At 37.7% G+C, this 72089-nt stretch overlaps 1 protein-coding gene across 2 annotated transcripts; it reads right to left on the minus strand.

The window, feature by feature from the left end:
* Positions 1-31053: 31053 nt before the first annotated feature.
* Positions 31054-51858, minus strand: LOC134537588 (eEF1A lysine and N-terminal methyltransferase homolog). Of its 2 annotated transcripts, XM_063378178.1 has the most exons (11): positions 51671-51858; positions 51463-51585; positions 49009-49225; positions 45932-46159; positions 43684-43946; positions 42227-42413; positions 40701-40881; positions 39599-39780; positions 36695-36830; positions 33986-34114; positions 31054-32151 (listed from the first exon to the last, which is right to left on the minus strand). In XM_063378178.1, the coding sequence occupies exons 1-11, from the start codon at positions 51760-51762 to the stop codon at positions 31868-31870; spliced, it is 2022 nt and encodes a 673-aa protein (XP_063234248.1). In that variant the 5' UTR covers positions 51763-51858; the 3' UTR covers positions 31054-31867. The 2 variants fall into 2 exon arrangements, with proteins under 2 accessions (XP_063234248.1, XP_063234249.1); XM_063378179.1 differs by lacking the exon at positions 45932-46159 and having other exon boundaries at positions 51671-51813.
* Between the last annotated feature and the right edge of the window lie 20231 nt (positions 51859-72089).

Raw genomic sequence — 72089 nt, forward strand, 5'->3', positions numbered from 1 at the left:
TCGGTATACGGCATTTGGTAGGAATAATTTCGTGAAAATGTAATAACCGAAGTCGATGAATGGAAATGTGACACAAAGTTGGGCGGACCCACATGTGTAGGAACATAAACTCGTAAATAGTTACTTTCGTAAACATTAGGAGACCTACCAAACATATATATGTGCCAAATTAAACATTATGATAGTGAAACTACTCCGGAATATGTCTGGTAAACTAAAATAGTCATAGTAAAAAGTAATAAGGTTTTAAATTATTTTTCATAACTGGCATTACAGTAATTACAATAACATAAATAGGCTTGGTAGCTAAGATAGAAGAACGCACTAGTTAACCTCATGGCAATGGCTCAAATCTCATCATTGGATTTTTTTTTTACTATTTTAATAACATTGTGCTATATTAATGTTATATAACAAAAATGTTGAAATAAATTAATAAGGTTAAAGTTTAATTGTAGTAATTATTTACAGACTGATTTCACTCGTTTAAGTAAAAACAAATATCTAAACATATAGGCCTACTTAGTGTTAAAAGTAGGCCTATGATTTGAAATTTTTGTAATGCCATAGAAGTATAACTACTAACATGTGCAGAAAATTTAATTTTTAACTGTTTAGTGAATTTTTACAAAGGATAAAGTTTATTAACAAATTTCCTTATCGAAAATCAAGTCCAAAGCCGGGTATTAGGAATTTTTTTCAAGTATTTTCCCTTTTTATTGGAGCTTTACAAAAAGTATAAAATTATTTTTGTTTCGTGCTGTCATCTGCAGGTTATCCTGGCAAGTAACGTTTACGAATCCTTCAGCGAATTCTAGCTGTAGGTGCAAAACGTGTGTAATTCAAGTCTAGAAATTTTGGTATGTACTTGAAAATTAATATTTTATTAAAAGGGATATTTATCATGCTCAACATTATTTTAAAATATTATACTTTAAATAACCATGATTGGGATTCTTATTATAATTTTATTTGCAAAATGAAAAACCTGAAAACACATGATTGGGTCGTTATCGAGGTTATGATGTTTACTTGCCACTAACGAGTACTAAAACGATGCTCACTTTTTTTAATGTCTGATAATCCGTAAAATAAGAAACCGTTCTCCCCGCCTTACTTATTAAATTACACAAATTTTCATAACTTAACTTACTAAAATTTTCAAATAACCCACTATTTGGCATACATATTAAGAATATTATATATTTATTAATACTTTCTTCGCGTTTTGTTTCAGGTATGTCAACAATGATAGCAGCGAGCATTACGATGATGTTCCTGATATTGAAAACATCAGCTGGAGTCAACTTCGTACAAGAAAACACCGATAGAGACCAGAGTCTACAGTATTTCAGGGAAGCAATGGCCATAATACACCGTCACGTGAAGAACGAGGACAGCACAAGGACGGTTGTGGTGTTCGCCGATGGCACTAGCAAAACACAAGACCTCATAATCAGCTCGCTGGTTTCTTCGGCGGTGCCTGTGTATGTCTTCAACCGTGAGGCACGTTGGAGTGACAGCTTGCCCATACAAAGCACCGCGTTCATAATCATGTCTGACACCAAAGATGTCGGCGTGTTTATGGACGGATTAGCAAATGTCTCCCGTCTTTCCTTGTGGAATCCCCAGGGCCAAGTAATGTTGGTCGACAATAATTCAAGCCAAAGTCACAACGACTTTGCATATCCGTTATTGGAGGCAAGTTGGAAAAAATATGAAATTTGGAAAGAATTAGTTATAACCAGAGCTAAAATGAGTTGTACAAATGAAAATATTGCAATAGCCAAACGCTTTAATCCATTTTCGAGAAAAGGTAATACAGTAGATGTTACAAATCCCAACAACATGTTTGAAAAACTATCCCTCAATCTCATGGGGTATCCTGCAACATGTGTTGCTTTCGAATATCCCCCATTCTCTTTTGAAGTTACAAAGCCAAATGGCGATAAGACAGTGGGTGGGATGATAGGAATATTTGTCGATATTATCTCGAAAGCAATGAATGGTTCTGTAACCAGCGTAAGAGATCCCTTCATTGATTTATCAAACTGGGTTATTCCAGAATATTATAATCACACTTTTGATATCATACACCCTTTTGCTATTCTACAACCAAGTAATTTGAGGGATGCCACTTATCCATTCGCAATCGAAAACATTGTCCTCATAGTTCCCAAGGCACAGCAAATGCCTATATGGATGAATGCAATACTACCATTCACCTATCATCTCTGGGCTGTGTATTGGTGTTTTTATATCGTCCTAGTTTTACTGGGTAAACTTTACTCGCGTTTTACAAACACGAGAAAACCTTTCTTGTCCTGTCTAGAAACTTTCAGGTTATTTTTCCTAGGTATGTCGCAACATCATATAAAAACTGCAGGATTTAGAGTGCACGTGTTTACTGTTATGATATTTAACATTGTTTTAAACAACGCCTACACAGGATGTTTCTCCAGCTATCTGACAGTCCCTCAGTACTACCATGACATAACCACCATTGCCGGAATACAAACACAAAACATTTACGTAGGACTTCCTTCACAATATGGATCCAACGTTGTGTTTGACTTAAATAGTCTCATTTCCACCAGTGATTTCTCCGATGAAATTTCCAACATACTACTGACCCGTTTAATTTGGGTGGATTCAGTGGAAAGTGGACTTCTTGAAGCAAAAACGTTCAGGAACTTAAGTATTCTGCATCTATCACCAGCAGCAAGGTACGAACTCAGCATGCAGGAGAACTTTCTCAATGGTCGACCGTTACTGCACATAGTGGAACAAAATATTGGCTTTTTGTTTTTGGTAGTTGTTTTACGGAGAAATTTTCCTTTCCGAGACAAAGTGGACTGGTTGTTAGGGCAAATAAGAGAGGCAGGGATAACAGATAAAGTTTTCAGGAAAGATCTTGAATCGGCTTTATCCAAATGCGAAATAAACAGTGATATTGTAGTGCCCCTCAATATAAATCACTTGCAAGCATTTTTCATCCTACTTGTAATAGGAATTATAGTAAGTATAGGTGAGTTTTTACTAGAAGTACGTTTGAAACATGCCTAATTTGAGTATGTTGCTTATTAAAAAACTTAAATCAATGGTTTATCTTTATATTCAATATTAAGGACGAAAAATATAATATTTATCGTCATTTTGTATCATATACCACTGACCCGTTTAATTTGTGTGGAAACAGTTGTAAGTGGACTTCTTGAAGCAAAACCTTCAGGAACTTAAGTATTCTTCTTCTTTCAGCGGCAAGGCATGAACTAAGCAAGCAGGATTATCTAGTCGGTGTTCCAACCTCATTGCACATAGTAGAGCAGAGGTTATGCTTCTTGTTTTTTTTTTTTTTTTTTTTTGCGAAAAAATTTATCCTTTCTGGACTAAGTGGACTGGTTTTTGTGGCGAATAAGAGAAGCAGAAATAACGGATCAAAATTTCAGGAAAGATCTTAAAATGGTTTAGGTAAAACACCATAAGAACTAATGATACTGTAGTGCCTCTCAATATGAATCGCTTACAACCATTTTTCGTTTTGCTTGTATTGGGAATCGTTGTCAGCGTAGCTGAGTTCTTACTAGAAGTTCTGTTTGCACAGGGAAAGTTAAGTCTGTTGGATATTAAAATACATATTTTTTTTATATATTTGGCATTAAATACGACAAAAAAATATTTTGTCATATGGATAGTTGTATAAATAAATCATATATATTAATGATATTTATTATAATTTTATTGTAATAACAGAGTATAGATACAATAATTCAATACTTATAATACAATGCAATGTAACACAGCTACAGTTTTGGCGGATTTTTTTACTGTGTTATAGGTGACCAATGTAATTAAAAAATAATTGAAAAAATATAATTGATTAGTTAAGTGACCTAACCACCGACTGTATGTGCCTGGCTACCAACTGGTCGTGTGCCTGGTTGCTCGACTGCCCCTAGAACTACCCTGAAAACACATTCAAAGGTACGCAAAGGACCTGCTTCGTACTGTAAGGCCCGGTGCACACGTGCGGACATTGTCCGCGCGGTGCCGCTGCGGCGCCGGAGATGCGTTCTCGGAAGGCTTGACTGATAAGAAGTAATGCACACACAGCTGCGGCACCGCAGTGGCACCGCACGTCCATTGCACGTCCACTGCGCTTACATTTTTGTCCGTAGATCCCACAGGCACGCTGCGGCGCCGCACGTCCAACTACGTTCCTTAGTACATTGGTGTCAATCGAGCAGTGCACACGTGCGGTCGATTGCCGCAAAGTGAGATGGCAGCATCACGTCAATTTGAAGACATATTAGATGTTGAACTCTTCATCGCAGATGCTAAAAGATATCCAGAGATATGGAACGTAGCCGTTGAAGAATTTCATGACCGTAATAAAAAAAGATGTGCGTGGATCAACATGTGCCGTAAATTTTGCGAATCGTTTGACGAAAAGGATGACAAGGAAAAAAACGAAATATGTAAGTATACATTATACTTTCTTTTAATGAATGCCTATATGTTAATCTATATAAACACAGACAAGAAAATAGTGTATCCAATAAACATTTGTATACCAGGTACACAAAGAATACCAGTTTACGTTTGTACACATCCATCTCGTTAGTCGGCATCATTCAGACGGTGCGGTATTTGTCCGTACTGTGTGAATGTGTTTCTGCGGCAACGTTGCGGCGCCGCAGCGGCGCCGCGCGGACAATGTCCGCACGTGTGCACCGGGCCTAAGAAGGGTGTAGATAACTAGAAACTCTAGTGATTTGTTTGTTTTTGCTCTTGTAGTAATCACGTAATAAATTTTTTATTTGTAATTTTGATATTTTATTTCTCAAACCTGATATATATATATATATATATATATATATATTTTTGCAAATTGATGTGATTTTTAAATACTTTCCCTTTTCACATTGTCCAGGGATCGAAACGAGGACAGGATTCGATCGAATCAATCATTATTTTAACAAGCGATGTTTCGATGATTTTTGGAATTTTTTCCGAAATTATAGCTTAAACATTGAGGATTGCCAATATGGCGACCAAGGGGGCCGACAATATGGCAGATGCCACGGTAGTAAATACTGCTACACTCTAGCGGGTAAATAATTTAACTAATATGCCTGCAACACATTCTAGCATATGGCAGGTGTAATATGTGAAAATGGTGCTCCTTGAATCGATTACTGAAAAAAAAGAATAGATGGAATTAGAGCCCTCTAGCAAACGAGGTGCGTTAACTAGTGCTCCTGGTAGCAAGTATTCAAAATAAAAAGCGACGGTCTTCTCTAGCAGGTGATGTGTGTACTACGTGACACTAGCGCTCCTGATATTGAGCATAGCAGACGAAAGTAAAATGGCTGACATTACGTCATACTGGCTGATACTATATATATATATATATATATATATATATATATATTCTCCTTGGAATTTGTGGTGGGACGTCAGTCTTCCGGTGGCTTCCGTGGAGGAAGGTTCCGTCACCCTTTTTAATCGAATGGTCTCACCTGGTTCGAACCGAGGACTCATTAAAAAAAATTACAATTCTTTTGGATGAAAATGACAGATTTTTAAGATGGCGGCCGTAACGTCACCATTAAAAATGACGGAAGGTTCTAGAATTAAAATGATAGATGTGACGTTAGCAAGATTTTTATTATATAGTTTTTTTAGTAAATTGAAGTAAATTATTTTTAAAATTGTTTTAATAAATTACATGATTGCCAGGAATAAAAACGAAGACTGAAATGGATTAAGTAACTAAATAAATAAAGTAAACAATTTATTTTTAATTTTTGGATTTTTTGGTCAATAACTGAAGAATTTTAAGTTTACGGTAATGGTCAAGGTCGTGACCTCGGAGGCTTAGGGCGGCTTTTCGATGGGGAATTTTAACTTCATTTAGGAATTTTAGTTGTTTGTTTTTTTAAAAAAATATTTTTTGAGGCATTTCGATACTAGAATTTTAGAAAATTTGGGTAACAGAATGCGAAAGTTTTCCTCAAAACTTGAATTTTTCTCTCGATTTAGAGATTTTTTTAAAAGTAATTTTGAGGAATTGTGACACCAAGATGGCCAATGTGACGTCAGAGGTCAGTCTTTCATTGACCCAAACCCACAACTAACTCCTATTCCTGTTTCCGGAGCACCTTTTATATACTTCTTTGGTTGCATTTTTTCCTTGCTCCATTATTTGGCTGAAGTTTTCAACACGGACTGCAGACACACTTTCCCATGCAAACTGTTTCTTTGATCTGTTCTTCTAATACTCATTACTCACATTCCAAATAACAAAATGCATTTTTACCTCCTCAATAAACAGTTCTACGTCCACAGTTTCCTCAGACGTGGTGCTGAAAAAACTTCACAAACAAATTCGATTGAGCTACGCGAAACTGATTTTAAAAAAAAAAAGTGAATTCTTACAGATCCTACTAATGAAGAATTGCACAGAAAGACTGAACCAACAGTATAATCAGTCAAGACGCAAGAATATCGCAAAAATATTGAATCTACGGGAAAACATAATCAGAATTATCGGTAACCGACCGACAAAGGAAAAAAAAATAATTTAATTAGACTGAAAGCAGGAAAATATAATAATCAGGTTCAAGAACGTGAGAGGAGCATCTGAGAAAAGATTGGTATTCCGTTAAATTCCTGTGAAAATTTCAAAAACGGTAAAAATGTATATATATATAAAATATAGATAAAGGTATTCATCAACTAAACAAGTGGTTCTGGCAGGGAAACGAAGAAGATCTCGAAGACAAATTGGTTCTTTGCACGTATTCCAAAATTTTCACCTACAAAAAAAACTACAAAAAAAAACAAAAAATATGGACGTAATATTATTTCTTGTCATAAGGTAAAAAAAATTAAATTACATAGAATTATATTTAATTTATAAAAAACTTTGTATTTGCTGCGCACTAACATCAGGCCCTTTTTTATCAATAAAAAAACTAATATTTTGTCTGGTATACGTGACATTTTGTTTCCCCCTATTATTTGACCGCTTATAAAACGTTTTGGTAGGACAGGCACAGAATAACACGCACATAAATATCAATTCAGTGTGTCTTATATCCTTGCAAAGAGTTAGAACAGTGCTCTATTAACTAAGCATTATTCAAATTAGTATATTTTTTACGTTGCGATTTCTCTAATTCAAGCTCTTATTTTCCCCCATGCTTCAGCCGTTAAGGGGGAGTTTGCACCTATTACTAGCGCGGAGCGAAGGAAACTCTGAGAATACTGGAACCCGCTGTATACCTTGGTTTGTTGACGCAAGCACGTGTGATAACAGCAAGCACGTGTGATAACAGCGAGCACGTGACCGACACACGCACTGGAGAATCACAGCTTTGCCTTCGGCCGAGCGAACTACACCTTGAGCACTCAAGTAGGGCGTTTATCGCACAACTCCATCAACGCCAGCAACTCCAGGAACAAGAGCACATACTACACTTCTTCACGAGACCCATGCAGCAGTAAGTCAAGTCAAGTACTTTCTCTAGAAAATATAATTTAACTGTATCACTTATGAATGCACACACAGATACAAGTATAACATAACTGTGTTTAGACTCGTGAAATTATTTATTACCCTTTCAACGTCTTCTTCAAATGCAGTTTGTGAGCCATTTTGCAATGATTCTTGTAGCTCGATTGAAAATAAAGAACATTAATCTTGGGGAAAAAAAGTGGCAACAAAAAAAATATTTCGGCAGAAAAAGCGTGTTGTGGTTTCAGCAAACGATTCTTATAGTTCACACTAAATGACTCATTAGTAACAAAAATATTTTGCTGTCACTAATAGGTACATTTTTTTGAGGCTGCGAAATTATTTTGTTGCCACCAGAAAATATTTGATAGGGGGAAAATTGACAAAATATTTTGTAGCAATCACAAAACAGTTTATTTCCCCCCCCCCCTCCCCCCCCCCCAACAAACACACTCATAATCACTCCCTCGTCACATTTATTGAACCCGATGCCGACGAGTCTTGAAGTCCAAATGAATCAATTCAAACATTTATTTAATTGGATTCCAAGCATCCGCTGAGAAATTTAGTTTTAAAATGCCGCAACCACCCTCAGAAAAGAACGGCATGATCCTCTATTGTTGGCCCTTAACAGCTGCAGGGCGCCTTATGTTGCAGCACATACTTGTCACTGCTGTCTGCAGTTATCACTCACTATCGCCATAGGCCATGGGAGAGGAGAGGAACTGGTCGGTGGTGAGTCTTTTTGATGCGAGCAATGTGGCGTCGTGATGTCACGGTGTTAAGAGAAACGTTCATTATTTTTTTTTGCAATGTTGCTAAGTAACTTGAAGGGAAAGTGCGAACACACGTCAAAGTAGAAAAAAAGTCACTTAAAATTTATGAAGTACACTGGTTACAGTGCTAAAATTTTTAACATTTATTTACGAAGAAAATTGGCTATAAATTATACAAGGATATTCGTTTATTTATGGTCATCTTCGTGAATGTTCGGATGGTGAGTTCAATTAAATATTAAGCGAATGCACGAAAATAATCTAAGTGTACTAATAAAACATTCAAATACTCGTGACGTGTACGGCTGCTTAATTTTCCTTTCCTCCACATTTATGTTTACCTCGATTACAAGAGAACGCAAAACTCATTGGTGGTAACATGGTGTCGTTTAGATGAAGATCCAGCAATCTGAAATTACGATATCATCGTTTGTGTTAGGCGAAATATCTAACAGGGCACGAATAATAAAGGGTGTTACGTAAGTTTACTGATATATGTTCGGGAGCTTACGGGTGCTCAGTTAACTTAGTCTGAACATAAACATGAATATGAACATGCAGTGTTAACAAAATCTTCCAAATCTTGTTAATTCTACAGCAATAAACGTTATTCTGTCTTCCACGTGCGTGTTTACCTTGTTTACAACAGAACACAAAACTTGTAAGGCTCATAACCCACTGGCGTGGTTCGTCATATAAACCAGTACGACAAAATGGCCGCTTGCGACAAGGTTCTGGGTTCTGGGCCCAAGTCGTAATCCGATGTAACTTCCGCGAACATTCAGTTATCTAAAGCTACGAAGGACGCTTCGTTTATTTGAGTTACACTCTTTGTTTATTAGACCGTAGTTTTACTGTAGCTTCTAATAGTTGTCATTGCAGGGAATTTGTCTGTAGCAGAAAACCATTAAGACCATAACGAATTAAAAATTTAAAAAAAAAAACACAGGCACAGAAAAAAATATCTAAGTTAGTCATTGTCAGAAGAAATAAACAAATATAGAATTCTGAAGAAGGAATTAAAACAGTTCAAAAGAACAACGCGTTGCGCCCTTCAACCTATTGTCTGAACATACAACACAAATGCATTCCAGTAAACTGTCATAGCCTAAGAATGTTTTTTTTCTTCACAAATAGACTCAAGTTCACCGATATTTTGCTGACATTTTTATACACAGTGCTTGAACTGCCTTGAATTTTTTTTTTTTCAAATGCAAGTTTTGTGAAAGATAGGCTAGCAAAGTCTTGAAAATACATCACCGAAGTGATTTTTTAATTGTCCAAACTTGTGTGTGTAGAATTCATCTCCGAGACCAATCTCTTAATATTCAGTGATGGAATCAGTCTTTAGTCAAACTACCATCGACTGTGACAGTACGGTGTCACAAGTTCAGCTCAAAAAAAAAACTCAGACAACTCACAGAGCACTGGCCAGTTGTAGTATATAGGGGGGGTTTACTCGGATAGGGCAAGCCTTCTTGAACAACAATAATAAATCGTAGGTTCTAGGGGCCAGAGTTACTACTAACTGCTGCTTGCTTGTGGATTGAAACCACAACCCGTGGAAAATATAGTGTGCCAGACGTTTCGGCGCGCCTCGGTGCAGCCACAGTACAACAGAACTCAGTTGTTTATCGTCTTAGAAGATGGCTTCAACAAGACATGCAGAAACTTCGGGCATACCATAATTTCTACAGTCGTGGCGTCAGCCTGGAAGCCAAGATGTAGACACCCACAATACTGGTTAGGGAATGATTTTATTGAAAATTTCAGTATAGACCTACTAATGGGGATAGAAGCGGATCATTCTGTACTTTTCTGAAAACCCTTAAAATTCACTAGACACGCTTGAATGTCTTAAGGAATTCTTTCCTGTGCTGTTTGTTCAAGGTGAATCGACAATGTTGGCAGTTTGGCTGATGTTGTCGCACCTCCCGGTGGGAACTCCAGCTGCAGTCGGGACCTTGCCGGGAATCGGCGACCGTGGCGAGACCCGCCGGTTCGTCGATGAGGCGACGCTCCTGGTCCGCCGCCACGTGGAGTTCGGCGCGAGGACAGTGGTCGTTCTGCGCGCCGACGGCGCCGGCGGGGCGCAGGAGCTCGTGTTCGGGTCGCTGCACTCGTCGGCGGTCCCGCTGTGCGTCCTGGACCGCGAGGCCGACTGGAACGCCAGTGGTCTGCCCGCGCAGGGCGTCGGCTTCCTGGTCCTGTCCGACAAGGGCGGCGTGGACGACTTCATGGACGGCTTGGCGAACATCTCCCTCCTCTCCCTGTGGGACACGCGGTACCAGGTTATACTGCTCGACACCGGCATGAGCGAAGATCGCGCCGACATTGCGTTCCCGTTGCTTGAAGCGAGCTGGAAGATACACGAAACACTGAGATCACTGGCGATAAGCAGGTCCGCAAACCGTTCCAAGTCCGGAAGAATGCTGGTGGCGAAACGGTTCAATCCGTTCGTTAAAAACGGGAGGATTGTTGACGTGACCAGCGCCGGCAACGAGTATGAAAAACAACCGGTGGATGCTATGGGGTATCCAGGAACGTGCAGAGCTTTCGAATTCCCCCCATTTTCGCTTGAAGTGACCAAGCCGAACGGTGAAAAGATGGTGGGAGGAATAATAGGCACGATGGTTAAAATGATCTCAAATGCTATGAACCTCAGCACCACCAGCGACCTAAGCTCCATCAAAGATCCCTCCAGATGGGTTCTGCCAAATTCATTTAATAAAACTATAGATATCGTTCATCCGTTCGCTATTCTGCAGTCAAGCAATTTGAGGGAATCTACTTACCCATATGCCATTCAACAAGTCGTCTTAATTGTTCCGAAGGCTCAACAAATGCCTAGGTGGATGAATGCAATCCTCCCATTCACTCACTCCTTGTGGATTTTATATTGGTTGTTTTACGTTGGACTAGTTTTACTTTGGAGACTTTGCAAGTGTTTTTCTGGGATGAAGGGACCTTTATTATCCTCTTTGGAAATATTTAGATTATTTTTTCTCGGGATGTCACAGTATCAAGTCATGTCTGTTGGTTTCAGGCTATACTTAATTTCAGTTATGATTTTCAACATTATTTTGAATAACGCGTACACAGGATCTTTCACCAGCTATCTTACAGTCCCCCAGTACTACCATGACATAGACAAAGTAGCTGGAATTCAGGAGGAAGGTCTGGCTGTAGGATTTTCTTCCTTGTATGGATCGGATGCCGTTTTCGATTTTTCTAGTATCATGGTGCAAACTGATTTCGGGGACGAAATTTCAGCATTGTTACTGGATCGTTTAGTTATAATAGACAAGGTTGAAAACGGTCTGCGGCAGGCAATAACTTACAGAAATCTAAGTATTTTGCATATCGCAGTGACAGCTGAACTTGAAGTTAACAAGCCCGAAAATTTTCTTGAGAATCGACCTTTGCTCCATATCGTGCCACAGCACATTGCCAACGTCAACATGGCTGTGATGTTGAAGAAAAACTTAGCTTTGAGGTACAAACTAGAGAAAATGATACTGTTCGCGATGGAGACAGGCCTTGTTAACAAAATGTTCGGAAATATTGCTGACACTTATGTTTCAAATAATGCGAAAACCAGCGACACTTTGATGCCTCTTAGCATGAAACACTTGCAGACATTTTTTATTCTGCTCATAATTGGAATAACTTTCTCCCTCATTGTGTTAACTTTGGAACTGATGTGTCCATCGTATGTGTAACACCATTTATTCCAATGCTTCGTTAAGTCTATCTTTTTAATAATATTTACATTTGCTGTTTAAAGTAAAATGGTTACTGTAGTCGCAAAATTGTTTTATTATAAAACAAAAATCCTTGAAACAATAAACGACTGATGTTCATTTATTTACCATGTATTCAAGAATCAGGTCCGAAATAATTGATCACGTATGTAGATATGCGATCAAAACTTCAGACACACACACAGATAAATCGTTGAACTAGTAAACCTATTTTGAACTAAATGGAAGGTCTGATGGCCTGTTGCACCATTCTGCTCTTCGATCAGCTATTTAATGATCTTAGCCCAATAATGATCTTAGGACGTTGCAACAACACATACTGGGAGTGCACCAATTTTGTTTGCGTGAATTGTAGTTCATACATTTTCAATATGCAACAGCGGGCAGCAGCAGTGACAAAGAAATGTAAGGTGCATTTATACTGGTATAGGCTTAACGATATGAAGTCTCTACGATCGGTTGTAATACGGAGAGCAAATGATTGATGCGGTGGCTACAATAAAGCGGCAAATATTGTCGCTGCCTCAGCTTTTTAATTTTAATAAAGACTGAAAACACATTAAAATAAATTAAATTAAAATAAAAAGAAGCAGTATGAATTATATTGTGTTTTAACTTTTAAAAACGATATTACTAAAATGGAAAGTAATAATGACGAAATAAAATATAAAACATTATATTAAAACTGAAAATTCGGAATCACATTCTGAACACTGGTACAAAATGTTTTATTTTTTCTACGTCCTTTACAACAACTGCGCTTGACCGTGACCTGTCCCTCTGCCTGAGGTCCGTAGACCTAATGTTGCACGCCTCGTACGGCGCACGGAAAGCAACCGGGTCCCTAAACCATTGTGGGATCTGCGGAAAGGCAACCGGGTCCTCAAGCCATTTTTGGATCCACAGCGCAGTTAAGTGATCTGATCAGTGGGTCACACGTGATCCATGACAAGGCACTCTGAAAGCAAAGAGAGAGTATCTTGGATAACTGCGAGAGCCAGACTAGTAGCCCGCATAGAGCACCCGTCCTACGAATGAATGAGTGCCGTGCTGTACAAAAGAGGCACAGGGGAGCATGCTTACAGTTACCATAATACAATAATACACTACACAGTCACTTTATGGAGAGAGACCCCCTCCCGTGCTTCCCCAGGCGGAGAGAGACCCCCTCCCGTGTTTCTTCTGGCGAAGAGAGACCCCCTCCCGTGTTTCCCCAGGCAGAGAGATACTCCCTCCCGTGTTTCTTCTGGCGAAGAGAGACCCCCTCCCGTGTTTCCCCAGGCAGAGAGATACTCCCTCCCGTGTTTCTTCTGGCGAAGAGAGACCCCCTCCCGTGTTTCCCCAGGCAGAGAGATACTCCCTCCCGTGTTTCTTCTGGCGAAGAGAGACCCCCTCCCGTGTTTCCCCAGGCAGAGAGATACTCCCTCCCGTGTTTCTTCTGGCGAAGAGAGACCCCCGCCCGGGGCACCTTTTTTTCGGGGGACGCGCATCAATCGGCGGCCGGTGTATGTCATGTTTGCGGAAACACATAACCCTTCTCACTAATTTGCAAATAACTTATAAATACGGGTGGCTTGTTGCCCGTTTTTAATTTCCTAATAGAATTGTAAAATATTTATCGTCATGTAATGAAACACATTATTTAAATATTAACTAATATAAAAGGAATGTATTCTCACGTGACACCACCTGGTCGTGGTGACGGCACAGAGCTTCACGGTGTCGGTTGCCAGTGTATTTGTACGGAATTCGTTGTAATGCCGGGCTGTAGAAACAAGATGGCGCGCGTATGGATTCGCTCCTGGTTTCCCTGAGCCCGTAAGAATCCACGGATTCGTTTAGCGAACAGGTTTAAAAGCAAACTCGTGCCTGTCATTGGCCGTTGGTTTGGGAAAACGTTTGAAAACCATACGTAGATAACTTTCTCGTGTTCAGGCACATATGCTACTTTTGATCAAAATGAATCAGCGGGGAAACGGATGGTGAGGGGAAGAGAGGAGTACCTGGTCATTGTAAGTTACATCGTCATTGCTTAACGGCTCACTGACGAGGATAATGTAAACCGGGGTTGAAAAGATAGCCCTTTTAGCTCGTCAGTCTCCTGTATGTGATTTTATGAGACATTAATATGAAGGGCTAAGAAGCATACAGGCAGGTTGCGTAGTTTCTACAGTTAAAATAACAGATTCTTGGTTTCTGGACTGGAGCCACGTATGATTAAATGTTGATGTGCACGATTCGTCACATCTTGTGGGTCATCTTCAATAAATATTGATAACGAGCACATCAACATTTCCAGGTAATTGCATGGCTCAACCCAACAGACAAAGTTCTTTTACAACTTACATAATATAGGAAGCACTATTCACTTAATACTTCACTTGCATTAAAGTGGAGAGTACATTCGGAAAAATTTCCTGCAAAAAAATTGTTTTCTTTATTTTCTATTAATTCCAATTTTTTGTAACATTTGATTGAAACTGTAGTCATACTACAGTTAAAAAAAAAGAACTGGGACAGTAATTTTAAGTATTCTAATTACTAAACAATTATGATGTATGTTTTATGCTATCTATAAAAATATTTATAAAAAGGCTTGTCTCACGTAGAATATTTCTCTGTAAATACCCCTTTTAAACAGTTGTAACGTCATTAAACTATAATATTTGTTGTTCTATTGTTATTGTGTATTTCTGGAAGTAAACCACGTAATATGTTCAAGTAATGTTTCTAAACCATTCAAGAAATGTGCAACTTTTACGTAGTTAGATGTATCGTTATCGAATCTCTCTAATTACGTACCATTATAAAAAATATGTTCCCTGAATAACTGTTACTTTAAAGTCATTTTTCTTTCTTAACTGCGCAAAATTACAAAAACACCAAAAAAAATATTATCACGATCGGCTACGTGATCGCGATCACGCACCAACATGAACACCATTTCCGCGAGCCTTTCATTTCCATAGTGACCTTAACTATCCTAGATCAAGCCTTGGTTATTCAGTGCTGTTGTCGAGCGCCGCAGCATTGCCACTTAAAAAGAAAGTAAGCACCAATTACTTACGTTAATCAGAGGAAAGCTCAACAAACAGCTGCTTGACTCGAACAACTGCAATACGATAGTCACGATAATAGGAGCGGTACTACCGCAGTTTTTTTTTCGCAATATGAAGGTAACCAGCAGAAGTAACACTCAGTGAGCTTTTACTGCGTTATGATAAACCCCAGAACTACACGGAGAAAGAAAAAAATGCGCTTACTCTTTAGAAGCTACAATACCACATACTAGATCAACGCTTTATAAGAAGTAGGTAAGTACATAAAAATTACAATTTTTTTAAAAAAAAATTTGTAGTCAAATGCTGAGATAAATATGTAGAGTAGTATACAAATGGTCATACTGGGACAGGTAATAGGCTGTGGTGCGTGGTGCCTACCGACCTCTATGTCGCATCTGCCACCTTGGATTATGACGTCACGGTGGCCATCTTGGATGACCATGACCTTTCACATTTACCCGTGTAGCTATTTTGGATCCGCAATTTTGGATTCCGCCATCTTTAATTCTGCGATTTTGAATTATGACATCGTTGCAACTTTCGTTACGCCCGCCGTTTTCAATACTATAATTTCTGCTATATTGGGATCGAATGGACTCTCTAGCTTTAAACTTTTTGTTACGGCCGCCATCTTGGCTTGTGACATCACAGTGGCCATCTTAGTGTCAAATTTCCTCAAAATTCCCTATTTAGATGGAATAATTTATGTTTTCAGGAAAATTTATGTTTTATTCCCCAAAAATGCCCAAGGCTTGAATATTCCTAAAAGAGGCTTAAATTATTTAACGACAAGCCACCTTAAGCCGCTTTACTATTAGGATGTCATGGCCAACATTTTTGATGATGTCATCCAAAATCTTGAAAATCCATAAATATTAAGCTAGATAATCGGGAAAATTTTTAAAAATTATAAAAATAATTATTTAATAAAAATTGAATAAAAAATTAATTCCACCAATATAAAATTTGCCCAAAATCTTGAATTTCTTTTTTTATATATTCTAGAAAATCGGGAAATTTTTTTAACCTAATAAAAAAAATAATTTAATAAAATTTAAATAAAATACTTATTTATGTAATGGGGTCCTCCATTAGAAACCGGCGAGGTCATTCGAGTAAATATAGCGACGCATCCATCCTCCAAGGAAGCCACCTGCAGACTGACCTCCCCCCGAATATGCCAAGGCAGATATTACATTAGCCAGTATGCCATCTTGGCGGCCATCTGGTTTTAGTCTGCTTGGAGCCGCTATTTTTGATCAGACATATTATTTTCGTCTGCTAGAAGGCGCTGTTGCCATTTGAGTTTAATTTTTACCCGCTATAGTTACGTATTATTTATTGACAGGGCAGCCATCACGATATCCACCATCCTGTCAGCCGTCTTGGCCATAATCTTGAAATTCTGTAGTTATTTAGCTAGAAAGAAAGAAAAAATGGACCAACTAACATATTCCAACCACCTCACGATATATAAATTAGCAATAATTTTCTTTGTTTAATATGCCTTTCTTCGCGTTTTGTTTAAGGTCAATCAACAATGATCGCAGTACGCATTACGTTAATGTCTCTGATGTTGAAAATATCAGCTGGAGTCAACTTCGCACGAGAAAACACCGATAGAGACCAGAGTCTACAGTATTTCAGGGAAACAATGGCCATAATTGACCGTCACGTGAAGGACGAGAAGGACAGCACAAGGACGGTTGTGGTGTTCGCCGATGGCACTAGCAAAACACAAGACCTCATAATCAGCTCGTTAGTTTCTTCGGCGGTGCCTGTGTATGTCTTCAACCGTGAGGCACATTGGAGTGACAGCTTGCCCATACAAAGCACCGCGTTCATAATCATGTCTGACACCAAAGATGTCGGCGTGTTTATGAACGGATTAGCAAATGTCTCCCGTCTTTCCTTGTGGAACCCCCAGGCCCTAGTAATGTTGGTCGACACTAATTCAAGCCAAAGTCACAACGACTTTGCATATATGTTATTGTGGACAGGCTGGAAAAAATACGAAATGTTGAAAGAATTATTGATAACCAGAACTAGAAATACTTCTACAAATGAAAATATTGCAGTAGCCAAATGTTTTAATCCATTTTCGAGAAAAGGTAAAACAATAGATGTTACAAATCCCAACAACATGTTTGAAAAACTACCACTCAATCTCATGGGATATCCTGCAACATGTGTTGCTTTCGAATATCCCCCATTCTCTTTTGAAGTTACAAAACCAAATGGCGATAAGACAGTGGCGGGACGACAGGAATATATGTCGATATTATTGCGAAATCATTGAATAGTTCTGTAACAAGTGTAAGAGATCCCTTCATTGATTTATCAAACTGGGTTATTCCAGAAAATTATAATCACAATTTTGATATCGTACAGCCTTTTGCTATTCTACAACCAAGTAATTTGAGGGATGCCACTTATCCATTCGCAATCGATAACCTTGTACTGATAGTCCCTAAGGCACAGCAGATTCCTATATGGATGAATGCAATACTACCATTCACTTACCATCTCTGGGCTTTGTATTGGTGTTTTTATATCGTCCTAGTTTTACTGGGTAAACTTTACTCGCGTTTTACAAACACGAGAAAACCTTTCTTGACCTGTCTGGAAACTTTCAGGTTATTTTTTCTTGGTATGTCACAACATCATATCAAACCTGCAGGATTTAGAGTACACGTGTTTACGGTTATGATATTTAACATTGTTTTAAACAACGCCTACACAGGATCTTTCTCCAGCTATCTGACTGTCCCTCAGTACTACCATGACATAACCACCATTGCCGGAATACAAAAACAAAACCTTTATGTAGGACTTCCTTCACAATATGGATCCAACATTGTGATTGACTTTAATAGTCTCATTTCCGCCAGTGATTTCTCAGACGAAATTTCCAACATAATACTGACCCGTTTAATTTGGGTGGATTCAGTGGTAAGTGGACTTCTTGAAGCAAAAACGTTCAGGAACTTAAGTATTCCCCATCTTGCATCAGCAGCAAGGTACGAACTCAGCATGCAGGAGAACTTTCTCAATGGTCGACCGTTACTGCACATAGTGGAACAGAAGATTGGCTTTTTGTTTTTGGTGGTTGTTTTACGGAGAAATTTTCCTTTCCGAGACAAAGTGGACTGGTTGTTATGGCAAATGAGAGAAGCAGGGTTAACAGATAAAGTTTCCATGATAGATCTTGAATCGGCTTTATCCAAATGCGAAATAAACAGTGATACTGTAGTGCCCCTCAATGTGAATCACTTGCAAACATTTTTCATCCTACTTGTATTGGGAATTATAGTAAGCATATGTGAGTTTTTACTAGAAGTACTGTTGTTACATGCCTAATTTTTAAGTATGTTGAATGTTAAAATACTTAAATAAGTAGGTTTGTTTTTATATTGGGTATTAAGGACGAAAAACACAATTTTTTTCGTTATATTGTATCACATTCATAGCAATATGCATAGATATATGAATAAATTGTATACAAAAATATTATTTACTATAATTGCACTAAGTTCCCAGTGTATACATAAAATAATACAAATTTAATAGAATACAATGGAGCACATCTTCAGTGTATGCAGATTTAACTACTGTGTTGTAGATCACGACTGTACTTAAAAATAAAGGAAAAATAAAATTTGTTATCTTTGTGTTTTTTTTATCCAGCCTTAAGATTGTATTCCTGGCAAGTCATTACGCATTTTACTGAGAGAGTTAACCAATAATTACTTGAATTGTTGCTCTTTTTTAGTTTTTGTATTGAAGTTAGTAACAATATCAAATGATTCAAGGGGAGAAAAAATCGATATAATGCAAATAGACACAACATAATGATACTTTGTCATTTAACATTGGACATAGGCACGCAACAATAAAATGCATAAAATATGCATGCACAACATTATATAGCAGATTATATGTAAAAAAAAACTCAATTACATAAAATCACGATTCGGAAAGGTAACATTGGGAAGAAAAATTAAATTATCTTTTGGTACAAAACTCTGTAAAAATGTCACAAAAAATGATAATAATGTTTGCTCTGACTAGAAAACTCAGTGGTTCTGCAAAAACTTTCGAACCAGGATCTCTGACTTAGTTTGTTACTGTCAGTATGATAACTCTTAAATTTAAAAAAATATATACAAATGAAGATTTGTTAACTTTTATGTTCAAAACATAGATTAACAGGAGTAAATGTTGGCTCCTATGGTGGCAGGAGCCAGGAGCTGGATTGGAGATTGTCGGCCGCCATCTTAAATTCGGAAATCACAGCCACTTTCTGGATTCTGATGTTACAAGCGCCATATTGTTTTCGTCTACTAGAGATTGCCATATTGGATTCTGACTTCACAGTCGCCATCTTCGTTAATGTAATAGCCGATATTTTTTACTGTTTGTTGCCAGAGTTGCCAGCATCGTTTTATCTCATCGACGTAATGCCGATGTTATATTAACTAACAGTGTTTCATTACGCTTATAGACATATTTAATTTTTTGTTATGCAAAATACATTGGAAGCGAGGTGATTCGAACTATGACTGCTCGGACCTCTGGTATGGAAATCATACGCTTCAGACCACATGGCAATCGAGACATTTATCAGACTGAGAATCAAAATAGGTACATATAAAAATAACACATAATTGTACTTGTATTTTTATAATATGAAGGAATAATAACAGCACCTGTTTGAAACCGAGCTACCATCTGTTTTAATACTTGCTAATAGGAGCACGTATCGTGCAGTGTACACTTCGTCTGCTAGAGTACGCTGCCACCATCTAAATTTATTGTTTAGGTGGTTAAGGTCAGTAGTGTCAATCACCAGACTATCGTAGCACCCAAAATCTTGTCGTCCATGTAGACCGCTATGTTGAAAATCTGTAATAATCAACCTAGAAATTCCGGAAAGTTAAAAAAATATACATCGCATACTAATATATTAACTAATTCAATTGATTCTTAATAAGTGCTAAGGATCAGTAGCGGATCCAGAAGGGGGGCTAAGGGGCTCAAGCCCCCTCCAAAAGCATCTGGGTCCACTATTGTTTTAGTGTTTGTCTTGATAAAGCCTAGCCTCAGCTGGGTCAAGCCCCTCCCAAACCAAAATCCTGGATCCACCACTGCTAAGGATAATTATAGCTTTAAATAATTATTTAAATTATTGTGCCAACTATAAACATATAGATCAAGTGACTCCAAAGCATTAGGTCTTCTTTGTCAATACTAAGTGTTCAATATGTCCCAGTAAAAACCAATGACAAGCACATATAACAAGTGTCTCTGAACCACGAAGCCTTATCTTCCGAAACCAGTTCATGTACTGTTTATAGGTCAAACGTATCCAAACTAAGATAACTTTTTTTAAATATTTGGCATTCTTATTAAACATGCCATGGCCAAGGCCAAGAATAACCAAACCATGAGACCTTCTTTGTAAATTTCAAAACTTGAAATTCATTTCAAACAAGGCGTTGTAATGTGTCTACGAATAACAAGGAATCTTCGTCGATATTTTTTTTGACGTGATAACGTCTAATAAATCGATGAACGCCGGCTGCACGCACGAAAAAGTGTCCCACTACAGATGTCCCACTACGAATGTGTCCTGTTTGCTCATTGTACGCATGCGTGGCATATTTCTTCCACTCGATTGGAACAACCATCGATTTGACTTTTAAATCATATTTTCTTCGTTTAAATTATTAATATTATGTAATTTAACGATCTTCCACCGATTTTCAGCACAATCGGTACGGTAATTTAAAAGTAATGTTGAATATTCAAATACGTTTTGAACCAACAATGGTGTTTTACAGTTACACATAATAATTCAAATTACACCCGGGATCTTTTGCACAATGTTTTAAAACATATTGTAACACATTATAAATACGTTTGGTGTATTTGGGATGCGTATTTGTTATAAAATCGTGTTATAAAAACGAAATAATATTATTCCCCTACCGTGAACAAAATTCTTATACATATAACAACTAAAAATATTACTTTCAAAAGTATCGCCTCTTGCTAGTGGGGTTAGGCATGCCAACTTCCAATCCAAAGTTGTCCGTTCGAATCCAGGCAGCAATGATATTTTTTTTGTACTTGTAAAAATAAATACGGCGCACGCAATATTTCAAAAGTAATAAATATATTTGAATTATTGAATACAAATAAAAGTAATTTTATTAATTAAATTGTACATTTCATTTCAATCCTTTGTATTCATACAAAATAGTGATAATTCAATAAAAATGATTCAATTTTATTCATAAAAGTATGCAGAGGTCAATTTTATCATACAAAAGATAGAAAAATTAATAAAAATTTCTTCCTTAAAGAATATAATATTTTTAATGCCTAAATGGTTTGGTTGCAAAAACCTATTACGGCTCAGTCTCAGGCCGAATATGATATTTCATTTTCTTCTGGATCAATCATTTCATCAATGTTTTGTTATGACGTTGTCACGTTAAACTATCGTCCGTAAACCGACTTTACAGACAACCAATTTTTTTATATATATATATTTCAAACAAATATGGTCTATGTCCAAGAAAAGAGTCTCCTAAATGTGAGACCTACAGTATCGATATAATCTAATACACGCACTTAGATCAAATAAATAAACACGTTTTATGCATACTATAGGACAAATAATAGCTGGAAAATATTTTACCTTTACACCTGGAGCCATTAAAAATGTATTCCTGAAAGCAGACACAGCTTCACACTATTAACAAAAATGGATACACATTCTACAAAAAAAAGGGGCAACGCACAGTCAACGAAAAGAACACACATTGGAATCATTTTCCATAAAAAACGACACACCTTTGGAAACACATTCAACGCAAATGACATACGTTGGACGCTCTCTCAACGAAAAGGACATACTTTGGACACACATTCAACAAAAATGAGACACATTGGACACACATTCAATGAAAAGATTCAAAACTGTAATGACGCACCTGAAGCTGACAAGATTGAAGACTGTGGTGAAGCACTTGAAGCTTACAAGATCGAAGAATATAATGAAGCACTGAGACCAAAACGATGGAAACGATAGATTAAAAAATCATATTATTCTGATGAAGCTTATGATACTGACACTCACTGGGATTATGACGATTTTAAAGATTTTGATGCTCGTGATAAAAAAAAAGACTGCTGAAATCTTATAACTATAAATAATAAATATGTAAGGAAGATGAGAGCAGCCGAAGTGATTGATCATACATCATGGAAAGATTCTAACACATTGGTCGACAGGTTAGGAATTCTAATTGCTTCGCAAAATGTTTAATGTTTAAAATTTATCTTTCATCAAAGAAACGTGTGATATACTTCGTGGAAAAAAAGTGCGGGCAACATACATAATCTTTCTTTCCTTTTGTGTATAAAACTGAAAAGAAAAAGAAAATATTTGTACTTAACAATAATTGTTTTATACTTACATCGTATTCTAATTTCTAACTTTAAGCCTTATTTTTTCGTAATACTACTTCTATCCAATTTTTTAAATATCCTCGCTAATGACTAACAAAATTGAGAGCAATAATGAAGCGATTCAAGCCATTGTAACCAATTCGAGCAAAATGCAATTGAAATCAGCTGGAGAAGTTGTAGCCAGTTGGAGAGATTGTAGTCAGTTGCAGCAATTTTTACTATTGTAGCCAAATCCTCTTACAACCTGTCAATCGCATCCTACCGAGTTTAATGTTCGTCCGAATTTGCGTCATTTCCGTCTAACGTCGGTACGTAGAAAATTCTGTAGTTGGAACTGAACATTAATATAATTAATATTATTAATTAACGTTAAAAAAAAACAAAAATGACAGAAGCAAAAATGATGGAATCCATGATGGTGGCCGGGTTCAAGAATACCCCAAATGGCTGCCGAGTTCAAGGTCATAAAGTATGGCAGCCATGACATCACACTCCAAATTGGTGGACACAGGATCTAGCACCATACCCTACACCCTGCAACAGGAGGAACCAAAGATTTTTCTATCGGATATTTGCCATAGAAAATTTTCTTTTGACAAATCAGTTAAGACGATTCTTACCTGATATTTGCTCCCGTTATCAGGCACAAACAAAATTATATCAGAAACTGTAAAAAAAGGCGTATGTCCAAATAATTGTATTAAGTCCAAAATCTTCATTGCAAGAATCGATTTTAAATTAAAATACTGCCTGGAGTCCTTATTAACGCCCTTAACATCGCTCTTAGTTGTCGCCGAAAAAAAATTAACATCCTTTACTTGTCACTCAACAGTAGAATGTCAGGTATCTACACATTCTGTAGTTAGTGAAGTGAATTCAGTCACACACGTTAGTGAAGTCGGAGTAATGCCAGTGTCCACACTAGAAGCACCTATTGCGCAGATACTCTGCAAGGCCGTTATGTCAAAGCGGGCGGCCTCTATAAATAGAGGAGACCCAAAGCAAGGACTTTAACATCGGTAATATGTTACAAGGCTAAAAACTGAGAACTAAAATTAAACAAGGGAAGGTAATGAGTACTAACATGTTTAAGGTTAGACAATAAGAACTAATGTAACTAAAGGGTAGACACTGAGAACTAATAAATTAAAACATAAACCGCAGTAAAAATGGTTTAAGGTTTTACACTAAGAAATAATATGGAGCAAGGGTACACACAGTAAAAATATGGTGTAAGGGTGAAAACTGATATGTTGAGAGCTCAGTAACGTCATGGCTGATAAGAACTTGAATAATTTTTAATATTACTTCTGAGTTCCGTGCTTAAGTTAATTGTATTTTAAATTCTGGTTCAGTTGCAGTTTATTTTTTAAAAATATACCTAATCTCCTTTTAAAGGATTAGATGATCATGGGTTCGATTTCACCACATCCGAGAAATATACCAATTATTGATTTATACAATTTATTAAAATACATGTAGGGACTAGCTTAAAGCAAGTTTTACAAACAAACAGCAAATGCCACAACAAATTAAAAGACTGCAAAATTTTGGCAGTGTCTGCCACGCAGTTGACATAAAAGCATTCTTGATCACATCAATGCAATCTAGCTCACATCAATGCTCACAACCAGTGAAAAATAAATCTTGCGAGAGAATCGCGTCCGAAGCCGAGTATGACAGATCATGATCGATGAGCTACCGATCATTAACATCGAGCGATCGACACGCTAGAATATACCCGAAGGATCACGAAAGACAAGCCTTCAAGCTGTATGCCAATATAAAAACAACATTGCACCATTGTGACCATTCATACACTACTTAGAGACTACCTTAATTACGCTCAGACTTAAACAAGATTTTCACGATAGGCAATGAGAATGCGATTATGCATGATAAAAAAAGTCATTTTCATGTGCCTTTTTTTCTAGAGTGACCTTCGATTACCTAGTTAAGGCTTTAATTATACTGGTGGTTTTTTTACTGTTGACTAACACTGCAGCACTGCCACTAGAAACGGAATTAAGCATCAATTACTAGCGTTAAGCAAAGAAAACGCTTAGAACAGCTACTGAACTCGAGCAACATCGGTATAAATACATGATAATAGCTGCGAGAATATTGCATTTCCACTCAATGAGAGTATGTGACCAGCTCACTGAAGGTTCAGTAAGCTGTTACTGACTGCAGTAAGAGAAACACTCAGATTACAAAAAAAAAAAGATAAAACAAAGACTGTAAAATATTTGAAGCCACAGTACAGCGTACCAAAAAAAAAAACTTCATCCGAAGTAAGTATAAATATGTAATTTAATTGTTCCAAACCAGCAGCAATACGTTGGCTGCTTGAGAAATGTAGTTTTATGCTAAACATGTCTGTAGGCATTATAGTACTAACAAGTCTATAAAGTAAAATTGTGGAAAGTTGCAGCATACACACATTTTATGATCATGATTTGTAGTGAGAATGTATATAAAAAATGTTATAAAACTATCAAAAGACACTATGATACTAGAATTTAAATCCAATGAGGTGTGATCTCTGCATTAACTATAATTTTTTTTAAAAAATACGACTTTTAATTTATTCTAAACTATAACGTGTATATCGGTTCATTTCCCTCCAACATTAACCACTAAACTAGGTAAAGACATGGTTTTTTTTTATCTCGTTCACTTGTTGAAGGTGCATCAGCAATGTTGGCAGTTTGGCTGACGATGTTGTCTCTCGCGGCGAGGTCGTCAGCTGGAGTTGAGGCCCTGCTCGGAAACAACGAGACGAACAACAATGCACGATTCGTCGTGGAAGCGACGACCATCATCCACCGATACGTGCAAGAGCAGGCCAGGACCGTGGTGCTGTACAGCGAAGACAACAGTCGCGTGCGGGACCTCACCGCCAGGTCGCTGCACTCGTCAGCGGTGCCTGTGCGCGCCTTCGACCACGAAGCACTCCGCGACGACAGCTCGCCCGAGCAGAGCACCGCGTTCGTAGTCGTGTCCGGAAGCAACGACGTCAGCGTCTTCATGGACCATTTGGCAAATCTCTCCCTGTTTCCCTTGTGGAACCCTCAGTCTCCAGTAATGCTCGTTGACACTAATTTGGGTGAAAATCACATCGATATTGCCTTCCCATTACTGGAAGCCAGTTGGAAAACGTACGAAACTTTTAAAGCAGTAACTATAAGCATAGCTGCAAAGAGTTCTAGGTCCGGGGCATACGTAGTGGCTAAGCGCTTCAATCCTTTTATTACTAATGGAATAACGGTAGATGTGACCAGCCCAAACAACATGTATGAAAATTCACCTTTCGATGCAATGGGATATCCGGGAACATGTGCAGCATTCGAGGTTCCCCCATTCTCGTTTGAAGTGACTAAACCGAACGGAGAAAAGACAGTGGGTGGAATGGTAGGAACTATTGTCAATTATATTTCAAAGGCGCTAAACTTTACACCAACCAGCAACCCCAGTTCCTTGAAAGATCTGTCTAGATGGGTCCTACCACATTCATTTAATAAAACTTTTCATATAACCCATCCTTTTGCTGTTATACACCCAAGCAATATGAGATATGCTATCTACCCATTCTCTATTGAAAAAATAGTTTTGATTGTACCCAAGGCTGAGCAGATGCCTAGGTGGATGAATGCAATCTTGCCATTCACTTACCACATGTGGGTACTATACTGGTGTTTATACATAGTCCTTATTTTATTAGGATGGCTTTATTCAACATGTACTGGGATTAAGATGCCGTTATTATCCTGTTTGGAAATATTTAGGTTATTTTTTCTCGGGATGTCACAGTATCAGGTCACGTCTGCTGGTTTCAGACTATACCTACTTTCAGTTATGATATTCAACATTATATTGAATAATGCGTACACAGGATCTTTCACCAGCTACCTGTCAGTGCCTCGGTACTACCCTGACATAGATACAGTTGCTGGTATTCAGGAGAAAGATCTGGCTGTAGGATTTTCTTCCGTTTATGGATCAGATGCTGTGTTTGATTTTACACATATGATATCCGGAACATATTTTAACGACGACATTTCGTCAATATTACTGAGAAAATTAGTTATAATCGATACAGTAGAAAAAGGATTATATGATGCCAAAACATACAGAAATATAAGTATTTTGTACATTGCAAAAACGGCCAAACTTGAAATCAACAAACCAGAAAATATTTTCGAAGATCGACCTCTGTTGCACATAGTGAAACAACACATTTCAAATGTGTATTTATCTGCACTTCTAGGGGGGAAATTATTTTCACAATTCAAACTAGAGCAAATGTTTTTGTCTCTAAAAGAGGCAGGTCTTGATAACGAAATCTTCAAAAAAAAATGTACGACCTTTTTTTCTATAAAAATATTGACTCTGACGAAAACTTTATATCTCTAAATACAGAACATTTACAAACATTTTTTATCTTGTTTATAGCAGGTTGCACAATCAGCATGGCTATGTTTTTACTAGAAGTATTTTGTCATAGATGGAGTAAAGGGAACACAATTTTATTTTTCCCAACTGAAGCGTCTAGTCTCCGGTCGTTGTAGTGCCCTCGCTTTTATGTCGGAGTTGTTATAAGAAATATTTCAAGACATAAATATTTTGTTTCCTCTCTCTTCGAACATTTTCCGGTATCTATAATAATACACTTAAAACGTATTCCCTGGAATAAGCTGAGTTTTTTTATACTCGCTGTTGTAATTCGTTTGAGGGAATGCAGGTCTGCAACGTGTGATTTGTGGATACTGATTTAGCAATTCAAGAATACATTTAAAAAATAAAATGTTTAATAGCTTGAAATGTACCAGCTCATGGATAATTCTGTTAAAACTGCAAAAAGCAGCATGAAAAATGACTTTATAAAAATTAATGTAATAAAATCACAACTAAATACAAATTACGATTTCATTAAATTTGTAACACTGCCAAAATGACTCATATTCTGTCCATTAGAATGATAAAATGAGTAATGGTGTCTTGAACTTACCTCAACCCCATTAGCATGGTGTCCAGTCCTCGCCGACAGTGTAATAATGCCCGTTACTCGTCACTCAAAACGCAGGATATCAGTTTTCTACACATTCGGTGGTAAGTGCAGATACTCTGCACAAGGCCGTTATGTCAAAGCGGGCGGCTGCTATCAATGGAGGGGACCCAGAGCGAGGACTTGAACATCGGAGGCCGCGAAGATAAACTTTTTAAAAGGTATGCCACATAGGTCGACAGTCAGCAGAAAAAGAGAGTAGGTTTGCTTCCCTCAGAGCCAGAGAGATTCCAGTCCGAGGGGAGTGTCGAGGCAGCAGGAACTGACGACAATGAGTGATGTTACATCCAAGCCCATAGACACCCCCGACAGCTCTAGGGCCGTATTTACGCGCAGGCAATCTAGGCTGTAGCCTATGGGCCCGCACCACAAATGGGGGCCCGTACCACACGACACGAAAAAAAAAAATTATACTGCGATGTGGATCTTCTTATATTCTTAAAATACGTGTCGACATAGTGTCCAGTTGTTTTGTGTGGATTAATTGCGCCGAACTAAACTCTTCTGTGGAAAGCTGATATACGAGTTGTGTCAGCATTTAGAAATTTTCGATTATTTTCATTGGTTTTGGTGTCACTTAATTCCTTCAGCTCTAAATACTGTTTGGTTAAATTGTCTAGTTTAATAATAAACTAATTTTTTTTTTTCAAAATATAAAATTTATCAAAAAATATGAGTTTTGTAGGTCAGTTAAAATAAACTACCCACCCAGACCCAGGCAAGAGGCACCCACTGTTTCACTGGAAGGGGATACGCAATATATCACCCCCCTTCCTCTTAGAGAGGGCCCGCACCAAAGACTCAGCCTAGGGGCCCACAGGCAGTAAATCCGGCCCTGGACAGCTCGGGTTTCAGGGACGCTGCAGGCATCTCTGACCGACCAGCTGGGGAGGCGGCTGCGGTGACGTCGACGAGCCCATGGAGGCGACCAGGAGGACAGGAAAGAAGGGGTCCAGAGTGCCAGGGAGCAAGTCCACTTGCCAGCGGGTGATGATACTCGCCGTGTGGCGAGCGGAGGCTCGCCGCGGTGGAACATCTTTGACGTGGGGCACTCTTACCGTTCGCGGCACTCTCTCTGTAATCCGGGCCACCAACCGAGAGCCAGCCGCTCGCTTTCGGATCTGTCTTCCTGTGGATTCCAGCCGTGGACCTTGGCCGCCAGGTCCGCATCACTGCGCTGACGGCATTTGGAGCTCACCCAAGGGCTCACTGCTGCTGTCGGGTTTTTCACTGCGTCTGAAGAGTTTACTGTTCTACAGCAGGTTCACATATCCATAACTACTCTTTAAAGAGGAGATCTGTTTCTCGAACTCAACATCACAGTTTCTTGTGAATGTTTTTTCTCTATATTGAGCAGCTTATAATTGTTATAAACGCCATTTAACACTGTGTGTGTGTGTGTGTGTGTGTTTGTGTGTGTGTGTGTGTGTGCATGTATATATATATATAGTACAATTATGAATTTCCATTAAAAACTATAATTAAGGTAGATGATCCCATACGGCCGTGTTATACCTGTTATACCTCGGCCGGCTGCTGTCAGCTTCTGGCCGGCCAAAGGCGTGGCTATCGTCAGTGGTGTCAGCTGGGCAGACCGAGTGTCAGCGCTGGTAAGCGAGAACGGTCGCCTGTCCGCCGAAAATACCACGCGCTGTCTGGGTAGTCCGAGGTGAAAACTCTTGTGCTGCGAGCGGCCAACACAGTGGTTGGCGAGTCCAGCCACTGAAGACTAGTCGGAACGGGGACGCATTTAATTTTTTTTTTGCAGCAGGGATCAGAGGCAAAGAGCCAGCCTCCCCGGGACTCCAGGCTAGAAGGGGTGAAGGAGAGTCCGACAAGTTTGTTGCAGGCTTTTTAAAATGTCTTGAAATAAACTGCGAATTAAAAAAAAAAAAGTCACAATATCTACTGATATTTCGATTTCACTCTATATAAATAACCTGCGGTTTCAATTGTGATCTCTATTACTAGTTGCCAGTGAGTTTTCGTGTAATTATTGAGTAGAGGCAGAGCAATAAAACATACACTTTAACATTATCTAAGTGCAAGGGGGCTCATTGCATTTAACCTCAATTTCCCATGTAATGTACACAGATGGTAAATTATGCCTGCTACATTTGGGGGTTAGAGGAGTAGCACTAATCACAATTTCTGTCTCGGGCAAAAGAAAACTTAGATTCGTCCCTTATTTGGACAATATATAAAGATTGATAGCGAGTTTAGCAATTATCGATTTTTTACATTTTAAACACACTCATTTGTATTTTCACAATCTTAACTTATTGGAAATGCATTGTGCCATTGTACAGCTATTGCTGGGCACATGCTCAATTTGCTTAGTATTTTTATTATTTTTTTTTTTTTTGCAAACTGGACACCATATTGTTTTCAGTGTGATTTATGTTTCTGTGGCTAATTCCACTGTTCATATATATTGTGCATGATATAATTATTTAAATTTATTTAATTTTATTTTAACTGTGTAATGTTGATGTAACAGTTTTAATTTTTGTTTGTGTAAGCTACAATTGTGCAACAATTTGGGACTAAAATAGAGACTTAATTTTTATAAAATTATAAACACTTATAGCAAATAAATGTATTATTATTAAGTTATTCACTTTATCCAGATGCATTTGATTTGTAAAATAACCAACCTTAAACTATGTTCACAGTGAAGTGTAAAATATTTTCTAGCAGTATGCACTTCTTGCTTTGGCGAAGGTCACTCTGACCTTTTACTTCTCTGGGAATCTGGGCAGACACGATGTGAAGTCATGCTTTTCTCTGTGCAAAGTAATCCACCGTAATCTATGTGGTAAAAGTTATTCGGCAATGCCTATTGGGTACGTTTTTCAGCGGATTCTTCCTAGAATCACGCTTTTATATCCAAGCAATTTTTTTTTTTAGTTTAATTTACTTTACTAGCGGTTCTGAACTAATTTCTGGAGTGAGGGCCAGTGATTCTCTCCTGTTACTGCTGGCCGTGGGATTACAAATCATCCAGAAAAGTTTTTTTTTTCTAACATTTTGGCATGAAGCATGATTCAAGCATGTGTGCATCTCAGCCAACTCATCAAAAATTTATAAATGAAACCAGCAGTACATGAGTGTCAGTCCGGTTCCAGGATTCAGAATGTGGTGCCGTGGTGTCGAACAACCTCTGATGTCACCCCATATTACATATTTTGTTGAATGCGTAAAATTAAATGTGCACTTGTAGAAATAAAAACAAGATTGATTTTAATCTTACATAATTGTTTAAAAAAATATATGAATAGCAAATATTTAAGAATATGAATAAAATATTAAATAGGTATCAAAACATTTTAAATATTATGGAAAATGTTTGGATTTCAAGATTCACACATCCTAGGTACAAATAAAGCAAATATCAATTTTTATTTTGTGTTCTTTTTACAAAGTTCTTTAATATATTTGAATATGGCAGAAACCACCTTTTTTTAACCAATCAAATTATTTTGGCACATTTTTTAATGTTTGATTATACAAGAGAAAATTTTCTGTAAACATCAATTACCCAAGTTTTCTGTAAACATCTATTTACAAAATTTTCTATTACTTGTAAACTTTTTTTATTTTAGGCCCCATAATTTAAGTAAACATAATAAAGTCATGAACATTTATTACACCTGTGACAATTTCCTTATCATCCTGGACACCTTGCTTGGATCCTAGATAAAGCACAAATACTAAACTAATATTGTAAGTTTATTGCTTCCTGAATTATGCCAATAAAACTTTTAAATCTTGTTGGCCTAAATTATGATGGACTTTTACTCAAATTTACTACCTATTATGTTAGGAGAATTGGGAAAGTGTGCACAACTATAGTCAGTTAAGAATTAGCTGCAGATTTGGAAAGAAAAAAAAATCACAGTATTTCAAACAGCTGGATTAAATTTCATGATGATCACAGTAAGGTGTCTTACAGAGAAACTAAAACAAAATAATTTTTATAAGTTTACTAAAGAGGCACCGCAAGAGACAAATCCAAACACAGTCAGTTTGATTCACTTTGAAATTTGTACTAAACAAAAAAAAAATAGATATATATATATATTCTTGTAAATCAAAATCTTTTTCTTTTTTACTTTGGGAATTCATTATTTCAATTAATAATATTCATTTTATAAATGCTCATGTAGTTCTGATAGAGAAATTTTCCTGGAAGCTCACAAATTGAACTGCAAAGCGCACACAAAGTTTCTGACGTTGACGAGGTCTGACGACTGCAACTTCTTTTTCTTGGCCAGTGCATTGACCTTGTTGGCCGCTTCCTCCACGCAATTCTTCCACTTGTACTCTTCCATGCCGGTCTGTGCCGAGCAAAACACTATCTCGTTCACTTCCTGCTCCAGTTTGTACGAGATCACAGAAGCAAACACACTTTTTAAGTTGTTTATCACATCCCTCCGCAAATCAGGCACACGACATACTAAGTTCAGAACAAATATCCCTGGAGAGAAAAAAAACAGAAAACACCAAACAATTAGATACTGAAGGAAGCAGTAAACAAAAAAAAATATCCACCAGAATAATATGAGTCAGATAAAATTACAAGAGTGGTTTTGAGAATAATATTGTAATAGGAGAGAAAAATTTCAAGGATGTATCAAAATTTTTGGATACATGCAGAAGAGGCAAAAATGTTTATGAAAATAAAGTCCAGAAATGTCTCCGTTTATCATTAAAGTTATTACAGTGAATAATATAAAACACTGGGTCTCTGTTATGTGGGATGCCTTATTGGCATATGGCCATTAGCATGATACACAATCAACCACTGTTTTGTATCCCAGTCTGCGATGAACAAACAATAGTTTATGCTAGGTTTGTGCAAATACTATTTTTTTTATATGAAGCTAACATCAAATTGAATAATTAAAAATTAAAATATTTGCAAAGTCAAATCAAACCGCAAATATTGTGCTCAGCGATGCTGTATTACACTTTTTTTTTTTTTTTTCAAAATCCAGAGTAATAAAAAATTGTTTAACATTAGTGATGTTTGAACTGATTACGTGATTAACCAATACAACATCATTCAATAAAAATTATAAAATAACCATGCATAGTATTAATATTGAAAATTCATAAAAACAAATAGAGTGCCTTCTTTTTTTTTTTTTTAAGTAAACAACTTTATTCAAGCAAAATATATACAACACACAAAAAAAATTATTTTCATGAGCAAATTAATGATTTGAATGTCTTAAAGCTTTGCAAAAAACAGGAAGCATCATATCAGACACAAAGCTTTGCATCACAACCAAAGCTTAAAATAAAACGAATAGCAAATCTGAATACCTCCTTACACGATCCTTTAGCCTAAAGGATTGTTTAAAAGTAAATTTAAGGGATGTTAGTTTTTATATATATATATATATATCACAAATACAGCCTTACATGAAAGAATGAGTCGCTTCTTTTATGCATCCGGATGGAGGGTTTGTGACGCTACATTTTAGTAAAAATTAGGGATGGGCCCATTAAATCCTCAAATAGTATCAAATCCTTGTACTAGAAGGATTTAATAACTGAGGAAAAAGATTTGAAGGAAAAAATTAGAGGAATTAAAGACAATTCAAAAATTTAAAACTGATAACCCTGAAGTTAACTAGTTAATTTTTTTCTTCATACCTATCATGTTAACATTCCCCAAGATATTGTACTTTCAACATTTAATTATATAAATATAATTACAATATATATTTAAGCTGAAAACTTTTTTTATGAATAAACCATTTAAAGGGTAAATGTTTCAATATCATGGTTAATATTTTTTTCATTTCTTGTACAGCATTTTATCTTTGACTCTTGAGACCTAGATTCAGATTCGAGAAGTATATTCGAAGTACTCGTTGGGATTCAAATTCGAGATTTGAATTCAAGAAAATTGTGATTTGATCCATCACTAGTAAAAATTTAATAATTATATGTTGCTTGGAAATCCAACTGTTTTCTACATTCTTTATGTTTATCTGTTACTGCTGAATGATATTTTAATGTGTAAGAATGAATAGAAATTTTCCAGAAAACTGTGCATTAAAAATTTGCAAACATCAACAAATGACTGCTGGAAATTGTTTTTTTTTTCCCACATAAACATAGTTGTGATACCTTCAAAAGAATTTTGATACATTTTCACGGCTAGTTTCTCAGCAATTGCAGCCTCGTAACTAAAGGATTTTTTGGTTAAGGCTGTTACAGTAAAGGACAACATCCTATATATACTAGGAAACAGGAAATAAACAAAAAAATAAACTTTCACGAATTGACACGAATCGTACCTTTCTCGCCGACGCACTTCTTCACATCCTCCAGCACGGCTGGTTCCAGAAACTGCTGAGGGGGGCAGCTCATTGGCGAGCCAGGAGTTTTGCTATCCACGTCAAACAACACACAGTGGTAGTTGGTTCCTGGAACATACCTCAGTTTCGTGACACGGTTGACTACAGCGAAAAGGTCTCGTCATTCGCAATCTGCGGCCCCGCACTTTATGCGATCCGGCACCAATCTGGCCGCTTTCGTTCAGATTTTTTTTTCCCCGTTTAAATTCCAACTGGTGACCTTAGGCACCCAGAACTGTGCTGCCGACCATAGGCGTGCGCACGGTAGGTGCCACAGGTGCCTTGGCACCACCATTAGGGTTAACGTTATTTTGTTTTTTACAAGCAGAATTAATACATACGTACTTACAAAAATCCGTATTATTTCCTAAAAATAAGTTTTCCAATCGTGTCGAGTTACAGATATGTGCTCATAACACTATCAGTGTATCAATTATCAATCGAACCAACTATACACACGGAAACAAGCCAGTTGCAATTACTTGTGTTGTACACGCGGGCCGCGGCTACGAAACTTTTGAAAAGTAAATACTTCTCCTAGTTCTCATCGAATTACATAGAATGCGCGCTCGGTGTCCACTGTTCACTCCACTCGGCAGGCGCACGGAATAATAGCCGCCGTCCGCCAGGGTTTATTTAAAAAAAGAGAGAGAGTTTAGTTAGTTAAAAGGATAGGCTTACTCGATGACTTATATGCAGTCGCCGACAAAACAATTTTGTTGTATTCCAAAAGTTAAAACTTTTGCCCACTCTTATTTGTGTATTTTTATTATTTTAATATTTTACATATTTAAGGTATGTTAAAAAAACTCCCTTGATTTGTTGATTTTAAAACTTAACATTTGAGAATGTTTTTTCTAGCATTTATTTGGCGTCTTCAGAAAACATGTAAGTACGGTTTTTCAAAGCCACCAGCATGAATTCCGTGCAAACAATTTGTGCAGTTTACTTTATGGCTCAACAAAGCTTAAAACTGTAAATAGTTTAATAGTTTTCCTGGTGATTATAACGTTCAAAGCCATAATTTGTCATAAAAAATGTTAAAATTTTTAAATCTGTGTATTTAATTTTTTTGTTCGGAAACACCTTAAATAGCACCATTTTGCGCTTTTAAATCCAAATTTTTCCGGGGGAGGACCCCCAGACCCCCCGCTTTAGGCTCGGGGTCCGTGAATGACAGGGCTGTTGTGTAATTTGGCACCACCAATACTGAAGTCCTGCGCACGCCTATGCTGCCGACGTTTAGAGAGTTTATCATTAGTGTAGGTTTTCATTTCAGTACAGTGTTTACTGTTTTCTAGTGGGTTACATTCACATTTCATGACTACTTTTCTTTGATATTTCCATGATATATGTATTTTTTCCTTTCTATAGACAAGATTATACTAGAATTGCAATAAAATCAAAATAACAATGAAAATAATGTCAATTACACCACATAACACCTAAATGTAAGTTAATACGGTACAACATAAAGCACTGAAATGCAACATCATCATGAAATTAATAAATATTTTAAATCAAAAACTTAAATCACAAAAATGAAATTTTTAAAGTATTAAACCCAATGAATGTAATGTATTCAGCATGAAGTTTTTACAGAAATGTATGCACTAATTAGATTGGAAAAAATTATATTTACTATTTTTGGATCTTAAAACTTTTATTAGTAACTCATTTTTTCATTACAATGTTGGTACATGTTTCACACATGTACTTGTGGATTCATTTTTATTGTTCCAAGAGCATCAACGAGCAGGCAAAATGACACTGTTATGAAGAAACAGAATTCATTAAAAATAAAAAAAATAACACAGAAATCTCATGTTTTAAAAACCAAATTAGGTTTGAAAATAAAACCATAAAATCTTGTCGCTACTTGTAACAAATTGTTTCATAAACCATTGTACTGTATATTTATTAGTCATTGGTATTCCTGTTAAAACTTTAATGGTGTTTGATAATTCCGAAAAACTCACTGATCTGGCATGGACACGATAACAAACGTGTATTTTTAAAACTTACCTTACTGAAACAAAGTTTACTCATACCTACCTACCACAAATGTTTATTTTATATAAATACACACACACAGACACACACACACAAACACACACAAAAAGACTCACACACATATTTTGAACATATAAATAGGGTCTTGTATTTTTCACGAAAAGATTTCCAAACCAGCTGTGTGTTAAAACTTTGTAGCATTGTCTGTGTTTCGTGGCTGACTGGGTTTATCACATGTCTACTGTCAGCACAACCAATCATAGTCATCTAGTACAGAAGCAAACGTGTTCTGAATGACCAAGCCAAATATGGCAATGGATTCTCGTGCAGGCTGCCACCAATTACAAGTGAAAATCACTAGCACAGGTGTCTTTTTTTTTGTATCTAATGAGTAATGAGTGATCAGATTTTTTGGTAAAAAATACATGCTGTTATATATAAACAAAACCTGCAAGTTCTAGTCTCTTTATCACACTACTTACAAGAATTATCATTTCAAATCTCTCATGAGAGTAAAGATAATACGTAAAGAGTATAGGTATTAAGCTGACTCAGCATTTTTAAAAGGATTTATAATTTTATTGATATTTAAGATAAAACACATATAAAAAATAAGATGAAAAATTTTTTTTTTACCTTTCTCTGCAGCTTGCTGGATAAAATGAATGCCATCTCGAATATACACATCCAACCTTTCATCCTGGACCAGGTCAAAGTATTCTGTCGCAACTTCTAGCATGGTCCCATCAATATCCACAGCTGTGACTCGAATCTGAAACAAAAAGTAATTTAATTACATGGCTTACTTGACAGAAACAATGCAAACAGCCATAATTACCATTATTTACTTCATTACAAAATGCCATCAATCACATTCCTCTTTTGATCACTGGTTTCTCTAAAAAAAATTCTTAAACTGCAAATATAAGATTTGATTTTTAATAGGTATGTACATGGTAACATCAGTGCATTAGTTTTTTCACCTGTCATTTGTCCCACTATGAGCAATTCTCTCAAGCTAAACAATAATATGGTTTTATTTTTGGAGACGAGTCTGAGCAGCCTTGTTCTTTCATCTGAGTTTTCATCTTTCACTGGCCAACATCCAAATTGGTCATGACGAATGATGCGTTTTTGACCTTGAAACAGTTCTCTGTTTACTGGTATGCGTAGTACGCGAGAACTTTTCTCATCGTGATATGTCACATTTTTGAAACCATGAATTTGGGGAGAGATAGGAATCAAAAGACACCATCTTAGTTCCTATAATTTTTGATGGTCAATTTTTCTCTTTGTTAAAGCATTGCATATGTAAATATAAGTCCTGAAGTTCATAGTGACTGGCTGCTACTGCATTTTCCAGTGTGATCTCTGCTTTAACAAAGGAGATATTTCTAATGAAATGATAATGAAACAAACTGTTATGGCACAAACAAAGTTGAAACCAGGGGGTGACCACATCTACGGTACATGGTAAGTGTGCAAAGCTTTTTTTTTCCTTCGGGTAATTGTTGCGCCATATTGGTTATAAGCCCAAAAAATTGGCTGAAATGTAGTGTTTACATTGTGGAAACAGTGTTATATGACTTTTTTTTTTATTAAATTTACTGTTTTTAACAATGGAGATTCTAATCCATACTTACTGACCATCATTAGACTTGGTCAAGCACCACTTTCACAATGTTTTGGGCAGAACCATATGGCAATGGCGAGATTAAAAAGTGACTTCACTTACATCACAGCAAAGCATCTCCTAACAATTCCTAACTCCACGATTGAAACAATATGACATCTTTCAGTTCCTTTCATTTATTGGTGTTACTGTTTTTTTTTTTTACACTTAGAATGTTACGATTTCTGGCTGTTAGTGCACTACAGGCCAAACCATGCAAGCGAAACATATTATATTATAAAATTATAATACAAAGTATGTTAAAACTATAGACTATGAAGAACAAATGACATTTGAATTGTAAGAAAAAATATATAAATTAATGTCAAAAATGCTGAACAAGAAAATAAGAATGTATTTTCAACATCAGAATTTTGATGTCAGCAATGATTGGCCTAACTATTCCAAGGTTTGAGGTTGGTTTTAAAATTCTTAAACAAATAAAGTTTTAAGCTAATGCAAAGAGTGTATGCCTCTTTTCTTAATAACCAAATAATGACCCAGTTAACCTTATTCATAATTAGTGTAGCACTAAGATTTTTTTATCTATAAGAAACAAAACTGTAACTGATAACCGAGGTTCTAGATGTAAAACCAAAACAGAACCAAACCAACCAATAAACACCAGAACCCCACAGCCCTACTAAACACCTGCAACTAGACTCAAATTTACATTCACAGTCAGTACCCAACTAGGCATATCTCTCTCTGGGAAGGCTTCAATACATCAAGCTCTTATTCCCCCCCCCCCCCCCCCCCCCGAGATGATTAAATGCTGTCAAATAGTTCTAGCTGACTTAAAAAAAAATTCTAGAATATGAATACATATGAAAAATATATAAATATATGGTAGGTATCACTCAGGTAAACACATAAAACCTTAAAAACTTCTGTACTACTATAAGGTACTGCTGGATGAAATTCAAGTAGGAAGTAGTGCACCCCCCAAGATAATAATTCATCCCCTGGAAAAAATAATTCTGGAAGAAACACTGTGTGCAAAAAATCCTACATTTATGTATATTAAAAAAAACACAAGGCTGTGTGGCCGCTACACCTCTTTAGAAGAGAGGTATACGAATGAATAAAAATGTGTGTAAGTATGATGCGAGTGTATGATGCGAGAGCAAAGTATGCAAGTGCACAAAATATGCAAATGTGGAATAATGCAAACATGGAACAGATCATTCCACCCCTGAGTCCCCTCCCCCTCTTCACCGAGTGTTCCACACCTGATCGTTGCACTAACATCTGCCCTCTGAGCCTTACGTGTTCATCAAGTTCTGATGACGTCACCTCCACCTACCCTACCACAGTAAAGAAGTTTCACTTCAAGTGTTTGAAGCTATGTTCAATGCCCCATCCAACTGTGCAACGTGCTTGCAGAATACCGTATCTACCCGAACATGAATCACACATTTTATGCAGATTTTTTTGTTTAGTAACATGTACTGCGATCCATTATGTGAATTTTCCGATGGGAAATGTAGGTTTAAAAAAATAGTATTCTTTTCCTTTGTATGTTTTTATATAGTGTTAGAGTGGGGGGGGGAGAGGTGTCCATAAATTATGTGGAGGGAAATGACGAAGGACATCGGGGCCATGTTTCCTACACAATAAGCTGAGACAAGGACCATAAACACTTCACTTCTATTCTACTGGAGACAGATGTATGGTGCAACCCATATTCGAGGGTGACCCTTGAAAGGTGAAAACGTCGGATCTTCTTGTCCGAAATCGAAGGTGCGATCCGTACGCAGTGGGCGAACGTTCCGCAGGGTAAATACGGCATACGCAATGCCGGCCAGGGCGAGACGCCCGGAGAGTCGACGGAAGCAGGGGTGGGATCTCCCCAGGGGCAGCCTCACCCGGCTGAAGCAGTGCTGCAGGAAGGTGCAGAGGCCGCCGCCGCCCAGCCCGATCACGGCCGCGCCGACCTCGCTGCCGTCGCGGGCCGCCAGTGCCACGCCCACCGTCATGTACGTGTGGTGCTCGCACGCCAGGTGGCCCACGTCCACCACCTTGCGCGGCTTCCCCTTGCGGGACTTCACTGCGCACACGGCACCTTCCCGCTGGCAACAGTACCTTCTCTAGTCCACAGAAAATACATCAACGCCGATGGCGAAGACATTTAACACCAATACAATACCACAGAATGATATACACTGAAACCTCATCACAAAAGTACCTCTCTTTAAAGATTAAATTATTTATTCTCAGATCCCTACAAGATGTTTTGCATTTATGTATAAACACTTCCTTATAAAGTACCTTCGTTAAAGCACCAAAGCAGTGTTTTTTTTTTTTTTTTTTTGCAGATGTAATGAGATTTTATCATTTCTACTACTGACCCATCCATCACTGGAGCTTTGCTATTCTATATCCTTTACAGAGACCAAAATTTTAAATATACCTCACTATAAATTTTTTTTTTTAATAATTTACTTATTTTGTGATTTTTTGACAGATATAATATAAATAGAGCCTCCACCATTCCCACAGCTGACTTAGAATTATACATATAACAAAAATTAGAATTCATATAGAACCTTGCATACTCCATTTTGTAGTTTACACTTTATTTTTAAAACACAATCATAAAATATTTATTACATTCTGGGTGATGGCAGACTGGCGCATGAAATTTTCCCCTCAAATTAATATCACTGGGGAATTTCCAACTTTTCCACAACATCCAGTAAATTCCTGAATTTTACTGACCAATTTCAACTTCCCTGACTTTTCCCACAACTTTCCAGAATGTGAACACCGGGATTAAGCTGGGAAACGGAATACAGCTGTTCTTTAACTTTTCGTCCACAAGATATTGAGTGAATCTTGGGACGAAAGTATTGTAATGAGAAAATTTTCTGGTCATAGACTGTCAGCGACCCAGTTCGTTTTGGCCCCAGTTCCGCTAACTCCTGCTCCTTCCGGACTCCATCGTAGAAAGGTGGCAGCACAACTCACGCAGCTTGAGCCTCGCCTCTGACTGCACCACGTTCTGGTTGCTGAGGAAGACCAGCCTGCGGAAGAGATGGCCGCCGTCGCCTTCCACCTCCTCCACCACGAAGTCGCCCGAGATGGCGCTGTGGCCCCGGTAGCAGACGTCCCTGTGGCCGACGTCTGCCCCCACCGACAGGAACGGGATCTGCAGGTTTTAAATATAATTCAAAATACGGTACCTTTCACTTCAACGAGACATGCAACACATCATGTGGGTTTATTGAAAAAAGTAGGTAAGCAAAGTTTCTTAAAAAAAAACACACACACACGGATTAAAATGTGAAAAAATTGAAATGTAAGTCAATACAGCATGTAACACCTAAATACATGTTTATACACCATGAAATTAAAAAAAAATGCTATTTAAGTCGTGCAACAAAATAAAAACATATTATTCAAATTTTTTTAAATTTAGATTATTACAATCCAAAATTCAATTAGTGGGTTTTTAAGAAATTTATTACAAATTTGTACGCACCAAGTGGATTGTTACAATTAATTGTGTTCCTAGATTGATAACACACTTTAGGTTATCTAATTTTTACAATACAGATTCTGAAGTGTACTTAAAATTTAAAAACAATAGTCAATTCATTTTATTTTCTTGGTAATTTTTGGGCTTATATCACACTTAAAACAACACTGTTTTTGTGAAAATAGGAAATACTTTATCATCTTGTACCTTTAGCATTGCACCATCTTTATAAAATAAACAGCATTTATAAAAATAAAAACAAAACACCAAGATATTCCACTTTAAACAAGGAAATTGTCCCAAAAATTAAATAAAACAATAAAATCACAGCATTCTCGTACATGATACGAGTTACGTGTTTTAGCTGTCAGTAGGCACTCAAAACACTATATGGGCATGTAGACCATCCAAGGAGTTTTTCCCCCCGTTTTTCTTTGTTAACCCAGCACTCTTAGCTGTTAGGCCCTGCCGCTCTGAGGCCCCTATGGGTGTGGATACGGTTATGCCGTATAAATGCAATCGGGAAAGCCGTTAGAGAGTCGGCCATGAAGAGAAGCTGAAGCTACCCATTCCCGAATTGTCAACACCTCCGTACCCCAGCTCACTCAGCTAACAAGACAGTTGGCTGTGTCCTTAGCCCTTTGACCTTATCAGCACCGCCGGCGCCTGCCCCGATCCACCACGTCACACCGGGACCCCTCAGTCACCCAGGGAACCCACGATCCGACGGAGAACTGCCCAACCTCTCCTAGCTGTCCGGGGTCCGGGATAGTGACCGGAGCTGTACCGTCGCTCACCGCGTCGACTCATCGGGGTCACGTTGAAGACATCCAGTCTCTATTGATTAAGTAAGCGTGACCGGCGAGAGAGGGTTGGGACCGTTGGAAAATGGAGGGGGTTGTCGTTGTTGTTGGCGCAGGGCCGTCCACAACGTGGAGAAAGTGTTCGAGTGCAAGCAGTGCGGGAAGTTGTTAGAGCGACAGAGAGCAGGGGGGGTGGGGGGCAGCGCGGTCACCTTGGTGCTCCTGGCGAGGCCGGGGGGAGCCAGGTGCAGGACGCTCTCGTTGAGCTCCTCCCGGACCGCGTCCAGCCCCTGGAACGCGTGGCCCCTGCACAGCGCCACCACCGCCAGACGATCGTAGCCGGCCGACTTGAGCAGCGCGTCTCGGCCCTCCGGCGTCGCGAACAGCCACTCCGTCTCCCTGCCGGCCGAGAGCTCCGCCGTCACCACCAGCACCGGGCCTCTCCCCCGGGAGGCTCTCAGTTCACATGCTTCACGGGTCCACGGCAGTAGATAAATAAGAACACTAGCCTGACTGCCCTCAACACCACCATCAACATCTGATTATTTTTGAATTTGTAAGAAAAAAAAAATACGTCTGAGATGAAGAGGGGGAAATAAATGGCCTACAGAATACACACACAAAAAAACTAGGAACACACATCAAAAATGTGGAACGACATAATGAAATAAAAAAACAAAAAAAACTCTATAAAACGGATTTTTTTTTTTTTTTTTTTTTTTTTTTAAATGTACGTACGTTATTCATGTCCTGCCACTTTCAACAACAGTGCTGAATTCCTTAACAGAGCATTCTAATGCAATCGGCAGCCGCGGGTGGCGATTTATTTGTACTTATTTTTCACTTGTTTCTCCCTTTCTGAAAAAATAACACTGAAAACCAAATATAAAAAATTTGCATGAGTAGAAGCCAACAGTTTTATTTACAAAGAAAATATTTTAAATATCATTCAAATATGTCGTTCACATGTACATGATTTCCAAACCAACCCACCCTCTAGCTGATTTCAACAGTGGACTCACTACTGAGTGCGAAAAGCCTAAGTATCTCAACACAATATTTCACAAAATTTACCATTAGTAAAATTTAATTTTTTTTCTTAAATTTGAGATAATTTTTGTTAAAATGCTGATTGTTTTCATGTTTTTAGATACAGTTCATTGTTTTATGGATTACATGTTACATGTTACATGTTGAACTGACATGCTTTGCAGTGTTATTTGAAGTTTTATTGCAAGTCACCATATAATCTTGTCCCTAGTTATAACACAGTACACAAAATAAAACATCAGTTAAACTCTAAACATTTAAACCATGCTATAGAACACCATTAGAGAAATTTAATTAACAAAATAAAAATTGAAAACATTCCATAAATTTTAAAAAATAATCAATCAAAATATATAATAAAAAAAATAGGCCTATTTAAAAATTACATCTGTACATTATACCCCTAATTATTAATTATCTTTAGAATGTGCGATATCTCTGTTAATGTGGCAGGGTTCCAGCTAACTTTTTCTTGTGAGGCAAGGCTCGGACGTGTTCTGCCGGAGGGAGTCTGGTACATAATTACAGAGATGGCAATGCTTTTAAAGTTATTAATGTGTTTTGGCTTATGAATATCTTGCAGCCAGAGAATGAACGAGAGGCTGACCCGCGCACCTACCTGCCCTGGGGCACGATGAACGCGGCGTAGCGCCGGCCGCCCACCCTGGAGAACTGCTGGTCCAGGACGTGGACAGTGTAGCGGGGGCTGTCCTCGTCGGGCCGGCACAGGTCCAGGCACACCTCCCCGTGGTCCGCGAGGCTGCCTCTCCCCAGGCGCGACAGCACCAGAGCCGAGTGCTGCAGGGAGCGCACCGCCGCCGCCACGTCCCCTGGGGACTCCACCCGCTGAATCTGCTCCCCGGTCAGGCTCAGCTCCAGCACCTGCGGCCACGGGGACAGTCAGCTCCGGCACCTGTGGCCACAGGGACAGTCAGCTACTGCAAATGCAGCCACAGGGACAGTCATCTCCGGCACCTGCGGCCACAGGGACAGTCAGTTCCGGCACCTGCGGCCACGGGGACAGTCAGCTCCAGCACCTGCGGCCACAGGGACAGTCAGCTCCTGCAAATGCAGCCACAGGGACAGTCATCTCCGGCACCTGCGGCCACAGGGACAGTCAGTTCCGGCACCTGCGGCCACAGGGACAGTCAGCTCCGGCACCTTCGGCCACAGGGACAGTCAGCTCCGGCACCTGCGGCCACAGGGACAGTCAGATCCGGCACCTGCGGCCACAGGGACAGTCAGCCCCGGCTCCTGCGGCCACAGGGACAGTCAGCTCCTGCACCTGCGGCCACAGGGACAGTCAGCTCCGGTTCCTGTGGCCACAGGGCCAGTCAGCTCCAGCACCTGCGGCCACAGGGACAGGGAAGGTTCCGGCCACTTGTTTAGAGTGTGGATCGGTTAAGGAGGGGGGAGAGGGGATGTGAGGAGCCACAGGGGTATGTGCTTCCCCCCCCCCTCCTCCCTGACAGGGTACAAGATGAAATGGATTTAAAGACTTCTGAAGTAAATTTAGATCCATTTTTATATCAAATGGTACTACTCAAAGACTGATGAATAACACTAATAACTAGGGGCAAGATTATATGGTGAATTGCGATAAAAACTAATATAACACATGAAAATCATGTCAATACACCATATAACACTGAAATTCAAGTTAATAACCATAAAGCACCTAAATGTAATTAAAATCACAAAACTATCACCATTTAACAAAAAAAATTAATAACAAATACCTAATCTTTTAAATATTATATTCATTGAAAGTAATGTTTTTAGCATGACCTTTATACCGCAATTTTGTTTAAAAAAAAGACAGGAATAAGTTTACATTTTTTTAATCATACAACTGTTGTTATGCAGTTATTCATTTTTACATTACAACCTTAAAACACAGAAATACTTAATAGATTAAATGTTATTTGTTCTGAATAGCTAGACTTGCTGCTTAAAAATCATTATATTGATAAATAGCATCATGTATCAGTCAAAATGACACAGTTTTGGTGAAATTAGTACCATGGAACATATAAGTAACATATTTGTTCAGAAACATGCTATCTTATTTAATGAACATATTTCATAAAAAATAAAAAAATAACACAGAAATCTCCTGTTTTAAAAACATAATTGACCTGAAAATAAAACCATGGAATATTTTCTCTATTAATAACTGGATTAGCCCTGGTGCCCCTTCTAGATGTTGTTCCTGTATCAGCATCTGAGTAACTGTAGTCTTTTTCATTCAGTAACAGTTTTTAAATCCGCCAGGTTCCAGATCACAGCCATGCACAATCAGCAATAATGCTGGACTATCGAATGTCAGTACATTTTTATAGGAAAGAATAAATAAATTAATACAGTACAGTGACTTTTAAAATTAGTTGTAATAAAAAAAACCATATCATGGTTGGTGCCTCTATGATTTGGTCCTCTCATTCAAAAAAAAAATAAATAAATAAACTTTGAGCGAAGTTAGAATTTCAGGCGGATTACAGAATGAAAGAAGCCAAACTGCACAAGCATTAAAATAAAGTATGGTGACAAAATAATTATTCCTTGCACAAGTAAAAAACTTTTAAATATAAAATAATATTTTAAGTGACAATGAAGCAAAAAAATTATTTTGAAAATTACAAAAAAACACCTTATATTACCGATGTCTTTCAGTTAACTGGAACATTGTGTGTCCGGCCCTCAGATTAGTTTCAAAAAATGACATCTGGCCCTCGGAAAGAGTGCAGGTGCCCGTCACCCAGACAATACATAGGACTCCACACAAATAAATAAATATATATATGTATTAACCACTAACATAACTACTAAGTTATAAACATTCTGAAAAACATGCTGGTCCCACTCACAGGTTTAACGTTGGGAAGCTTCTTGAACTTGGTGCAGACGACGAAGAAAACGGGGAAGTTGGCCTCGTTGCCGGCCTCGGAAGCTTTCTGCTCGGCCTCGAAGCAGCGGCACACGCGGAACATCCAGCCCGAGGGTGGGAAGAAGCCGAGCAACTCGCGCAGGATGTGCTCTTGCAGCAAGGACACGCAGACGTAGCGCCCGCCCACGCGCAGGACACGATCTAGGCCCTGCGGTAAACACTCCACCGTGACTGGGGCTTTCTGCGAGTCCCGTTTTCATCATCTGAATCGAAACATCAACGTGTATTCGCGAGCATCAAATGCATTTCAAACTAGCTAATGCCTCAATCAATTTTATTTTGCAATTTGTTTGAAGTAGGTACACATGTGCAAAACAATCTATTTTATCTCGTTCTAATCATCTATATCTCCAAGAATATATCCATATCTCTCTATTTACATATAGTCACTCTATAGCAATGAAAATATTAAAAATCTGTGTTTTAATTATCTATATCTGAGGTAACACATTACCATAACTAGGCTTCTGCGGATCCTGTTTTCATCATCTGAATCGAAACATCAATGTGTATTCACGAGCATCAAATACGTTTCAAACTAGCTAGTGCCCAGCATGCATTGCAATGCCTCGATGAATTTTATTTTGCAATTTGTTTGAAGTAGGTACACACATACAAAACATCTATTTATCTCGTTCTAATCATCTATATCTCTAAGAATATCTCTATATCTCTCTATTTACATACAGTCACTCTATAGCAATGAAAATGTTAAAAAATCTGTGTTTTAATCATCTATATTTTCATCCATCATTTTACTTGTCACAGGTTTGACCTAGAGGTGTACAAAAACACACGCGTATTTGAATCCAAATTTGTTTAAAAATTTCAAAGCAATCAGTGAAGAACTTTCTGAGATTTAAGAGTTTGAACGAAAGAACATTTGCATCTATGTTTATATAGACTGAATTCAGACATACAGTAAAACTTTTTTTTTCATGCTTCATAGTAGTCTACGAAAAATTGATGCACAATACAGTCCGTTAAATTAAGAGAAATATTTATGGAACAGTAATAGAGTGGTGTAAAAGGCAAGAAATTTAAAAATTGGAACATTTTCTGAATACAGGAAAATTTTTAAGTTGAAGTTTTTTTATCAAACTGATTATATACTAGGGTATTATAATTTTTAATCATAACCACAGATAATTTATTACTATATGTAAGTACTATAATGCATTAAACAAATCCAAATTTTTCAATAAATCTTCTTGGCTTCATACATGTTTAAAATCTATTCATTTATAATTTTTTTGTGATTCAGTCCAATTCAAATACGCAGTTATATACTTGGGACTTCACTTACTAAACTTGCCATTGATTTTCACTTGACAAACCCGGACAGGTTTAATGTTTGGAATCGGTTATTAACATTACTGTATCCAAAAAAAAATATTGAAAATTAAAAATAATTTTTAATACTTCATTTCTGCCACAAAAATGTATGGCCATTAACTGTACCTTGTTTTGTAAATACAACTGGAATGTATGTGCTTGTATTGGATGAAATCAATTAAGTGGAGGTTAAAACTTCCTTATAAACATTTTTATTTATTAATTTTGTCATTCAATTTATTATCAGTCAAGTAAAAAGTAAAAATTATTTTAAAATTTTAAAAATTTATTAAATGAAATATAACCTACAAAGCATTTTCCTAAATGATAACATCTCTTCAAACTTACTTGTAATTTTTTAATGCTTCCTTCAGAACACATATGGTGTTATTTAAACATGTCGATACAAATAATTTTGTTATTTATCTCAACATTACCAAGAAAAATGTAACTCTATGAGATGTGGTGGAAGTAGAGAGGTGAACTCTCCTCACCACTGAAACAAAACTACTTCTGCGCACATCACAAAAGAGAAAATAATTTTTTATTATGAAATACTTTTCTTTTATTCTCTGCATAAGTCATTACTAGAGACCTAAAAAAAATGTATGTTATTTCTTTATAAAATGTGTTATTTTTCACATAAATTGGTGTTATTTCTTCAGAAATAGGTGTTCATGTGGTAAAACTCAACAGGTGCAACTGGTATATTATGGTATCCCTGTTAAGAATTTTTTTCAATGTACTAAGAAGTTTAGACTTTAGTTAAGAGTGGGAAACTTTACTAAAAGGGTAAATTCATATGTATTTTTAGGTGCTAGCCTTTTATTTTTATTTATTATGCAGGAAATTTTCTTGAGGGTTTTATTAAGAGAGATTTATTGTATAACTAGAGACAAGATTTTATGTTTTTATTTTCAGGCCCAATTTTGTTTTTGAAACAGAAGATTTTGGTGTTGTTTTTATTTTTTATTAAATCTATTTATTAAAAACAATAGCATATTAATTACTGAACAAATATTAAACTTATATTCCATGATACTAATTTCTCCAAAACAGTGTCATTTTGATTGATATGATGAGCTTTTACTATGTAATAATTTGTGATAAGCATATCGAACTATTTGGAACAAATAAAATTAATCTGTTAGTATTTCAGTGTTTAAAAAAAGTATTTATGTTGTAATGTAAAAATATGTTACCTAATAATTACAATCGCAAGATTTAAAAAGAAAGGAAACTTTTCCTATTTTTGTTTACATAAATTGTGGTACAAACTTCTAGCTAAAACAGTTACTTTATTTGAATATTTAAAAGATTACTTAATTATCATTACAATTAAGTTTTAATTTCATTCATTCAATTGCGTTTTGGTACTTTGTGTTGTAATTCTGGTGTTGTATGGTGTAATTTTGGTGTTATATGGTGTAATTTTGGTGTTATATGGGGTAATTTTGGTGTTGTATGGTGTAATTTTGGTGTTGTATGGTGTAATTTTGGTGTTGTATGGTGTAATTTTGGTGTTGTATAGTGTAATTTTGGTGTTGTATGGTGTAATTTTGGTGTTATATGGTGTATCGGCATGCTTTTCGGTGTTATTTCAGCTTTATCGCAATTCGCCACGTAATCTTGTCCCTGCGTTCAACAATTGCTCAGGCTCACCAGAAACAGCTTGTCGACCCTCGCGACCGCCTCTCCGGAGTCGTCGGGCATGAGGGCGTCCAGCGTGCCCTTGTCGAGCACGGCGCTGAACCGCCCGTCCGGGAACGTCATGTCGAGAGCGTCCATCTGGAGGTACGCCATGTCCGGCCGGTCCTTGCCCTGAGACTCCCGCATCTGGCGGACGACCACGTGGCTGATGTCGATGTTGGTGATGTTCCTGGGGGGACGGACGCGAGCGGACGGACAACGCCACCGGACAGTTACCACTCGTCCAAGCCTAACTCTCTGAGACTGCCTCGTTCAACTTGTCTCAAATGCATTGAATATCGCTAGGGGAATGTTTTTTTGTGAAATGAAAAACATCTAATCGCTCATTATATTAGCTTATAAGCTATGCCCAGGGGCGCAACAACAAGGGGGGGGCAAGGGTTTTTCCCCCCCGCCCCCTTTTGAAACCTTGAAGTGAGGGCAAATGGGGGCAAAGAAAGTGATGTGTAATCAATTTTTAGATAATAAAACTGTTTAAATAGCACAATTTTCCACCTTGAAATACAAATTTTCCCGGGGGAGGACCCCCCCGGACCCCCCCCCCCCCCCCCCCCGCTTCAATAGGGGGGGATCGATGATTCTTTATAAAAAGGTATATTGCCCCCCCCCCCCCCCCTTTGGAAATTTAGTTGTTGCGCCCCTGGCTATGCCTGCACAAGCGATTGTTCCATTGTAATTGGCGGCATTGGATGCATTTTATTTTGCGCTGGATGGCTATGATTTACATGCCGACGGTAGGCATGTACGTGAAGGAAACCAAATAAACCACGAATCACAGACAAAGCTACAAAGTTTTAACACTCAGCTGGTCTGGAAATCCTTTTGCGAAAAATACATGGCCCTAAATATTGCTTACTTGTGGCATGCAACATTTGTCGAATGGGGTGTTTCTTATTACGCTGGGATGCATTTCTAACATCAAACTAGTTTTTGTTTGGCGCTCAAAGTAGCGTGTGTTTTTTTTTTCAGCAGCAATGCCTTTTTAATTAGTGTGTGATTGACTGATAAACTTGCATTAAGTACTTCTCTACGTTTGTTGTTTTTGCCACAAACCGCCGACTGGTCGGTGCTGCCTGCTACACATTCTGGTTAAAAATTGTTTTTCATTTTTCCACAGCAAAAGAGTTAATTGAACACGTTGGCCCTAAATGTATAAGGTTACACCTTAAATTCATAATTCCTAGGCAATTATTAATAACTTTTACAGTATTTTAAATGCATCTATACTAACCCAACCAACAGTCTACAATGTTTTGAAGCATTTGTAATGTAGCTAACCTGACGTAATCAACCATTTTCACGATTTAACTCAATTTCTCATATACACACACACAGACCCACACATGAAAACGAAAACTGGCGGTGGCCACGTCAGTGGACACACATTGTACTGTAAGCTATAAACTGTGATATCTCACAAACCAGTGGGAATTCAGAAATGCTGTTTTCTGGGGAAATACAGAAACATCTCTAGTGTATGAAAAAGGTTTTCCGAATTTTATTATTACTTCATGGAAAAGCCACGCTGTAAGAATATTACTTCTTGCTTAATACTGTATTATTGCCAAAACCATAATATTTTATTGGACAGTCAGAAGTTATGTCTTCATTCAAGAATTGTAACTAACAAATATGAAAATGTATGTGTGTGTTAATTAAATTGTGCGAATATTATTTTCTTTTGTCCATTATGTGCTCACATCAGTTACTTATAAACATAACAGCATGCTTTCAGGAGAAAAAAATTATTTCTGCATTGAATTTTGAAATTCCTACTCTTTTATGAATTTTACGCTGTAAATACTGTTTTGTTTTTTTTTCTTTGTGATTACAGAATACCAATTCAAAAACATTAATTTTTTGATGTCTAAAACAAACAAAAGGATTGGGTTTAGTTTATTTCCATTGTAGTCAGAACTTCTTTTGATTTGAGTAAAGGCCCCCACATATGATCAGTCTTGTGGTTGCTGTCATTGCTGGATGCATCATTTCATCGTGGAATACGGAAGTAACTTTCGATGTTGCAACTGCAGTTGTACTTTTAGTTATAAAAAGGAAAAACAACAGCAAAGCAGCCAAAGAGTATAAACAAAGATGTCTGCCATATCACTCATGTGATGGACCGATTGTTTGAATTGGCGAGACACTGTTCCCATACGGGAGTTTGGACTGAGGACTCACGAGCTCACATTACGATCTGATAGGAAGCCATAAGTTCGGCCTAATCAGTCCAACGTCCATGCTCACACACAGCAGTTACAACTAATAAGTCCGAACCAACAATTCAGAATGATCGTGTGTGGGGACCTTAAGAGCATATCGCAATAACCATCTACGTGTAAATACTTAATATGACTGTGTCTGAGCTTTACAGACAATAAAGCAATGGTATAACTAATAACATACCTATAGCCCACATCATATAGGTCTGCACTGAGGACCGAATTTCCGCAGCCTATTACAAGAACGGCGTCTTTTGGTTTTATGTACTTGTGCAATAATCCACACAGTTCTGGATATTCTCCGTACCTGCGTATAAAAAAAAATGTTATTTCAAAATCAGAGGTTATGTTTATACAACGGCTACGTCAACTGATTGCATCAATGCACTTGCCATTCGAAAGCTTTACTGCCTCGTTTTTTAAAGAAAGTATTCCAATATTCTTGCTGGCTAAATTCTTCGTGTGATTTCGGTAAGAGATTCATTAAATGCACAGAAATAACCCCGACATTTACGACAACCACCACCTCAAAACATAACAACGACGAATAGTGTGGCCAAATCTGTAAAACTACAATCCCTTCACTGGCAGAATGACCAACAGTTTCAAAATGTTCGTTAAAAAAACTGTCAAGAGTTCGTTCTTGTCATAATTTTAATGGAAATAATTAAACTTAAAAAGTAATGGTTATGTTATATTATCTCAACCAAACATCAATGGGTCAAGAGGGACAATGAATTACTTTTAATTGCTCATTATCTCTCGCTGATGGATTATTTCAATTACTATTTAAGAATTTATTTAAAAATAAAATTTCAGTATGCATCTGGCGTAAAGTCGCAAAAGCTGATATGGATTTTTGGATTCTTGCCTGCATCTGTATGGCAAGGTCACCGATGAAGTTTACCTTGAGAAAAAATACCAAGTGCCATGAGAATGAGAGGTCAAAGTGTATTTTGGGTCTTTACTAAAAATCTTTTATCTGTAGTCAGTTCAGAAATCATTTGGTGGAAGATATATCTTGAATAAACATCGCAAAATCAAATCAATGAATTAAGGCAAAATATCAGACAGCTATAATGATCATAAAGAATGTGAAATGCTGATTCTAACCACACTATTCCCAGATCTTGCTAATGATTTGGAACTGAAAGTTAATAAAGAAAGAAGTAGCCCCTTCATGGAAAAAAAAAATTGGTTGTCTGTTAAGTCGGTTTACGGACGATAGTTTAACGTGACAACGTCATAACAAAACATTTATGAAATGATTGCATACTTTTATGAATAAAATTAAATCATTTTTATTGAATTATCACTATTTTGTATGGATACAAAGGAGTCAAATGAAATCTACAATTTAATTGATAAATTTACTTTTATTTGCACTCATTAATTCAAATATGTTTATTACTTTAACGAAGAGATTATTTTAACTACCTATAACTTTTATACATTTTTGCTATTTTACTTCTTCCAATCTGTGTTATTCTGTTAAGGTTAGGACGATGATAGGAAAAGTAGGAAACGAATGGGAGTGTTTCAAATTTAATGTGCCTCGAAAATGTCGAATTGATGGTTGTTCCAATCGAGTGGAAGAGAGATAGATGCGGCGCAAGCGTACAATGCGCGTAACGGAGCACAGCGTAACGGGACTCTTTTCCATGCGTGCAGCCGGCGTTCATCGATTTATTAGACGTTGCCACGTCAAAAAAATTACACCAAATTCTAGTTGCCACCATAAAATTTAAAACAATATAGAACGACCTGAAGCTGACAAGATCGGAGACTGTGATGAAGTTCTGAGACCAAAACAACAGAAACGACACGTTAAAATAAATTATTCTGATCAAGCTTATGATGGTTACTAGGACTATGACGATTTTAATGACTATGAGGCACGTTTTAAAACAGAATACTTTAGAGATCTTAAAACTTTAATGACAATATGTAAGAAAGATAACAGCAGCATAATAGATTGATTACATGTCACGGGAAGATCCTAACACATTGATTGACAGGTTAAGAATTCTACTTGCTTCGCAAAATACCGACGGTTTATCCATCACCATAGAAACATGAATTATGCTTCGTGAACTACGAAGCGCTGACTGCATACAATCAGGACTGGTTTTTACCTGCGTGTGTATAAAATTTAAAAAAATTTAACCAACTATCTGAATTTAAAAATGTTTTGTTTTATTTGTCGTAATCTAATTTCTAAAAGTGCATACTAACACTGGCGCGCCGCGGCTGCAATGCAACCAGGGGCGTAGCCAGGGGGGGGGGGGGGGTTAAGGGTTCTAACCCCCCCCCCTCCCTCTTAGCCATTATTTTTTTCTTATATGAAAGCAGGTTAGCTAAAAACCTGTTTGTCTTACTGCTATCACCGGCCACTGCACTGGAGGGGAAGAGTAAGCGAGCCCTATCGATTCTCCTTCCCTTCCCCTACCCCTGTCGCGAGCAGAAGCTACAAGGTTGTGACGTCGTGACGGGTCCCAAGCTTTCAAATATCTTACACCTACTGTATTTAACCAGCGCGGTAATTATAAGCAGGTGGTGACTGGGTAATTCTTCAAGTTAAAGCTAATTGTTTCCAGGAATAGGCCAGTTCTGCCTAAACCCAACCATTTTTATTCTTTTTTTTTTTGTACTGTCGAGCTTCGAGCATGATTTATGATATTGAGTGTACGTGGACAAGGCACTTGGATTGATTAAAATATCTTTAATTAATTTCTTAATTCATTACTCAAACATTTTTTATTAAAAAATTAATAATATTTTTTTCCTTTACAATATTTAAAGTTAAGTACCTAAAACTACTCAAATGGCACTATTTTACACCTTAAAATCCAAATATTTCCGGGGGAGGACCCCCGGACCCCCCGCTTTAATTACGGGGAGGGGGGTAGGGACCATGCTTATTAACCCCTCCCATACACATATACTGGCTACGCTACTGAATGCAACACGCTTCGAACATAATTCGCCGGGTGATTGAGTATGGACGCCGCGAGCCACCAGCTGTAGGTTTCCACGACGAACACAAAATGGAGTCGGCGCGCCGGTGTGTGACGTTGTTTGGGCACGCTCGTATTTAAGCAGCGCGCAGGCAACGAACACTGATAGTGTGACTGACGATTATTCGCTGGGCCTGATAGAAGTTTATAAAACATATCGTGCGCCTCGTAATCCAAGTAACAAAGACTACTGCCAAAAAAAAAAAGGCAAAAAATAAACTATTTTACACGAATTTTCAAGACTGAAACCCTATGTATTGATATTTTTTAACACTATGGTTGAATGTCGAGAGAAAACTTTCTTTTTTACCTTGTGGTTTACCGGCATAACTGGAAGACAGTACAAAGTGAGTATAATCCAAATTTAAATTGCTACCCTTTTTTGGGGGGAGGGGGTGGTTATAGTGTATTACTTATTACTCCAAGTGTTACTTTTCACGTTCAAATTATTTAGACATTTAGTAATGACACTTAATGTCAAAAAATTTCATTGGAAATTTTTTTTAAATTAATACTCTCATCGGAAATATACATTCTTTTTATTATTATTTTTTACGGAATATCATCAAGAAAGAAATGAATGTACAAAACGAAGGCAGAGAATTTGTCTCGCCGAGGGCACCAAAACGAGCAAAATTAAGGCCACGTCCAATTACTTCAATGCAATAATTTTTCTACGGTCACAAAATTTGCGGCGGTTGAATAACTTGTTTCAGTTAAACATAATCCAGACGTTCAGTGTTCCATGTTAAATAATTTCTCCGTTATGTACAGTAAAAAATGGTGTTCATCTCCAACTTTATATAAAGTACTTTAAACCGCAAGTCGTATGGAAGTTTTCAACTTGTTTTGTGGTGAATAATCTACAGCAGAAGTTTGTCATGGAATTCAGACTCAACCTGTATATCGCAAGTGAACATAATTTTCGGCCCTTAACCCAGTCTTTCTGCAATTGTCTTTGCCATCACTTGCGATAGTTTTTTTTTTGTAAAATAAATTGGAGTTCGAAGATCATGTACGATAAAAAAAATACTTGGAACTTACAATAACTAAATATGTCAGCTTTATTTCATCGTGATTCGTAGAAGAAAACTTCCTCTCTTTAAAATCTATGTCCACGCGTGCGATGCCAGGCACTGCACACAGTTTTGAATATTTTATTTCAATATTTTGACATCGCCGTGTTTCAGAGTGAGTTTCGTGTCGTGGCTGTTAGTTCGAATGCATTCCTTCATTCGATATTCGCGGAATCCACGAAAGTAAGTTCGAACCTTAAAAAATAGGAAGGGAGGGGGAAGTTATATACTCGTGACGGAAGAGTAAACAAAAATAAATGTTTTTCCTCCTCTTTTTTTCCATACTTTCGCCAGACGCCCCGACGGCAAACATAGTTGTGTTTATTTACGTGTTGGGAGAGGCATCGTTGCGTGGAAGGCAAAATACCATTCCCCCAATCCTTCCTTTTCGCCTGCTACAACTAAGAAGTCCTTAACGACAACAGTTTCCGGTTCGCAGAAGCAGGTACTGAGGTGTTTTATTTTTTTTTTGGGGGGGGGAGGGAGGGTGGGAGGGCAATCATTTTGTCACGAGAGTTCACCGTACCGTGAAGCCCACCGCCTGTGAAACGCACGTCGGCGACTTAGCTAAGCCCCTTCCCGCGACTTAGAAACAAATATAAAAAAAACATTTTTCTCTAGTTTTTTATTTGTGGTAATCGCAGGATGTTTACCTGAGTTCGAAATTTGTTTGCCCGTGGGTGCCAGAGCATCAAACCAATCTTTCAGGGAGCTTGTTTATTATTTAGTTCATCCCATATTGGAAGAGGCTAAAAATGTAAAAATAACAATAATAATAAAAATTGAGTGGGGGGAAAAAGGGTTGCGTTGCTTCCTCAGAGGCCATGAGTGGTTAAGGTGCAATGCTTTTATAACACGATGGAGTAAAATATTTGTGCCCAACCTCTATACTGCAATCTTTCTTCGTGAAAGGAGATATTCTGGAAACACACACACACACCCATATATTTTTTAATGAAAGGTAGTAGCCGAGTGGATTAACTTTTAAGTGGCAGAGAAATATAAAACACGGAAAACTTATTTTAGACACTCTAAGACATTACCTTACCAGTATTTTTTTTTTAAATATTTAATTATTAAAAAAATGCTTACTACACGCCCAAGCCAACTGTGGTCCCGGGAAAAATGTGAACTACCCAAGGTCAGACGGACCCCTCCCTCCGTCGTCATCCCTTCCACCACACTGTCCCCTCCTTTCCCTAGTCCGCCTCAAGGCTCGGAGCGAATCATGTCGCGGGTGGGACGGCAAGTAGAGTTGTCACCATACCCCTCCTCATTCCCCACCCCTCTCTCACTGCGACACTAGCGCTCCCGTCTCTCCCCTCCTCGGGATCACAGTTGGCTTGGGCGTGTAGTAGCTCTGATGCATTAGTATATATTTATTTCCATTTTAAAAGTTTAACAAAGTGTATTTCACATATCTATATGGTGATCAGCAGCTATATTTAACATTATTAATTGTAAGAATATGTATTTGTAAAACCATTCTGCATTTACTGAATATTGTTGATTTTATATAAATGAGTTTTTTTGTTATATATTCCTTAAGTCCGATATTTGATAACAACCTTCGGTTTATTACCACAGGAAGAAAATAGCTTATTATTCTGCGAGGGTGAACATATGAAAGGTTAAGAGCCTTTGTTTGTTGCACTTGAATTAGTTCCAAAACGCCTACTTCGACGCACACGAATGAGGTAACGCAACTGAGACTAAGATGGAGACTATCATGAAGTCCCTGTCACGCTGTCAAACTTTCGCCTCAATTACTTTTCACTGAAGAAGTTCAAATATTGTTGGAGGGTTATGACTCAACCGAGTCCTCATATGCGCAGTCATGTTTGTTTTACATGATGGATGAATCGAGTTTGTACATAGGGCTCGGTGTTTGACGGAATCAGCCAGTCATAATCGTGCCCGGCGAAAACGGAAATATTTTTTTGGTTTACATCCAACGATTCTTTAACATGGCTTATAGCCCATGGGTATTAAAATAAAGGTGTTTATAAGATAAAATAACTAAAAACATATTAGTATTAAAATGTAATATGTATGTAAAGTAGTTTATTAGTAAAAAAGCATATGATGAATCTATAACATTTTTAAATCACAGGACTTTTGTTTTATTATGCCAAGATTATTAATGCGTTTTAAATTTACATATGTTGTAAAAACTACTAAAATACTAAAAAGAACACAACAAATTTTAATTTCCTTCTAGCATATGATGGATTATTTTATTTAAAATTAGATTAAAATTATATAATTTTCCATTAGCTCACTTAACTAATTAACTTTCATATTGTAACATTATTTTTAAAAATGTTTAAGGTTTTGAAGAAATTTAAAGATTATTTTTGAAAATATTAAACCTCGAAATTTATTGTCAAATATAGCTGGAGATGAAAACGTGACAGTATAACAGAGAACCTTTATATACAATCAAACGCCTGCGAGGACGGCAACCCATCATTACTGCACTGAAGAGAGTGGTTGCATATCCTCAAGATTGCAGGAGTGACTACTGTAGACTCATTGCTGAATGTGAAGTAAACGGCTGAAACAGTTCTTTGGAGTTGACAAGTAGGTTAATAACAATGTTATAACATTATAACCAAGCATTATGTCCCTCCAAATTATAACGAATTCGATTTTATTCCACGTTCAAATAATTTGACCAAAATAGTTTTGCTGTGTACTAGATTTTTCGTACCAAAAGTAGTACGTAAAATCACTATTTTTTTTAAATAGTGTTAAATGAAGTTAAAAATGTACAAACAAAAAACGAAACGAAAAATTTATATTCATAAGCAGGCATGTGTTACAAATTTAGACCATATTTTCGAATACTGAATATTTGCACGCCATCGTGAAGTATGTGTGAGACATTACACCATAGTTATATGCGCAGGTGCACCAACTTTTATACAAAACCCATTCAGTCGGGTTTACTGACTGTGATAAAAATTAATAATTTTATCACGGCAAAAATATTACATTTGATTTTTGTTTAGTGATTGTGACTCGTGTTCCATTATTACATATCCATGACCGAGAAAATTTTAAATAAATTTCACTAAACGCTTCCAAATACAGTAAAACATCGTATAGCCAGCCCTTGTTGACATGGATAATCTGGATTAGATTTGTAAACATTTTATTTAACGTTCACATGAAAATTACAATAGTAGCCTATTTATTCTAAATCAGTGCCGACAAAGACGGTAAACACACAATAATGTACCTGAACATGCTTAATTATATCGCCATACATGTTTGAAACAGAAGAAGGTTGACAAGTTTTTTGTTTAGAAATTACGTGAAAAGTTATTTTTATATTTTTAATAACTTGTAAACAATAAAGGTGATGCATACTATGAAATTTTGTTACAAAACATAGTTTTATATTGCAGTACACGTTAAGCCTCCTTATTTAAAAAATATATATATTTTGCTTATTACCCGTATTACCTGGATTATCCGGATTTTCGGTTGTACGGATTGCCTTTGATCCCAGTTAGTCCGAATTGACGAAGTTTAACTACGCACTCTTAAATTAACTATTGCAGTAATTGATTGAGGTCATAAAACTCGATGTCAGACTATCATAAATTACAGTAAATTTACGAACTGTTCAACGAAGAATGCATCAAAATTAAACGAAGGGTTCTTCATAGTGCAATAGAACCGGATTTTCGTTGATATGGCGCCATGTTTCAGCTTTCAAGTCCTGTGTTCCGTTGCGAATAGGAAAACAAGTAAGCACCTGATTGAAAGATTTGCTGTTTTACCGACAAGTTTTTATTTCTGTGTAATTTGTTATCAGTAATTTTCGTAAGTTGACAAATTTGTAAAGTGCAATTTCATTAAAAAAAAAAAATAGAAATTCATAGTTTCACAATTCAACAACAGTATGCTTGGTTCTGTTTAGGCACATTTCAAAATATCTATTTTGGTTTCGTTTTGGTAACAGTAACTTACGTAACAGTGTATATCACTCACAACGTGTTTTTTTTCCCTTGAAATTATTGGCAAATGCAATATCAGTGATTTCTACTGTTATGTCATGTTTTTAAATGTGTTGTTTCTCACGTTATATTTTTTATATTTTTCTTCATTCAGGCCGGCATATAAAATAAAAATATTTTCATATTTGAAGTGGCGTATACTATTTTGTGTGACTAAACTATCTTTTTTTTATTTCGGTTTTTGAAATAACTTTGAGAAATATTCGGAGACGAAAATTTTTTCGAAGTAATTTTTTTTCTACTTAGTATCTCTGACAGCTTTCATCCTCCAATTTTCTGTAATGTGGGACATGCGTTTACAGCAATTTAGACACCTCCATGCCTGACCACTCTTATTCATTTTAATGACTCCCTTCACTGGCCGAGCAGGTGAATGCTAAAAAAAGGAGGTCCAGGAGAAACCAAGTAGTGAGGATGACCTGAGTTTTATTTTGTTTACTTCCGTGCAACATAGCTATAACCGTCCAATTTTCGTTGACAGCATTAAAAATACACGGATGGGCCAGAAAGTATTCTAAACAATTTAGGGAAACTGAATTCCCGTGTTTAGGAGATTTTTTTTCGTTTTGATCTGAAAAGAATATGTGTTTTTGGCATGAATTTTTTCTGTCTATAATCGTAGCCTTCAAATGACTTCGGAAGTTACAGCGAAAGAAAGTTACGAAACATGTACGGTTCAGCAATTATTACGATGAGTATCCAACCATGTAAGTGTGAATCCGTTACTAGGCTGTGGGCCTGTGGAAGCGAACTGTTTGTTGCAAGGGCGAGATGAAGCGGAAAGCGGCGACAACCGCGAGAATGCTTACAAAACCTGGTGGCAATGTCTCCCACGGGTCACGCTTGCGAGGATTCGCATTCACGGGGAAATTTAAATTGGGTCGCAAAATTCAGAAACCTCTGTCTGCGTACGGTCAGGTTGTGTGGCGAACTTCGTGTTCATATGGCCCCCAACTTCGATCGTTTTCCTAACACTCACTTGAATACTATTGTTTCTTTTTTTTGTACCAGTAAAACTAGTAATATTTGAACTATTAATTTTTTTTAATACAATTAAGCTGAATATATATTTTTTTAATGGCCGTAAAAACAGTAGCGTTGCACGTGATATTCAGTTAAGAAGAAATATAAAAAAAATCCTATTTGAAAACAAAACTATAGCAGAATAGAGTCCTGGTTATCTAAAGAAATCTATGTCATGAATGGGTGACTTAGAATCAAAATTTAAAACTCTTAGCAAATAAAATAATAATTATTACTTTAAAATATATATATATTTTATTACAGTCCTGGTAGTAATTCGTTGATCTGTTTATCACTCTGGTATATTATTATGTCCCAAGCCACGCAGTGGTCTAAAAATGTAAGAGCCGGGGGGGGGGATAAGATTGTCCTTAGAGTCCACACGTGACATGAAGAGTTACGTTGTAATTTCGATCCGGAATCTCGCCGTTAACCCATCCGATGATCGCCGAGGAAGGACGCGCGCCTGGCTACCTGCAGCGGATCTCGTTAAGGACAATCAGTATGCACGCGGCGACAGCGGGCATTACGGCTTAAACGGGGGTAATCGCCCCGGCGGCGGCGGGTTGTAGAAGCAGATGTGGACGCCCGCATAACGGTTGATGTGAATCAGGTTTCCTCCTCCAAACAATTTCCCTTGCCGGCCTCCATCGTCATTTTGTCGTAGTAGTCCTTAATATCAGTCAGCGCATTTCCGCCTTCCCCCTCCCCTCCTTCACCACACACACACACACACACACACACGCAACAACTGTTTCAAATCTTTCGAACGTGCGTCGCGTGCTCAACGCTCAGGTTCTCGGCGAAGGCGCGCGCAAGGGCAGGAAAAAAAACGGAAAGTCGGAGAAAGAGAAAAGAGAGAATGAGAGAGGAAGAAAACCTCGCCGGCCAGATGCCTGTACGCACGAAATTTATTCGTAACTAACCTGTGGAACGTGAGGGCCAAAGAGAACTTAAACAGTTCTCCATAACCCTCCCTCAACAAATACGCAGTAAATAAAAATTAAAAAAAAAACCTGTTAGAAGGGTTTTTGAAGGAGGGAGTGAAAGAATAAATGGTTGCGCGCGCGCGCGTGCGCGTCGCGGATAGGGAAGGGAGGGACGTGGAAGTAGTACCTCGCCCAGCCGCCAGATAGCATCGCGGTCAGGGCGCGCGCCACGGGGCAGTAAATAAGAAACAAAACAAGAGACTGCCGCGCGCGCGCGCGCACGCCAGCACCTGTTGCGCTCGCGCGCCGAGTGCGTTGACACGAACGCGCCGGAGTCGGCGAAGAAGGAACAAGACGAAGAACGGGAAGGAGAGAGAGAGAGAGAGAGATAGAGTGGGAAGGGGGGGAAGCACTGAACACTTCACGAATCTCGCCGGGGCCAATTAACTGTATTACAGGCACTCGCTCTTTTACCGAGAGGGGGGGGGGGGTGGAATAACCCCCCCAACCCGCTAATGAATCCGTGGCAGCTGAGCGCCGTGCCCCGAAGGCTCCCGGCGTATTCATTACGCTCGGGAAAGACCTTCGGACGCGACCAAGTTTTCAATTTCGGGCTATGCTTTCTTCTTTCTGCTTTCTGCCAGCTCCGACAAACCTTGCAACCGGCAACGATTGATCGTCCCCACGTAACATCTTTGGATTGCGGCAATCTTGCAAGAGTGCTGGAATTAAGACTCACCGTGCAAGATTGTAACATTAAAGCTCAGCTTCAACCATCATTTTGTCAAAAAAAAGTCTCTCTCTCTCTCTCTCTCTCTCTCTCTCTCTCCCCTCTCTCTCTCTCTCTAGATAATTAGAGGCTTCTACGAAGAAACATTTTGAAAATGAGATCATAGAAGCAATTTTTATTGAAAACACCGAGATTTAGCTTCTAGTGAGTGATTAGTGTCTTAGAATCTGGTACAATACTTTAGAAATGGCAGTACTGATAGGTAGGGACTGGAAAAATTCGCGATAACAAATTTACCTCTAAGATACGCTCCACAATCCGCTACACACTCGGGCAAATGCTACCTGCTCATTGGCTACTGACTTGTGAGACCTGTCGACTGGTATGCTTGCGATTCGATACTTATTCTGCTGAAGGTTTTTTTTTTTTTTTTTTTTTTTTTTTTCATTGGCTGAGAGTCCTTCACATAAACTGTGATCCAATCACAGAAGCAATATGAAGGTACGTGCTTTTTGGATTCAAGCAAACAAGAACCTACGAATTTTTACGGTCAGTACCGATAAGTAGAGACCCGGAAAATTCGCGGGTTCATTTCGTGGTATGCTAAAATTCTAATAATTATACCTTAGCGCTGCTTGTGCAATTGGTCCACTGCCAATCTGGAGGACTGAGGGCCAATTAGAGACCCTCACTCATAGAAGTGTCGAATCACAGGCCACCCAGTCGAGACGACTCACAAGTCAGCAGCCAATGAACAGTTGCCATTTGCCCGAGTGTGTAGAGGATATTGGAATCTACCCTGGAGGTCATTGAACCCGCGAATTTTCCTGGTCTCTACTGATAAGGTAGGGCATGCATATTTCGCGAAAAGATTCCGAGACTATCTGGTAGTTAAAACACTGTAGTATCGTCTGTGTTTCGTTATTGGGTGAGTTTATTCCAGTACATGTCGATTGTTACAACACCAATCACCAGTGAGTCAGTGCGGGAGTAAACGCGTCCTGAGTGGCTCGGTCAAACAAGGCAACGACTTCTCTTGCAGACGTCCGCCAATCACAAGGAAGAAACGGCTGGTGCGGGTATACCTTGTTGTAGTCTAATGAGCGTTCAGAATTTTTTTTCTCGCGAAAAACACCTGCCCCTACCCACAGCTATTTTTGGCAGGAATTCTCCGCGAAAATTTATGATCGCTCATTAAACTGCAGCAAGATATACCCACCCCAGCGGTTTACTGCCTTGTAATTAACTGCCGTCTGCACCAGAGAAGCCATCGCCGTATTTGGCTGGGCCATTCAGAACACGTTTTCTTTCGCTGTGATTCGTGTGCCTACATTTTAGAATGCACATGACCAATCATCAAACACACGGCTAGACTCTAATTTATTTATTTTTGAGTAAAATTGCATGCTCCTACTAGCAGATTTAAATGCTGTTTCTTTGTTCGCCGCGTGTCGATAAACATTCAGTAGATATCGGAAAAATTAGCGGTTCAATGACCTTCAGGATGGACTCCAATATCCTCTGCACACTCGGGCAAATGCCAACTGTTCATTGGCTGCTGACTTGTGAGTCGTCTCGACTGAGTGTCTGTGATTCGACACTTCTATGAGTGAGGGTCTCTAATTGGTCCTCAGTCCTCCAGATTAACAGTGAACCAATGGCAGAAGCAGCACTTAGGTAAAATGATTTGAATTTTTAGCAAAACACGAAACGAATCTGCGAATTTTTCAGGTCTCTAACATTCAGCCAATCCATCAACCGTGAGATGCAACACTCGGTACAAGCTCGAGAATGGAAAATTGTGCTTTGTCGAAGACAGGTTGGTTCAAGATAGCGAGTAGGCTTGCAAACGAGTTATCGTTGCGCTTTGGCCGTCGACTATCGACTAACCGCGTCGAAGGACTCTTGTTTATCTCGACCCGCAAGGTAGGAAACATGAACAAATAAGAGCGCAGAAAGCACAATTACCGCCGGCTAGGAGAACTCCCCCCCCCCCCCCCCCGACATTATAGCTCGTCACTTTGGGACCATACCATAAGCAAGGTTGTCCTCAATATCTTTTTTAAGATTGGCCAGAAACTCAACCAACCTGTGGATGTGGTCTGGCAAGAATAAAATATTCAGGTCCTGAAAAAAAAATAGTTTCAAGATCTTTTATTTTGATTCCGTTTAGCCAGTGATAACATTGGAAACAAGTTTCGCCGGTTGGCTGCGACGTGTGTGTCCATGAAATACTTAGATACGTCTACTTAACATAATTACCTACTTACAAGTTTCTTGATAACATGCGAAATAGAGTAAAATAAGCAAATAAAAAGTTGTTTGAATGAAGTAAATATTTGCTGGAATACATTTGCCAAATATATAAATGGCGGATGCAATCAAAAGTATTTTTGCTGAGAAAAGATTTTTATGGAACATAAGAAATGTGATGTTTACAGTTAATATAACAGGGCTTCTCAATTTAATTTAAATTGCATTAATTTTACAATCACGCGAGGTTCTGGAAAGCATAATAAAAATTTGAAATATTATATATGTTGTTGTGGTGTCAAGAATATCTGTTTTGTCATATCGCGGGTTGGCTTGTGCGTATCTGCGTGTCACGATGTCCACATTCTACACGCCACTTCCGAGTTTAACTAGGTCACTTGAAATTACAGCACACCGACAAGCCTCTAATGCAAACCAACACGACACTACACCACGCCAGTTAGGCGATCTAACTGGTGGGGAGCTTCACTCCCCCGCCGAATTAGGTACACGTAACTTTTATAGCATTACACAACCTACCAGCGCACACACAGGCCCGTGTGCCAAACCTATCCAACAAGACACGCACCCCCGCCGTCGATTCAAATGATTCTTCACCAGTGTGGGGTGCACCTGATTTACTATGCACTTAGCGAGTTATGGAAACTTCGGTTTCTGGCCTCGCCCACGCTTACTGCCCCGGATGGCAATATGATGAATCGGAGATGTCCACAATACCCGAATAGTATATTCCTTGGGTTCGTCTGTTTTTTACCTGTGTTGTCCAATGGTTCATTTTTTCCGTCTTTATTTACTGTTCTTGTTGTAACTATGTCGTTGTCAGCCCACTGTCTAATTCATCCTAAGGAATTTTCTGTGCTGAATTCTTTATATATATTTATATATATGTGTATATATATGTGTGTATATATATACACATATACACACACACGTTTTGAGATCGGCTGATATTGGTTTGTATCCTGTGTGTTTGCATATTCATTTTTTTGTACGTTATTGAGGTTATAATTTGGCATACAGAGTAACCAGCAGTAGCGTATGACCAAAAAAAAATTTGATTAAATATTTCCCTCTGCGAGAACCGTTCAAAGAACGTAATAAAGATAATGAATTTCAACTACACTGTAATTTTATTTTTGTTAATGTAACATAAATATTTATATAAAATTAATGATATTTGTATCTACATTTGTACATTTTACATGAAAACGACTGTATCACCACAAATAATGTTCGCTGTTATACTGGGTTTGCATTCTTACCCGAGAATTTAATGCTATGTGTTGTCCCAGTACCTCCAGTATTTGAAAATTATTTGTAAACCGTTCTCTGGATAGCTTTTCCTGTTTTATCTGCGGACATTAATAAGCATGATATAAGAAACTAAAGTGAAATTGTTGAATGTTCGATTATATTTTCCCGTGGTTTTTAAAAAAAATATTCTTTAATGAAACATCGATTGAAATATTAAATTTTGCGCCAAGGTTGGTAAGAAATTATCAGTATTGTCTCGAAAAAAAAACGAATTTCATATTTTAAAACAAAATATGACTAGGAGCATGCAGATTTCACGAAAAGATTTCGAGACTAGATGAAAGTTAAAACATTTTAGCATCGTCTGTGTTTCGTGATTGGGTGAGTTTCTCCCAGGTACATATAGATTGTAACACCACCAATCACAGCGATTCAGTGCGGAGGAATATCGGTCAGATAAGGCAACGACTTCTCTCGCTAGACGGCCGTTAATAATCACAAGGAAGAAACCTCATGTGCGGGTATATATCTTGTTGCAGTCTAATACGTGTTCAGATCTTTTCGCGAATTTTTTTTCCTAGCCTAACTTATAGCTAAGTGTGTTTGGGAGGGATCTGGGTAGGGAAGACTCTAAGTGCGTCTCAGGCCGAAGCCTATACACTCTAAGCATGCAGGTTATGAACCATGCAGGAGAGGAAGCATGCATCGTGTGCTAGGAGGGGATTGGCCAGCCATGGCAACGTTTTAGCCATGACTAACTCCCCTCACTGACTATTCTAGGTTAAAAACTAGATAAGTTGGGCCCAGGTAAAACCTGCATAGACACAGGGAAAACCCTGGGCACTTACATGCGGGATGCAAAATTTCATGAATTAATTAATGGTTGGCTACGGGAATAGAAGGATGGCTCAGGAAGAAGAGTTGGAAGAGTAGAAAATATCTACTAAGCAAGGGCGGGCACTTGGACATTTTTGTCCGCATTGGGGGTTTTGGGCATAACTGATTGTTAGGGGGCGACTATCGTCGTTTCCCGCCAGGCTGCCAGCCAGCCAAATTAGTTGAAGCGAAAAAAATGCCTGCTCCTAAATATGACCGTGGTGATGTGTCGCGCAAGGTTGCGATGTCTTTTGCTGTAGCATCACGAACTGTTACTTTGGCCGCTGTGGTTCCCAAAGGAATCTCTCGCGGAGGCCAGGGCAATGGCGGACACGCGCACCCCCGCGCTGTGCTGCCGGGCGCGTCAATCGGCGCCCCACCTGCCGCGCGCGCCCCGTATCTGGTTTAATGGATCACCCCTTCCCCCCTTGCTCGCCGCGGGCGCCCACACCTGGCGCTCCCTCCAGATCGGTTATCTTGCTCCTAACATTTCGTGGCTTTCGCACAACACATAAGAATGTCCCAGTTTCAATGGTATATTTCAGACTATTTACAACAAATCATACATCGAACTTAAGGTAAACTGACCTAGTTCTCTTCTTCTTCTTACAAATGTATAATATGTACACATTTAGGGGGACGCACCACAACGCCGAAATACCACAACACCGAAATGCCAAATTGACCACAACGCCGACAGCTAGAAAACTGCTGTGTACCACAACGCCGAAATACACTAACGCCGAAAAATGTCATTGCAGGACTGCCACAAAGGTTAGGTTAGGTTAGACTAGGTTAGGTTAGACTAGGTTAGGTTAGACTAGGTTAAGTTAGGCTAGGTTAAGTTAGGCTAGGCTAGGAAAGGCTAGGTTGTTAGGTTAGGTAATATTACGCTAGGTTAGGTTAGGTTAGGTTTGATTGTGGTATTTCGGCGTTAATGTACATTTAAGAAACACACAGAAATTAATTAAGTTGTTATTTCGGCGTTGTGGTACCTACACAGCAGTTTTCTAGCTGTCGGCGTTGTGGTCAATTTTGACATTCGGCGTTATGGTATTTCGGCGTTGTGGTAACGACCCCACATTTAGTTGCACGGTACACATCCAAATTAAAGTTCAAACCTTCCCACACTTTGCAAAGAAACAGTACCGTAGCTGTAGTTCACGACAAGAGATGTAATAAGTCTTAAAAAGTGGTGGTCGACTTGCAGTATACTTTCGTCCATTAGACAAACCTTGTTCCCATGGACGTAGAATATGTTCCCAGAAGTCAGTGATCAGAAGCCACAGTACCTATTCTAGCAGAAATACCCAGACTTATTAATTCTGGTCAGTGTTTTAGTAAAAATTCCTTGTCAAAATATTTCGCTTTTATCGAAGCAGTTTCATTAAGTATACAGTAATAATTTCGCTCTGCAAATAGAATGGTTCGTTAGTTAATGTAGATGTTCCGGCAACGAAGTCTAGCGACGTGTGCGAAAACTACGCACGATTAGTGTTAAGAAGTACAGTTGAAAACACGATTTGTGTATATTTATCACGCTCGATTATTATTTTTTTTTAAATTCCACGATGAATTTCGTGTTTGAGGCACGTATTATAATTAAGTGTATTTGCAACATGATAACACATAAATTTGTTCGTTACTGGGGTTAAATGTTACACATCTCTGTCGAGTACTAAAAGATTAGCTCATATTTTTTTTTATTATTTTTAACTTTTTTTTGTAACCATTATTATTATATTTTGTTACTTCACCACACATCACATGCCACATATAGTGTTTATTTTTCATTGTAAATAAGTGTGAGACACAACCAAATATTGTAAAAAAGTTAAATATTTTTTCTTGAGTGGCTGGACTTCGGATTAGTTCCAAAACTGATATCTGGCCCCCGAAATAATTGCAGTCGACCATCACTGGCCTAGAACATTAACATAATTAGGCCACTGCGGGACCGGTAACTTCGCGCAATGGAATTGCGACACCGCGGTATATCGGCCAATGACGAGTCGCAGGCAGTTGTGGATAGCCTTGACAACTTTTCACTGATACTGCACGAGTAAAAATATATGTTTTCCTCAGAGGTGGAACGTATCACACGCATGTTACAAAATATTGCCTTGCTTTAAACGAAGTTCGTATCTCTGTCAAGGCCCAACCTCATTCTTAATAAATTAACATAATTGACCGTAAAATTACTAAATATTGATGGGTAGAATTCATCACCGACAATTTTTTTTTTAATGTGAGCGATTCTATCAGTACTCGCCATACATAGATGTGTTACATCTAACCTCAGTAAAAAGCAAATTCACGTGTTCTCATTTTTTTCAAATAAACTTATAATACGAAACTCGGACACGAAATTTAACGTAAAAATTCATTAAAATAATTCCGAACGTGATAAATGTACGCTAACAGCGCTTTCAACAACATTTCTTGACACGAATCACTCTTAGTTTCCACACCCACCTCTAGAATTCGTTGCCGCAGTCGACTATCGATTCGTTCGATTTGCACAGCGAAAGGTTTAATGAAACGGCTCCGATAAAAGCAAAAAAAAAAAAAACTACTTGAAAAAATACCAAACCCCGGCTTCGGACCTGATTTTCGACAAGGAATTATATTAAAAATACTGGCCATCTTGTTAAAATTCATTAAACATTTTTAATAAGTACTATAAAGTTTACCTTTGGCTTTGTGAACATTGGTTCGCGCCACTAATCCACGGGTTTTTCAACATTAAAACACATGAATTGCTCGTTACGGAGGTTAGATGTTACGCATCTCTGGCGAGAACTGAAAAACTCGCTCGCGTGTTTTTGTTTTTTCCACAGGTTCGTATTTCGAGTGACAAGACTCAAGGGGCGACTAGCCTATGGTCGCGATGACGGCAGGTGCTAAAATCCCGAGCCAGGACCTGATTAGTTCGCCCTTAGGCCATCCACAGGGTACCACTCTTCTTTCCCTTCCCCCTCCACCATCGTCAGTTTTATTGCCCAGAATCCTATGCGTGGATCGAAGAAAGAAAAAGGTGAGAGGGGGGAGGGAGGCGGGCGTCCACTACTCGCGCGCAAGAATGGCGTATACACGGGATGATTCTGAATTCGTTCGAAAATCTTCGGCATCGCAAAAAAAAAAAAGGTTGAAAAACAAATAATGCAAGACTTTTCGTACTAAAGTGCATACCAAGGCTGGCATCCATAGCTACGTTTTTGAAGTTGTAGACGGACAATTTGTTTACTGAGAATTGTAGAGAAAATTTTTTTAAGATTGAACACTGAGCGACTGGAAAGTGTTCAGGTGAGAAATGTTCTACGACCACCGCAAAACTTGTCGCTATCACTTAAATACTCGGAATAGCATTACTATTCACCAAATGTGTTTGTCAATCCATAAAATAAAAATTAAATGTTCGGCATATCGGTTCATTATTGAATAATTATACGTATAAATGGCTGTATTTAAAGTTTTTTTTTAACTATCGCGTTACAGGTATCGAACCGCGGACCGGAATCGATCTAATCAATGATTATTTTTAACAAAACATTTTTGATGAATTTTGGAATACACTCAGCATTTCTTGATTAATAATTACCGAACTTAAATATGACGGCCAAGACGGCTAACAAGATAGTAGGGGTCCTGATGGTAAATATTTACTCGGTGGCTTAAGTGGAGGAAGGATCCGTCACTTTTTTAATTAATTGCCCTCGCCGGGATCGAACCAAGAACTCCATTATGTTTTATCAAAATTTAATTCCTTTTTTTATGAATTTTATAATTTTTCTCGTTAAAATGGATAATATTTGCGTGTTTTCAATATGGTGGACAGTATTAAATTTGTTGGAAGTTCTTTTTATTACAATTTTATTAAATAATGTGTTTTATTTATTTTAAAAAAATTCCCGAATTTATAGCATAAAAGTTACGGAATTTCAAAAAGGCGGCCGTAACGAAAAGTGCAGCGAAGGTGGAAGAGTCGAGGTCAAAACTTCCCTCCAGAGACTTATTGGAGGCTTGACAACGGGGAATTTTCATTCCTCTGGCATTTTTTTGAGGACTAAACGGGAAGTTTACCCTCTAAAAGAAAATTTTTTCCACAATTTTTTGAAGTTATACTTCTTTAGGCGCGTTATGAAAAAAATGATGAGAGTGAAATTTTAAGATGCGCGCGCATCACTGTAACACAAAATTAACAGGTTGAAGCTGCCCGCTAAATCGCTCATTAAGTATCGAAAAAAAGCTACCAACAAAATAGAAATATAACATCTACCTATTAGTCACGCATGTTGGCACGCTCGTCGCCTCTGATCACTGTTTTCATATTTATAATATTTATCCACATGTTTCTAGTTTCTACATTCACAACACGTGTTTTAGTTTCATACAAGTGCGAATTATATATGTGCTAATAAATTATACTCAGTAGTGATTTAAATTGAATATTATGATTAATATTATTTACAATTCGTAAATATTAGTAAAAAAATTGTGCCTTTATACGTTTCAAGTGCTTCAATATAATTGAGGTTAACTATCCGTATGTATTATTTAGTGATATAAACTAAAATATTATTATTTAAAATAATTAATACTAAATATTATTAAATTATTAATGTTAAATATTTATTATTGCTTATTTAATTTTTACAAAATAAAATTAATAAAACTTAAATAAAAAATTTGTGATAGAAATTAAAATCGAACATCAAATTAAAATATTATTTTTTTTATTTATTATTAAATTGAATAAATAATAAATATTTATAAAATAAATGAACAAATTTAATGAAAACTTTTTGATAAAAATCAAAAGTAAATATTAAATTAAGAAAATAATAAATATTTAAAAAAATTAATAAAGTAAATTAAATTTTTGAATTTATTATAAAATTAATTTATTTTCTTTTAAGATATTAAATAATCAATAATATATATTTAAAATTAAGAATATTATAATATTTAGTACAAATTATGTCATATATTTATTATCCTCTAAATTTTATTTATTTAATTTTTCAAATTTAAACTGAACTTTATTGACTGTGTTGACTATCTTGTTCCAGCCCTTTTATTTTTTTATTGTAATTATTTATTTGCATGCAATTAAAAACTATTTTTTAATGATGCCAAAGAAGTATAACTTATCACGCGCGTACATAAGTACATGCACCCGTTTTTTTAAAAAAAAATTTTTTTAGATTTTAAGGTGACATTTAAAAATATAACATAACAATTCATGTGTAAATTTATATATTTGTAATTTTGTGCATTAACGTGAAAACAACTCTATCACTACAAATAGCGTTTGCAGCAATACTGGGTTTGGATTCTTATCCGGAAGTTTATTCTTTGTGTTGTCCCAGTACCTCCATTGTTTGCAAACAGTTGTTTGAATAGCTTTCCAGTATTAGCTGGGCACATTAACCACGGTAAAACAAAAAAAAAAAAAAAAAAAAAAAAAAAAAGCCAAAAGTGATATAACAAGGTCAACTGTTCTGTGGCTTTAAAACCAAATAATTAAAATGTTATACAATAACTTCATGCTTATAAGCACACACATATTTTAACTAAACACACTCTTTTAATATCTAACGT

The sequence above is a fragment of the Bacillus rossius genome, chromosome 12 (genome assembly GCF_032445375.1).
Source record: "Bacillus rossius redtenbacheri isolate Brsri chromosome 12, Brsri_v3, whole genome shotgun sequence".
Classification (NCBI taxonomy): Eukaryota; Metazoa; Arthropoda; class Insecta; order Phasmatodea; family Bacillidae; genus Bacillus; species Bacillus rossius.

Coding starts and splice junctions, on each gene's coding strand:
- LOC134537588 (XM_063378178.1), bottom strand. CDS start 51,762: ATGAATCTCTTACCGAAATCACACGAAGAATTTAGCCAGCAAGAATAT. Junction 49,226..51,462: donor CTATATGATGTGGGCTATAG/GTATGTTATTAG, acceptor CCGTCCCCCCAG/GAACATCACCAACATCGACA. Junction 32,152..33,985: donor GAAGTGCGTCGGCGAGAAAG/GTACGATTCGTG, acceptor TTTTCTCTCCAG/GGATATTTGTTCTGAACTTA.